This window comes from Grampus griseus (assembly GCF_964374135.1).
Source record: "Grampus griseus genome assembly, chromosome: 6".
Classification (NCBI taxonomy): Eukaryota; Metazoa; Chordata; class Mammalia; order Artiodactyla; family Delphinidae; genus Grampus; species Grampus griseus.
In genome coordinates, this window is record NC_139000.1 from 21551505 (window position 1) to 21616172 (window position 64668).

The following is a 64668-nucleotide window of genomic DNA, read 5'->3' on the forward strand; positions in this document are numbered from 1 at the left end:
AGGAGCTAACCATCACTTTACATGCATTAGCTCCCCATTTCCACATGGTTAATAAACGTACGCTCAGAAAGATTAAGTAAACTGCCCTAAATCCCATAGCTACCAGAAGGCTGTCTGACTCCACACTGGCAGCCTCTTTCCCTGGATGCTTTTCTCCCATTGTATGTCTAAATAGGTCCCCAAGATTCTCGTCCATTGACACTCTATCTTTGGTTATCACATTCACTGTCTTCAACTATCACGTCTATGGAAAGGACTCCCAAGTCTCCACTTCCAAGCCTACTCTTTTCCGTGCTCCAGAGCAGCCTGTCAATGGTCTGCATAATTCTCTAATATCCTGCCTATGTTCCTTCCACTGGCCTGGTGTTGGTCAGCCATGAGGGAAGATGACAGAGGTTCCAGGGCTGATGACAAGGGTAAGAAAACAATGGAAACAAGGTGGCAATGAGAGGTGTGGAGGCAGCAGTGGGGGCAGAACAGATACTTCCAGTCCTGGTATAAAGAAATGATATCCTTAAATTGTTTAATTACAAGTCCATGCTGTTAGCACGGATGTCTTAATGATGAATCGACTAAACAGCAGAGCATATGACACTACCCACAGTCTCTGCCAATCTCTCCCAGGACAGGGCAGGGGTCGTGTAAAGTGTTTAGCATATTTTGGTTCTTAGGCAAGTAGCTGCTTAGGAAACTGTTAAAGTTATACATTTTTATTTGTTTTTAGAAAATGTGGAGATAGTGATTGTAAGATATCTTGCATATATTAGGTTTTTTGGTTTTTTTGCAGTACGCGGGCCTCTCACTGTTATGGCCTCTCCCGTTGTGGAGCACAGGCTCTGGATGAGCAGGCTCAGCGGCCATGGCTCATGGGCCCAGCCGCTCCGCGGCATGTGGGATCCTCCCGGACCAGGTCACGAACCCGTGGCCCCTGCATCGGCAGGCGAACTCTCAACCCCTGCACCACCAGGGAAGCCCCCAGATATTAGTATTTTTAAGGCAAATTACTCAAACGCATTCCTTGCAGCTCTGCAGGGATAACTGCTCACCATTTTGCAATGTTTGTTTCCTTTCCAACAAAAAGAAGTTGGTGTAGTCATAAACTATAACTTGAAATGAATAAATAATCCAAACACTATATCCTACTAAACATGAGAAGGAAATGTCTTAACTATTTTCATAAACATTAACAGTCTTGTGGTATGTACTAATCTTACCTATCAAATAATATATGTAAAGCATTTACCTTAAACTAGCTTTATAATTATTCTTGTTTGGCAGGTTTGAATCTGGTTCTCTAAAACAATGTAAGAGTTGGAATATAGATGGTTATTGAAATTATGGATTTTTAAAAAATTTTTAAGGTTTATATACTGAGTTTTAAAGCTGTTGTAGGCAGAATTTTAAACAATAGGATCTAGTGGAGTGACCGATGATGCTGGGACCTGATAGATGCAGGGGTTACACCCAGCTGAGCCGACAACTGTCCACCTACCCTCTGTGACCACAGCTTTCACAGTGGGTGTCTCAGCTTTTTACTCTAAAATAAGGGCAAGGGCTTTTCAAAGTTTGCCTAGCTATAAAACTCTAAAAGACTTACACCAACTTTTTGTTGATCGTTTCTTAAACGTTAGTGTTAGAAGCATACTTTACAAACCAGGAGGAATGAGCTTGTTTACTGGGTCAAGGTGCTAGGAGTGGGGCCCCTGGCAGGCCACAGCCAAACCCTTTCTAGAGTCTTTCTCCCCTGGGACGAGCTCTCCATAGGAGCATTCTTCTCTCACGGGCTGGTGGTAAAACAGGCCTGGGGGTGCCGCTAAGCTTGGGAGGAGCCTGACCCTGGACAGTGTGTGGGATGACACGTAGTCTGTTTCTCTGTTAGATGTCCAGCAGCAAAGCCATTCCTTTCCTTTCCTTGGATCTGCCTTTCCTCGCCATTGGGGTGGTAAGATCTCAAAGGCTGAGTTCAGGTTGTAAGCGCAGGCGAGAGGGGACTAAAGGACGACTGAGTCTTTTCTAAATGTTATAATGGGCCAGAGCTTCTCAAATCTCCTTGCACAGAGCAAAGAGCAGTGCTCAGGCTCCACCCAGAATAATTAAACCAGACTCTGCAGGCAGGGCCCAGGCATCTGTATTTTTTTTAAAGTTCTACTGGTGATTCTAACATGCAACCAATACAGAAAAGCCTGACTTTTAAGTTATACATCTCACCTGTAGCATGGGTAGAGGGACGATTTCAAAATTAACACTACAGAATTCTTCAAATAATTCTGCTGTGAATGGTGGAACATGTTAGATTATTTATAAAAATATAAAAGACAAGAAATGAAAATACATTATTGCTAATGTTTTGATTGTATTCAAAGTTTTATTTTTTGAACAAAAAACTTAAGACAATGATTTTAAATAATAAACATGGTATATTCTAGACACTTGGTGTTTTTTTTTAAGACAGTTTATTAAATTTGGACTCCTACAGTTCTGCTGTGATGCTTTCTTCATCATTATAATAACATTTATATTATTTCTTGCCATTTTATCATTGCTCTAAACTTGCTAAACAAAGAGTCACTCTGGTTAAGTGAAGCTTCACTGGAAGGAAATACTCCACTACCACATTAAAAACACACATATACAGAACAGTCATTTTTTATATTTACAAACACAAGAAGTCTGTCCAGCCATTTGGGTTTTGTTGTTACACTGCCCATACCGAGATCAGCAAAAAGCTAAGGAATAAGCAAGATTTCACTTCAGCAGTGCAAAGGATGGCATCAACCAAACTTCGTTAAACAAACCAACAAATTACAAACACGGTCAGCAAAATTCAGCTTGCATGATACTGACTTAAAAAAATAAACAGAGTGGGTCACAACTAGACTGGTTTTCGCTATGCAACTTTCCTCAGGGAACAATACTACCCCCGTTTCACGTAGAAAGGAGTATGCATCAAAGCCTTTGTTCATGAAGAAAATGCCCTTCAAACAAATTCATCATAAGGCAAAAAAAAAAAAAAAAAACAAAACGGAAAAACTGAATGAAACAGTTTGGCCCAGAGAAAGCTTGTATATACTGTGTACACTCAGTATACACACATTTACAGATATACTGCAATTTAAACCATGTATATACTCATTAGACAATTAAATGAAATTGGCTCAGTGAAAAAGTGTCCATTTTTTATAAATATGTAGTTATTGCTAATATGTGACACATTATGCTTTGACATGGAAATTGCAGTAACTTAAGAGTTTGAAGCTGCCATATTGCCAGTGTCAGCCCTGCAGCAGGCATTCATATGGACAACATGCCATCCAATCCTGAAGAAAGAGCAAAACGTCCACTACAAAAAAAAAAAAAGAAAAGAAAAATGAAAGGCTTATGCACTGTCCCTTACACTTCTGCCTATTCCTTTTTTTTCTTTTAAACAAAAACAAGTCCAGCTCACCACAAGTTAAGCACAACCTGACAAGCGAGTTCAGCGGCATCATGGGGAGAGAAGAGTGAAATACAGCATGCATTTACAACCAGAACTGCTCTAGTCTATTTTGTCATACAAACTGGAATACAAAAATCCAATTTAAATAAGACTAGACTAACAGTAATAGTAAATTAAAAAAAACAAAACAAAACACACACACACACACACACACAGACCTAGTTGGATACTGATTAATTTTAAGAGTAAAACTCATCCTGTCCCCTCTTAATACTCTACTGCAATTTATTTATTGATGGCTAGAATATTTATTTACTTAAAAAAGATATTAAATACCTGTATCATGAAATTACATTCTTTTTTAACAATAAGACAGACCGTGTAAGAAAATAGCTCATGTGTGAAATGTGTCTGAAATGCATTTTTCCTCACAACTATCAAAACATCCATTCACACTAAAACAAACCCCCCACCCCACCCCCTGCAAAAAGTTAAGGAAAGATGGGATGGGTCAGGTGAGGAGCAGGGAAGGAAAGACTTACCAGCACAGTGATTAACAATGGTTCAAGACAGAACCAACAAGAGTTGGTCAAAAAGATGCCTTCAAGACATGGCTACAATTAAAAACCAAACTCAACCACTTTTGGTTCGTTGCGGTGAGACCGAAAAAATATTTCTCACAGATTCATATAAATACTAGACTCCAGCTCTTTTGTTATTATTATTTTTAAAGTTTTTCCATTTGTTTTTGCAAGGCCTAGCTACCATATTACAGTTTATATTTCCTCTGCAACGACTACAAGAGGTAGGCATAAAGCATGAAAAAGTTTCTCAGTTAGTACCTCACTGCAGGCAGTTCACTGCATTAAACCTTTCACTTTAGACATGAAAAGGGACTGCACCTTCTGGTCTTTTCGAGCCCCCCAAACAAAGCTGTTGCCATCCCATACATATTCTAAATGAGTGTACTCACCAATAAGAAACTTTCTCTACTGAAGGATACTGTCATAGTGTTTGTTGCAGAACATTCATATATATATATATAGATTTATTTATTTATGTATTTTTAAAAAGTAAACAAACAACCAACAACAAAAACCGAACCCAGGTTCCTAGAACCAATTCTCTTGATTCTCTACTTCCACAAAATAAAGTATAACCATTTGGCCAAGACTACAGATGTCTTTTTTTTTCTTTTCTTTCCTTTTCACAGATACAAGTGCCATGCAAAATAAATTAGAGAACAGATACCAAAACATACATGTGATAAAACTACTGAAGGTAGATTTTTTAAAAGCATTTATATAAACATAATTTATAATCCTCTTTTTTTCCTTATGTACAGTCACAAAGCTGTAGTTAGACATCTAGGATTTCCTCGGCTGTGCCTCCACAGCGCAGTCTGTAGCGACCAGTTCTCCAGCTTATCGTTGGGTCCCATAATGCCGACAAAAAAATGTATATTGTCATGGATTCACGGATGAACCAAGCTACAGCATAATCAAGTTTTGAAAAACACAGTGTGCCACCCTAGGAATTAAAAAAATAAATTATGGACTGTCAGACTGAAGACACAGTTTAAGAAATGAAATTCTTCAATTTCACTCTTTTAAATACACTATATAAAGTCAAGTCTGCTTCTTAAGATAATTCAACTGTCATGCTATATTGGTTAAGGAAATGTTAATTAGGAAGAAAAGCAGCATTAAAATAACTGCTATCCTAACATATTCTTAGTTTGAAGACTTGTTGATTTGCTTAACATCATTCTTTTTTTTTGAGCCTTAATAAAAGTGATTGTATAATCAGCTGAAAGTTGAAAATCAAGTTCCATTTTGTGTCCACGTTCCACTAAGGAAAGTAATGCTTAAACCTGATTTTAACCTTCACTGGGAGGCTGAAGAATGGCTCAGATAGATTTTCTTCAACTTCTTCTAAATCAAAAGTGTTTTAGTTCCACCAAATGACTGCCAACTTTCCCAAGCCTATCCACATACCTGGACACCCCTGAGTTGAATGTAGTCAAATATAAACCATGCCAGGCAATGACACATGAAAAATACCATAATATCCCATCTGAATACATGGTGGGCTGCCCATCCAATAATTAAACTGGCAACAAAGCATTCTGAAATTGGCTCACAAATTATTGTTGCAGGAAGCATGTTAATTCGCAATTTGGTCCACCTTAAACAAACAAACAAAAAGGGATTTTCTTTAAACAACAGCCTGGTTACAAGACTAATCAATTTTTCTCAAAATGATCAGCATTTTATCCTGTTATATAAAAGCCTTTTATATAAACTTTAAAGAGTATTTAATGAATCTCTTTTCTATTTTTATTTAGTATCTCAAAGAAAAAAGTCTATCAATTCATTTGTATGGCCTATACTCTGATGAATAAAGATCATAAAATTCAAAGGGTAGAAAGTTAGAAAATAGAGATTGGCATAAAAAATTCAAAGTCTCAACACCTCTTTTTTGAAAGCTTTCAGTGTTACAAAGGAAAGAAAATATACTTAGACGTTAAGTTTATTTTAATAAGGAAGTTAACCTCTCTTTTCTGGAAATAAAAATCTGACTTTTAGTTTTTTTGTTAAAACCAAGTTAAAACCATGTAAAAATTACTCTCCCTTCCCCTTTTCTTTTAATAAAGTATAAAAAGAAGAAATCCAGCTGATTTACCTGATCATTCTGGATTGAAACTGAGAAATTGAATACGAGCCAGAGTTTTGCATTGCAACTTGAGTGGACATGGCAAACCTCCAACCTCTGAAAATTAAGACAATTATAAAATGAGCTATGATGATGAACACATGCAAGCATGACTGATTATGCATTTATTCATCCCTATAAAGAGTAAGAAGCGTTATTTCAGTAGCCAAGATATGGAAGTACACACACACACACACACACACACACACACATACACACACACACACTAGAATATTACTCAGTCATAAAAAAAGAATGAAATCCTGTTATTTGCAACAATGTGCATGGACCTAGAGGGTATTATGCTTAGTGAAATAAGTGAGACAGAGAAAGACAAACAGTCTGTTATCACTTATATGTGGAATCTAAAAACTAAAACAAATGAATGACTAAACAAAAAAGAAAAGACTCACAGACTTAGAGAACTAGTGGTTACCAGTGGGGAGATGGAAGGAGCAAGGGGTAAGATAGGGGAAGAGGATCAAGAGATATAAACTACCTTGTATAAAATAGGCAACAAGGATATATTGCACAGCACAGGGAAATACAGTCATTATTTTGCTATAACTTTAAATGGAGTATAATTTATAAAAATACTGAATCACTATGTTGTATACCTAAAACTATATAATACTGTAAATCAACTATATTTTAATTAAAAAAAAAAGTGAGCAACTGTCAGTGTTCAGGGTGAGCCTCGTCTCCCAGGATAGCACCCTACGTAGGGTATATCATACTTGTACACATTTTAGTCATTACAGAGGCCCATGATAGTACCACCTAAGAAATGGAAGGAACAACCCCTCAGTTCACAGTTTAATAAACTTAAAATACAGACATTCTGAAAGTACTAAATAGAGTGGGTCCTGTATTTAATAGTTTAGTCTCTGAACACTATTAATCAAAAAAAAAGGGCAGGGTGTGAAACCAAAAGTGGTATTCTGTATCTCATGAGAAACGCTATGAAACCATGGACCACATTAACACCATCAGGAGAGAAGTTTAAAAACATACTTCACATCTTTAGTAAATTATCAGACAAGGAAATGACCCCCTTTAAAAAAGCAAATGAGTGTCACTGTGTGATAGAGAAATGTTATTAAGCCAATCATGTGAATCATTAGGTGGCTTCTTAGCAAGGTATGAAATAATCTACTGAGAAATTTCAAAATCTGAAATCATATTCTTTAAATTTTCACCTACTGGCTTATGACTGCACTGACATTTTTAATTCTTCTAAAACATAAAAATTTACATCCATAAAAATGAAAATTTATAATCACAGAGAAGCTTCAATTTAATAACTTCAAACCATGCAGTTTTTTTTTTTTAGGGTTTAAATGTATTTATTTTATTTTTAAATTGAAGTATAGTATAACATTAATTTACTATGTTGTGTTACTTTCAAGTGTACAGCAAAGTGATTCAGTGTGTATGTATCTGTATGCTATACAGTAGGTCCTTGTTGTTTACCTGTTTTATATAGTGAATATATGTTAACCCCAAACTCCTGAGTTATCTCCCCCACCCCTCCTATCCTCGTTGGTAAACATAAGTTTGGTTTCTATGTCTGTGAATTTATTTCTGTTTTGTAAATAAGTTCATTTGTATTGTTGTTTTTTTAGATTCCATCTATAAGTGATATTATATGATATTTGTCTTTCTCTGTCTGACTTCACTTAATATAATCTCTAGGTCCATCCATGTTGCTGCAAATGACATATTTCATTGTTTTTTATGACTGAGTAATATTCCATTGTATATTCAGACCACATCTTCTTTATCTATTCATCTGTTGATGTGCATTTATGTTGCTTCCATGTCTTGGCTATTGCAAATAGTGCTGCTATGAACATTGGGGTGCATGTATCTTCAAATTAGTGTTTTCTCCAGATATATACGCAAGAGTGGGATTACAGGATCATATGGTAACTCTATTTTTAGTTTTTTAAAGGAAACTCCATACTGCTCTAGAAACCACATTAATTTGAAGAATGTAGAGAAATTAGAACATTTATTTGCTTCATTAGTACATAACTGAATAATTAATAGGAATTACATTCTAAAAGTATTAAACTATTCTGTACTCACTAGCAAAAAATAAAATAAAATAGCTCTTAATCCATGGGTTTAACAAACAGAGTAAACCAACAGAAGTTAGGAACCAAAAATGTAACAGCCTAATTTAATTTAGTTTTCTTACCGGTCAGCTATTGCTTTGGCCATAAAGTAATCTTCAGCAATGTACTGAGCAAAAGCTATAAGCCCTCCTGCTTGATCTAACACATCCTTTCTCATTAAACAAGACATTCCCGTCACACATTTGAAACCAGTGACATTGGCAGAGATATAGGACCTTGGATGAGAGGTTCCAAAATACACCTGCCAAAACAAAGCCAAAAACGTATGTATACAATTAGAATTTTATGTTAAAAGTATGATGTTTATAAATTCTTTTTCCTAATGAATTTCAGTATGATTGGGTGAATATTCTATTATTCTTACATAAATTACCTGAATAAAAAGTGGTACAAAGTAATATTTACATATAGCAAGCAGTCAATAATTTCTTATTTGATTGACTACACTTGTTATTATCACCATTACAAAGAAGTATTTACTTCTAGGAGGGAAAAGTATATTTTATTCTCAAATAAATACTGTCTTCTCTAAAACTCTAAGATTTAAAGATTTACTGAAGTAAAACTTAATTTGGATTTGAATCAGACAGGTAAAAAATATCACTCACTTCATATAAAATATTAATATTTAATGTGTTGTTTTCAGAATGTTCATGTAGATATACACACATCTACATATATAGGTATATGTACGTACATGTATATGTGTATATGTATGCATGTGGCTACACACATGCGCACATTCATACATACAATATTTATAGGTACATCAACCAATAGAACAATCCTATTTCTTAATTCCTTTTCTTGTGTCCTTTTATATAGCTAGCTATTTCCTGCCGGTGTCACTGAGCTTCCCAACTTCCCCATTTTTCAATGTACTTTTCATAAATAGGGTGGATACTAATATTCTGTCTTCCATTTTACTGCCCTTTTCCTAGATGTGCTTTGAAGTAATGAGAAATGCAAACTACTAAATTAACGGTAGAATTAAATGGTCATCACCCAACTTATCAGATATAAAACCTATTTATTATTTACATCTTAGATATGCTGCCTTTTGTAATTAGTCATCTCTCTGTATCCTAGGAGAATTGGTTCCAGGAGCCCTGTATCAAAATCCACCGATGCTATGTGCGTATTATCTACACCTGTCAGATTACTTATAATTCCTAATACAATGTAAATGCTATGTAAAGAGTTGTAAATACAATGTAAATGCAAAGTAAAGAGTTGTAAATACAATGTAAATGCAAAGTAAAGAGATGTAAATACTATGTAAAGAGTTGTAAATACAATGTAAATGCTATGTAAACAGTTGCTGGTGCAAGGCAAATTTACACTTTGCTTTTTGTAACTTTCTGGAATTTTTTTTTCCGAATATTTTCGACCTATGGTTGGTTGAAGCCAAAAATGTAGAACCCATAGACTTAATACAGTTAACTTCAGGTAGCTCATCCCAACTCTCAGCATAGTCTCAAGCTTCTGGGAGATTAGGGATCTGATAACAAGAATATTATTTAATACATTTTTATGCGGGCCTCTCACTGCTGTGGCATCTCCCACCACGGAGCACAGGCCCAATGGCCCACAGGCCAAGCCACTCCGCAGCATGTGGGATCCTCCCGGACTGGGGCACGAACCCGTGTCCCCTGCCTTGGCAGGCGGACTCCCAACCACTGCGCCACCAGGGAAGCCCAAGAATATTATTTATAACCATTGCACTTACCTGTTCTAGTGTGGCGGCAAAGCCCTGTCTGTCTGCTACATAGGGCAGCCCGTGAACCAGGCCTACTTTCTCTGTCATTTGGTTAACCATGTCCGTGAGTGTGTCTGGAATCACTAGGATGCAAAAGAAAAAAAGGTGCAGAGGGAGAGAGGAAAAAATTTCCTTTTAGTAAAATGCCCACTAATGTAAAATATAATTTATGAGTTATTAAATTCTTAAATGTTTTTCTTTGTATGTGGGTCTAATAAAATGAATCTCAATCACTTTTCTGAGTAGAATACAAAATTTCAAAGAGGTTAACTTATGGTAGTGAATTTATTCTGGACACTTGCAGGTTGGTACATACCTAATATGTAGCAGGGGCAGGATGTACCTTGAAAACTTTAACAGTCCGTTTCTGAACCTCCCAACTGGAATAATGGACAATATGTCCTAGTACAAAAGGTACAGGAGCAGAGGTCAAAGGGGCTCAGTGTTCACTATGACTCCTCCATTCCAACCATAGGGAATGAGCCTCCTCTTTCTGGGGGTATGAGATATTCTCTCTCAAAACTGCTAATTGGAACTGAATGAGAATATACTTGACAGAGATTGATACACTGAAAACATAGCAACTATATGATAGTAAATAATTTAAGATAGCAAATGTGAAAAATGAATGTAATCTCTGACCATGAATTGATAGATCTGTAATCTAATTAAGTAGGAGTGCCACACTATTAATTTTCAAATTTGCACATTTCAAGCTGATAAAATTTAAATCATTTCCCCATTTTTAAATAGCAAAAATATCGTATCATTTTATACAACTTCATTTTTATTTCCTTCAAGTATTTAAGAACTAAATCTACTGTATAAAAGTGTATTTGGACCTTAAATACAGGTAGTCTGGGTAGTGGTTCTCAACTGCTGCTCTGTAGGGGACATTTGGCAATGTCCAGAGACAGTTCTGGCTGTCACAACCAACAGCGGCTACTACTGCATCTAGTGGGTAGGGGCCAGGGATGCTGCTAACCACCCTGCAGGACAGCCCTGACAACAAAGAATTACCCAGCCCAAAAGCGTTGAGGTTGAAAAACTTGAGGTAATTAGAATATAATAGAATATTATAGAATATCAAAATTATTATAAGTATAAATGTTTAAAAATGCAAAAATACAAATTATAACGTCAATATATTGATATTGATGTTATAATTTCAATATAATTGAAAACATGATTATGGAAATAATTCCTGATAAAATCAGCTAGGTAGAAAGCCATGAATGTATTCTAATAAATGTATGTAATTCTAGTAAAATATGCACCTATTAATTTCTGTCCCTTTGCATGAGACAGTACATTGCACATGCCACAAACAGATTAAAGTAAAAGACGTCACATGAATAAGGGAAAACTTACACCTAGAAAAAGCTCATAGACTATATAACGGACCACGACTATTTTTTTTTTTTTTGGCTGCATTGGGTCTTTGTTGCGGTACGCGGGCTTTTCTCTAGTTGCAGCAAGCGGGGGCTACTCCTTGTTGAGGTGTGCAGGCCTCTTACTGTGGTGGCTTCTCCTGTTGCAGAGCACGGGCTCTAGGCACGCGGGCTTCAGTAGTTGTGGCGCACGGGCTTCGTTGCTCCGTGGCATGTGGGATCTTCCCGGACCAGGGCATGAACCCGTGTCCCCTGCATTGGCAGGCGGATTCTTAACCACTGTGCCATCAGGGAAGTCCCGACTATTTTTTTTTTTAATAGTTGGAATTTTCTCTTCAAAATGAAAACATTTTCATACACGTAACATTCTAGGTTAGTATAAAAAACATCAAAATCTTAGTAAGTATAACTTGACATATTACCACGAAATAATGATAAAATGAATTACTTTATTAGGCAAACAAATAGGATTGATAAATGTATTCTCAGACTGCTCTTGGCATTTTATCATTGAATGAATAGTTCTGCAAAATAAATAAGAAAAACCTCACCTCTTATTCCACTATCACAAATCCATATAAGATCATACTTTGCAACTTCATATCCTGGCATTAAATTGTTAATTTTAGGATTAATGCCAACCTTTTTGCCACCTAAAAATTTTAAAGTACAGCAGTGAACAATTCATGCAATATTGGAAATATTTTCTATTATACATATACATAGTAGAGTAGTAAAAAGTACTTGCAGATTTAATAATTTAAACAAACATACTTTAACATTATGTTTCTCTTGAGACACAGATGTAGAGAACAAACGCATGGACACCAAGGGGGAAAGTGGCATGGGGTGGTGGTGGACACTGGTGGTGGGATGAATTGGGAGACTGGGATTGACATGTATACACTAATATGGATAACTAATTAAAAACATGCTGTATAAAAAAATAAATAAAATAAAATTCAAAAAACAAAGAAAATAGTAGGTGAAACCATCATACTTAAAAAAAAGCCAAAAAACCCATTATGTTTCTTATTATTCATAATATATTTAGAAAAAAATCGTTCATTCTCAAAAAGAAAAGTACATCATTAATCTTTGAAAATTCATTAGTTTCAGTTTTCTAATTCTTAAGTGCTTGCATTAATAGTAAACATTAATCAATATTTAATAGCAAATATACCTCTAATTAGTCTTTAGAATAAGCCTGTAGGCTTTTGGAAAAATATTCTTTTTGCAATATTACAAAAATGAATTCTATCCCTCATTCCCAATTATAATCAATGAGATACAGAATAGGCCATAGATTGAAAATATTAAAGAAACAAAAATAACAGGCTCATGTCTGACTGACGAGTAAAACATAATTTGGGGTAATTCTGTTAATCCCAGATATGGAAAAAAAAAACTTTGTCTTTATAACTTAAGTCTTCTCAAAAGGACAGAAACACCTTTCACTGTATCTAACAAACATGCATAAAGCAAACATGCTAATAACTTAATGGGTGTCTAGCACTCTAATCTATAGTTTAATGCAAAGAAGATTACTGATATTTAATATATTAAAACAAAAAGGTTATTGTAGAATTTGTTACTTACCTATAAACAATCTAGCATCAACATTTGGATATTTTCCAAGAAGCTTCTTACACACATCAATGGCTGGATCATCATGATCTTGGACACAGAGGAGTACTTCATACTAGTCAAAGAACACATTTTATGTAAATTAACCTCTTTTCCAAAGATAATCACTTATTATTAGTATTTACTGATGGATCAAAAAGCATTAAGAAAAACAAGCAATTGTACCCACAAAGTTTAAAAGTTAAGAGAGTATTCATAATGGATGCAGACACTTAAAGGATTATCAAGTGTTGCTTTAACCGAGAGCAGCTTCTCCAGAAGGGGCTGTTTGCAAGCCAAAGAGAGAATGAAGAGATTGGCAGGGCCCACAGCTGAAGTCCTGCCACTGCCAGATAGGCATGGCCTAATAATTCAACTGGATTCCAAGCTTCTCCATGGGCTTCATCACTGAAGATTTATTAGATGCTCACAGGGTGCCTAGCAGTGTGAAAACAACACAGAAAGCAACCAAAATGAACACACCCTTCGTTCTCTAGAAGCTTTGTCTCTGAACTTAATATCATTTCATCAGGGTGCTAAAAATTACATACTGAATACCACTACGATAAATTTAAAGGTTTCCCAAACTCTTCACAAGGACAAAGTGAGATTAGATTTTTTGTTGTATAATAATTTTCTGAAGTAGAATAGAATCTGATTTGATTAAAAATGTATCCTGAAAAGCACACTTAGCCTTTTAACTATGAAAACATCCAGGATTTTATTTTGCCCAGACCCATGTTTACTCTTTTTTTTTTTTTTTTGGCTGCATTGGGTCTTCGTTGCTGTGTGCGGGCTTTCTCCAGTTGCGGCAGGCTGGGACTACTCTTTGTTGCGGTGCGCGGGCTTCTCATTGGGGTGGCTTCTCTTGTTGTGGAGCACAGGCTCTAGGCCTGCGGGCTTCAGTAATTGTGGCGCTCGGGCTTAGTTGCTCTGCGGCATGTGGGATCTTCCCGGACCAGGGCTCGAACCTGATTCTCCTGCATTGTCAGGCGGATTCTTAACCACTGCGCCACTGGGGAAGCCCTATGTTTACTCTCTGATAGTACACTAAGGAAGACATTTCTTAGCACTTGGCTGGCTGTGTCAAAATTACCCTCGGACAGTTTTTTTTAAAAAGAGGATACTGGGTCCCACTCTTAAACTTCTGAATCAGAGCATCCGAGGGGATTCTGACATGTAGCCAAGTTTATAAAATCTTGAGCTCTAAGATACCATTTAGTAAACTACTACATTTTTTAAAAGTGTTTGCTTACACACATAAAGATGCTACTCTATTATTCTGTGGGCTATGTATTCTAAGCAGTAATTTTTTTCAATAGTGGTGATAAATTCATGCTGACTCAATAGCAGATTTCCTACCAAACCTTCTTTCTAAGACAGATTGAACATTTTTAAGCAAAGGAGGAAGGTTAATCATGTCCATGAGAAAACAACAAAGCTATGTGTTCTAAAAAATACAAAAAGTTGAGGACACAATTTTTTAGGTGTCTAACATACAAGGACTAAAGCTAAGGTAATGGGAAGGCCTGTTTGATTTACTTCCATTGATAAGCATACACAAGTAAAAAGTGGAAATAAAATGTTTACAGTGCCTTGAGCACAATAATTACTGTTCACCTAATATATTGATATATTATGTCAGCAAAAAGTGGCAGCATAGAATTTAGTGGTCAAGCACGTAAGGACCAGGACTAAGGTAGATAAAGAAAGTTTAGCTAACAAGGTAAGATTTTTTTTTTCAAGTGAAAAAAAAGTTTTCTCAATAATTAAGTAAAGACCTGGATGGACCTGAGAGTCAGTCATACAGAATGAAGTAAGTCAGAAAGAGAAAAACAAATATCGTTTATTAACGCATATATGTGGACTCTGGAAAAATGGTACAGATGAATCTATTTGCAGGGCAGGAACAGAGATGCAGACGTAGAGAAGGGACGTGTGGACACAAGGTTGGGGGAGGATGAATTGCGAGATTGGGATTGATATATATACACTACCATGTGTAAAACAGATAGCTTGTGGGAAGCTGCTGTATAGCGCAGGGAGCTCAGCTTGGTGCTCTGTGAGTGGGATGGGTGGGATTGCGGCGGGTGTGGTGGTGGTGGTGGTGGCGGTAGGAGGGAGGTCCAAGAGAGAGGGGATATATGTATACATATAGCTGATTCACTTTGTTGTAAAGCAACTATACCCCAATTAAAAAAAAAAAAAGTAAAGGGGAAAAGCAATGTATACTTTCCTCATACTTTCTACCTATAGTTATTACATATTCTATCCATTATCTACCTCTCATGATGACTGACCAAAATTGCCACCTTAGAGGTACTGAAATGATTAAGCAACTTTACAGCCAGTGGTCTCCAGAGATCAGATAAAAATCTGAGAATGGGATGGGCACCATTCCTGCCACACCCTGAAACTTCTTCAAGGGTTGACTCTTAAGTCCCATAAAAAGTCAGCCATCCTCCCTACCAAAATGTTTGCTTGAGCCAACAAGAGGCAGACCTTAACCATGAAGATTAGAAAGGTTAAGTGACTTTCCAAAGGGTGTAAGTAACAATGAACTTTCCTACTATAGTGAGTTGCTCAGTCAGGCTTGCTCTAAAGAGTTCATTGTTTTTCCAAACATAGCGTAGTTTTATGCTTTTATGATTTATACTGTTTTACAGGTATAAGTAAATATAGTGAAAGAATATGTTTATAAGTAATACAATTCCATAAAATATTATTAAAAACCTACTCTTGGCTTTTTCCTCAGCAAGAGAAAACTCTGTAATATATAGTACTAGACATCTACTCAATGGGAAGAAAAAGGCTATGCTAGGTTGTAGCAAAAACTTTTTCAGAAGTATATGGTGTTAGTATAAGTAAGGGAGGCATAGTTTACCTTTATCCAAATGCAAGATTTAAAGTTTTTGTTTTTATTGATTACACCTCTTAACCTTAATTTCAAATGAAAAACAAATACCTCCTGATAAGCCAGAGTGCAGATGAAATTCAATTCACTTTATCTAAAAAATGTTCAGACTCTTATTAAAGATATAACTTTCCCTTAGATGTGCCTGATATTAAAAATTATACCAAATTGGAGGTAGTATTCCAAGTGTTTTCTAAAGTATTAGATTTTAACCAAGAATCTTCATTTTTCAGCTAGAATCTCTATGTTTGATCAACATTTAATTTGCTAGGAATTTCTGTACTTAAATAGTTAAATCACTCCGACTACACTGCAATTGGTAAAACATAAGATATTAAGTTGATTAAAAGTTTTGGTTTTTTTTTTGCGGCGGGCCTCTCACTGTTGTGGCCTCTCCCGTTGCGGAACACAGGCTCCGGACGCGCAGGCTCAGCAGCCATGGCTCACGGGCCCGGCCGCTCCGCGGTGTGTGGGATCTTCCCGGACCGGGTCACGAACCCGCATCCCCTGCATCCGCAGGTGGACTCTCAACCACTGCGCCACCAGGGAAGCCCTAGGGTAAATTTTGAGTGAAAGATAGATGCTTCCTTTGAGTGAAAGGAAGATGTTTTGTAAGAAAACTGCTCTGAATTCAAAGTTTTGATAAGTTATATCAAAAACTTACTTTCAAGAACTAGGTAGTTTACATGATTTTTCAAATTTATTTGGTAAAACACTAATCTTTCAGACATAGTAGTTTTATTACATGTATTGTGCCGATCTTTCAATAACTGAACCTATTTTCAATCTTTTTAAATTCTTTACTGTCATCAGTGACAATAAAGAATCCAAGTATGGCACTGGACTTCAAACATTTTAAACCCATTCTATATTTGCAAAAAAGAAAAGAAAATCACAATTACCATAACCTCACTCTGTTAATAACTCTGATCATTCATTTAAAAATTCTTCATATGGCCAGAATTTACTAAAGTAAAGCCATCAAGACACTTTAGATGCAGATTACTGAATCCTCCTACTATGGCTGAATTTCTGCCTAAATGCCTTCTCCTATGCTGATGCCAAATGAGTACTCGATTTTGTGAAAAATGAATTGTATTCATTTTTTTTATTCTTATATTTTTTCCAAGAATTTTTTTTCCCCAAGGAATAAATATCAATATAAGGTGGATTTACAAGATATTTAAAGCATAGATGTCTTTCAGGGCACTTAGTATAATAACAGTCTCACCAAAATTTAAACCTAGAAATTCAGACCAAGTGTCCGTAATTAATCTTCTTGCACATGTCTAAAATTAAATGAAATTTTAGTATTTCAGTATGTTATATACATATTTCCAAATGGCCTATAAGGTTCCAAATCAAATAACAGAGGAAGGAGTTACATCCAGAACAAAAACGTTTCCATACTTTTATAAAACAATGTTCACATTTGACAAATGGAGAATATTAAAATGTGCTGGGCCTGGCAGTTACACAAATGTTCACTTCATGACTATATGCCTCCTTGATGACACAAACAACTCGTGTTCACACTCAGATTTGTGCGATTTCAGTGGTTTAACTTCAGTCTCCTGTAGAATTGCCATTGCTTTTGGTCTTTTAAAAAGCAAATATAGTGCAGTGAGATCAACATTTCCTTTTAGATTGCAGGTACTCTGCACTTTTGCTCTGCTTTCTAAATGTTCTTTTTACACAGCTAACAATTCTTTTGTAATTAGAAAATAAAATTATGAACTAAAAAAGAATGAAAACAATCCCTTGCATATAATGTTATTCATTTTTGTAATGTGTCAAAACAGCTTCCTCCTCAACCAAATAAATGTCTTAATGACATAACTTAAGCGGAAAAAGAACTTAAGTGGAAAGAGAACTAAGTGAAAAACTAGAGCTCTGGAGATAATTCCAAACTGTATAAAAAAAAACTTCATTCAGAAGAAGAAATCAATTATTGATTCATCCCAAATGTTCATAGTTAATGGATACATATGTTCCTGGGGTTATTTTAAGAAACTCTTTAAACCCACACTAACTTCCAAAACCATTTTAAATTCCATGACTATTATCTCACAAGAGCAGCAACATAAAAATTCCATAACTAAGTTTTAAGAGTGGTTGAATAGGGAAAGGGGAAAGGGTTGGATGCTGGTTAAAAAACTGAAATTTGTGAGATTAAGTTTCACAAGGATAAAAGCATATGGTTCCACACTATGCTCTGAAATTTATTCATAATCAATGAAAATATTCTTTCATTCACAAAAATAAATTCTCCTTTACATTCACTTATATAAGGTGAGGCTTGAAAAACTTCCATTTTTCTTATTGCAAAGCTTATTTTACAATTAATTTTGTTTCTCATCCTTCCTGAATTATCAAAGGCCACTTTTTTGCATTTTTAGTTTGAAAAAAAAATCAAGTACCAATCTGCTTATTTTTTCTAATTATATATTTAATTTACTGAAGATAATGCATGCATATGATTCAGATCTCTGAAATTATTAAATATATATACACACACAAAGTAGAAGAAATACGTAATTTTCTGCTACAAATTAGCTTCAAATGCCTAGACTTCCAAAACTCCAAAAGCAATAATATAGCAACACTAAAAAATAACTGAATGATACTCATGTCTACACACTGAATAAGAGTTGAATTAAGGCTACCATGTCTGTGTCTTCTTCTTAAAAGAAATGAAATAACAGCGTGAAAACCAGTCACCATGAGAGTGTGGTGTGTAGATGTCATCTTCTTTCTCACTACTTGGGCGACATTGTTCTAAAGAAATAGGAAGGAAAGAGTCTCCGACTGGCAAAAACTATGGAAAAACCGAGGCAATGATGGTAAAAACTGAGGAAAGTGAGTAGAGACCACAGAGGGAAAATTAAACTGGACTGAAAATCAAGCAGGTAGAAATTTAGACATATTTTCACAAGTAATCTACCACCGCTAGAACATGCTTTCAAAAGCAGCGTCTCAAATAGGCAATTGAAAAAGTTGCCATAAAACTAAATACAAAAATTAAGGAATATTAAGTTTTCCTAAGAAACTAAAGGGAAGAAATAAAAAGAATACTCCCATCTCAAGAAAACTGAAGTCTCCAAGGAAGGAAGTACATTGAGTTTATAGATAAATAGATTATATAGATAAAAGATATAAGCAATACAATTAGGTATTAAACCCCAGAAAAATCAAGAAATCAAAAATTAGGTGTTTTTTAAAAACATCTTTACTGGAGTCTAATTGCTTTACAATGGTGTGTTAGTCTCTGCTGTATAACAAAGTGAATCAGTTATACATCTACATATGTCCCCATATCTCTTCCCTCTTGCATCTCCCTCCCTCCCACCCTCCCTATCCCACCCCTCTAGGTGGTCACAAAGCACCAAGCTGATCTCCCTGTGAAAAATCCGGTATTAATGAAGCTCCACCTTACCACTAATTCTAACCCCAAAAGTCAGATTCTCAAGGGGATTTATCATTAGTTCTAGCTGTCCTGCATCCCATTTCTGACCACTGAATATTGCTTTCTCACTTTCACTGTGACTCTCACGGAACAAGATCTTCATACTCAAACTACCGGGCACTTAACACTGTCTGCATTCCAGGAGCTCTATTCAGGGATTTCTAATTCAGGTTGACATACAGGTAGTTAGAAAAGGAATTTATACCCCTTCCTCAACCCCCCATTTCTGTCCTGTGATGACAACCACAACTACTACTACTACTACTACTACTAGAGCATAAATAGGATGAAGCCAACACCATCATGCATTTTTAATACCTTCACCTGATACAGTGTCAAAATTTCTCTCTAAGTGTTTATTATAAGAAAAAATAAGTATGGTCTAGCCCATTCCTATGAGTACAACACTGTACTCACCTTGGGATAATCCAATTCAAAGAATGTTTCCAAGTTGTTGATTAGGTTAGGATCTATTCCTTTCAGTGGTTTCAGAAGAGACACCCCTGGGAGCTTGCTATATGGTTGTTTGTCTGTTGCCTTCTTGTTTAGGTGTAATCGGCTAAAAAGCAAATGATACATATATTAACGTACATTTCTGGAGACTATATTAGGGCCAAGTCTATATAAAGCATGTATCAAGCTACCAATAAATTACTGAATTTCTTTTTAATTGGCATCTTTCGAAAGGGATATCTGAAAATGAAAGAAAGTAGAACCAGGTAAGCTTCCAGTTGAGGAAAACCAGAACTAAACAGAGTGAATGAATGTTCCAGCGAAGGCTGAAGCTTAAGACTGCTGTTTACTGCTGTACTCTCAGAGCCCAGAACAGTGCTAGGCCTGGAGCAGGCATTCAATAAATACCGGCTGAAGAAACAAATGACAATGTTAGCCCACACATTAACTGCCCTTCCTCCCAAATCGTCATCAAGGTGGCCAAAGAACTATAAACATAGCAGGGAAAAAAACAACAACCCTATTTGCACCAGAAAAATATGGAAGAGGAACCAGAAAAATTTGAGAAATTTCTGTAACAAACAGTCCGCACAACCACTGATTGAAAGAACTACCAAGCCAGCCTGCCTGGCAAGCAAGAAAATGGGATATCTATCAGGACTCCCAATGCTCACCATCTCTGAATGGCAGGGATGGAATAGAGGGAAATTGAAGGTAAGAAAAAAAATCTCAGTGATGACAGAAATGCCTATTACGGACACTAGAAGATATACCAGTGCCACCAAATCACAGAGAAGTTGGCCAAGGTTCTCAGCGCTGCTCCATCCCATGGGGAATGAGCTCCTAATGGGGGAAGCCATGCCAATTAGAGAAGAGAGAACGTGCCCCAGTTCATGTCAGGTTGTCACGATAAAGAGAGGAGATGCCCTTCAGCAGAGTGCTGAAGTTTCTAAAGCAAGTCACCAGAGGCGTCTTCCCTCCTTCTCATTAGCAAGTCTCCAAGCACTCAACAGCAATTAGAGTCTGGGACAATCACGGGGCCAACTGCAAGATATTTTAAGACACAATTCTTCCACATTTTAACATCTCTGAGATCAATGGCATCTTATAGTTGCTGGCAGCCAGATGGCGGCCCGGACTTAATAGCATGAAAACCAACCCTTCCAGAAGATCAAGAAAACGCCAGTATCAATGCATAGTGAAATATACTATTCATCTATGAATGATTTCTGGAAGTACACCAGTACCATCATCCACAGAAGTTAGCCACAGGCTCACTCCCCTAATTAAGGCAGGGGTGTGCTGCAGCAAACATCTCATGTTTCAGATAAGGCCATAAGCAGGGGTCTCCAACCCCCCCCCACCCCCCACCCCCCCGTCCGAGGCCCGTTAGGAACCAGGCCGCACAGCAGGAGGTGAGCAATGGGCAAGTAAAGCTTCGTCTGCGGCTTCCCATCGCTCGCATTACCGCCTGAACCATCCCCTCCCCCACCCACGATCCGTGGAATAATTGTCTTCCACCCGTCCCTGATGCCAAAAAGGTTGGGGACAGCTGCCAGAATGCATCTTTACGGAAAGAAAAGCAGGCTACTACCTACAATGGAAAAAAATTTAAACCAACCAAAAATTTAAAGAACAGTGTGGTCTCAATTTTTCATCCATAACATCAAACGCCAGAAAATAATGAGTACCATCTACAGCAGTGCTGTTCAGTGTGGCAGTGGTCCACAAGTTGCTTTTTACTGGCCAATGATGAAAGAAATGGAGAGCAAGCACTTAGAAACTTTTACAGCAGTTTGACATTGCCATGCCATCCAAGCATATGGTCAGTCATTTATTTTCACTGTAGTTTACTAAAGTATCAATCCATGACAGATTGGAAAACTTTTCAAGAACTGATCCTTTGCCACAGATAGTTTGGAAAATATTGATCTACAGAGTTCATCTAGAGGGCTGGAGAGAGGTAAAACCATGATCTAAAATTTATATAACCGCAAATATGACAACTATTCCATTTCTAACAAAATAGTAGACTAGATGTCTGGAGAAATCCACCCAGTACAGAACATCTAGATTGCCAGAAGGAAAAGTTTATGTTATATATTTAATTGGTTGAAACAGTTATGTATCCACATGGTTCAAATCACTAAAAATATTAAGAGGTTCATATAAAAAAGTCCCCCTGTCACTCCTGTCCCACATCTGTCTTGTTGCCATCACCACCTCCCCAGCATTATTAGTTTCTTACTTATCTTTCCAGAGATTTAAAAAAATGCATATTCAAGCCAAAACATACACACACGAAATTCTTACATAATATTCATAATTTTCTCTCCTCCTTCTTAATACAAGCACACTAAAAGTATGTTTTTAAATATATGACTAAACTGTTAGAAATAAAAGGAAAGCGTCCCAAGTCAGAAATGAGGAGAAACCCCTGAGTGAGTGGTGCTGGAGACAATACTTGCACTGGGACCATCTGTTGGTCCCTAGTGACCTAGAAATGGTGACAAGCCTGAGACAGGAATGATAGTAAATCTGTCTGAAGAACCTTGAATAAATATGGAATCTCTTACAGGCAAAGTAGAAAACTTCTGGACCACAGAGGGAAGATGGGGATGCTGCCTATCTTGGATTTAGTCCGAAGCAAAATGGAACAAAAGCAAAAAGGCTCCCTGGAGAACACCTAACCACGCGGGTTTGGAACCCAGAACGCAAACTATAGGTGTTGCTTGAAAAAAACCTAAGAGATGGAACAAGAGAGACCGTCATATGTGACCACGAATATAAGAAAAGAACTACACAACGTCTAGAAATGAAAATGGCAATCACTGACATCAGAAACTCAATAGACAGGTCATAGTGAAGTTGCATACACACAGTTCAAAAGACAACTGGAGAACTGGAATCTAGATCTGAAGAAATTATCCAGAATGCAGCACAGAGAGAATGAGAGGCAACGACATTGAAATCATGAAAGGGTTTGAGACATGGAGGCTAGAATAAGAAGTCAAAATCACAGTAATTTTTATCTACTGGTCCCACTGTATGCTCATTAAGTGCTATTAAACTGTAACAAAACATGCATGTGAGGTGATGACCAATTATGGAAAAACCTAGCCCACTAACACACTGCATTTGGCGAGGCTTTAGATGAAAAACAATGTTAATTTAAACTGTGCTAAACAGTGTAGCGTTGATCCTGTTTTTCCCTTCTTCCCTTTGTCTTCATTAAGACATTTTACTTTAAATGCTAATATAGATATACCTCCTATCCTTTCATATCAAGAATGCAGCATTTTATCAAAGATAGGCTGACCTGCCAAACAACAATGAAGCCCTCTCCAGGTTTACAGTGAAGCGAATTGATGATAAGTACTATATCTGAAATTTCTACTCAAAATCATTATAAGCGCAACTATATCACAGGACCTTTAAAAAAATTCTCATTTGTGCCTCCTCCCAGTATCTGTCTATCTATGTATCTAGTCCTCTCCCTCCCTTCCCCCCACCACCTCTCTAACATACAAACACACACACAATTTTCCCTCCACACCCTAAGGGGTCATCTTGTAGTTTGCCCCCTAGCATCCAAGTATCCTACTTTGGAGAGTATTGTTTTGACTTATGTAATACAACGGACATAGCCCCTTGCTACAAATTACTTGAAATGCTTATCAAAAAAAAAAAGAATATCCGGGGCTTCCCTGGTGGCGCAGTGGTTGAGAGTCCATCTGCCGATGCAGGGGACGCGGGTTCGTGCCCCAGTCCGGGAAGATCCCACATGCCGCGGAGCGGCTGGGCTGGTGAGCCATGGCCGCTGAGCCTGTGCTCCGCAACGGGAGAGGCCACAGCAGTGAGAGGCCTGCGTACCGCAAAAAAAAAAGAATATCCATTAAGTCAACACGCGCACGCACACACACACAATCACATAGCACTCTGCTGTGCACACAGTGGTGCTCCGTAACTACTCACCGTTCCCTTCCTGAACAAATCTATTCTGAGCCCAAATGTACACTAGGCATCATCCTATGCACTGGTGATACCATGATAAACAGACGGACTCCATACCGTCAAGGAGCTGTGGTTTAACGGGGGAGGCGCCCACATACAGAAGCTCTTCTCCTTTTAAAACTCCTAGAGAGGCCAACAGAGCCATGCTCTAGAGCAAGAATACCTACCTGAACTCTGCCTGCCACACAGACATGATGCCGATGGGTACCTTGGCCATGGCCAGTGTGTTGTAAACTAATTTGTAGTTTCCAAATTATGAACAACAGCCCATGTGCCTGGAGTCTCAAAAGTGGCTTGAATGGTGAAGTCCCCCAGTGGGCCTGTTTCATGAGTGTCTCTGACAGGGTCTTGCAAGGTTTCCTGGTTTCAAAGCAGCTTTTATTTAAGTATCTCAGGTCAGGGTTTCTGCATTACCTAGGTGGCATGAGCATGAGCTTACTGCCCTGACACCTTGCACAGGATTTCCCGTGGGTGCCCGTTTCCAACCCTACCTTGATCAGGTAACTTGCTTTCTTGCAGGATCCTGGGTACAGCACTTTCTCCGTTTCAGCTGCTACACTGGGAATCCACTTCTACTTTCCCATCGTGCATTTGGCTTGAAGCCTTGACCTTTTTGTAGGGGAGCCAGGGAGTACTTTTTCTTGATACGTAACCCATATAGTAAAGTCACGTGTAAGTACACAGCTCAGTGAATTTTCTCAAAGTGAAATACTCATGGAACCAGTACCCAGCTCAAGAAACAGAGTCTTACCAGAACCCCAGAAGCTCATGAATGTGCCTTTCTACTAACTACCCTCTCCTCAAGGTAACCACATCCTGACTTCAAACACCACAGACTAATTCTGCTGGCTTTAAAATGTATCTAAATGGGACCCCATAGGACATACTCTTTTGTGTCTGGCTTCTTTTACTTTACACCATGTTTGTGACCGTCATCCTTGTTGGTACCGTTAGTTATAGTTCATTCAGTCTCACAACTGCATAGTATTCCTTGTATTAATATACCACACTTTATCTACTTCCTGTTGATGGACTTCTGGGTTGTTTCCAGCTTCGGGTTATCACAAATGGTCTGCGACTTTGTCTCTGACTTTACAGAAGTATAAAAACCCCTGACTTCCCCTCTCTCACACCTCAGGACTTCAACTTTTGGACAATATGAAGAAGCAGGAACTGGATTTACTCTCCCACCTGAAACAAACTAACAAAAAAAGCAGACAAAAAATAGGAAATGTTTTTTTAAGATACTGAATATCAGGTAGAGAAGTGATTCCTAAGATATGAAAAACAAATGAGGCGAGTCCTCCAATTGCCTCAGCTTACTATTCTGAGACAATTTCCAGGCCAGGAGACTCCTGGTTTTTTTTTAAACGTTTAGTATACAAAATGCCCACAGGCAGAAATCACAACTTACTGGACCATTCATTCCACAGCCTCAGAATCTGCATTTTTACAAACATCTCAAATGATTCTGATGCAGGCTAGCGGTGAACCACACTTGAAGACACACTACAGTAAGCTGTCAAGTCTCTAGGGTCCAACACAATAGCATGTTCACAAGTTTAAAAAATGTTAAATAAATGAAGAGTAAAAAATGTTGGCTAAATAGAGCTGGAAGGTATGGTTAGTCTAGAGACGAAAACATGGGAGTCACCCACAGTTTGGTAAGTACATAAGCTCTCCCAGGTGGAGCATGCCATTAGCAGGTGGCCACAAATCAATATACTAATATTACAGAACCAGTAATGCATGAGGGAGACCAAGAGTGAGTGACCAGGACAGTAGAAAGAGAGCCAGGAAGAAAGTGAAGTCACAGAAGGGTTTATTTGGCTGGGCTGTTTTCTTTTTGAAAGGGTTCAAGAAAGAAAAACATTGAATGCTGTCGAGAGCACAAGATAAGAACTGAAATGTCCACTGGATTGAAAAGTCCACAGAACTGAAATGTCCACTAGAATGTGTGAACACTGGTGACCTCAGAGTACTCTGGGCAAGGGGCAGGGAGATAAAAATGGTTAAGAAGCAAATGAATGAGAGGTGAGCTGCGATAACAGTGAATAAACACTAGTTTCTCCTGCAACCTGACAGTGAAAAAGAGCCAAAGAGTAGCTAGATGGAGAAGCGTTTTTCAGTTTAATTTTTAATTATTTTTAGTTTTTAATCCTTGAGTATATACGGTCAGGGGAAAGAGCTAGTCAAAAGGTAAATAGAGAAAAAATAAAAATAATTAATGGCATGATAGGATCCACAGTGCGAAGTAGGAGTGAAGGTAAATGTGACAAGAATGAAGGTAAAATGGTGAAGATTTAGAAGAGGTGCTGCCAGTCATGGGTGTCAGAGCTATAAACAGAAACAAAGTATTGCCAGATACCAGCGTAGGCTTAGCTGAGATTTGAGACCATGAATGTGTAGTAGTACCAATCCACGTGGCTGCGTGATTACCTCTGCAAGATTCTGAAAGTTGAGAAGCTGTAAATTATGAGATGGATACCGGATAACAGGGCAGACTGATGATATGAGGGAAGGCAAGGGGCAAGATAACGAAGTGATGAATTGTAATGGAGAATTAAGTGAAACCAAAGAGGTAAGCAGGTAGAGGCCACACCTGTGGATAAATTGCCTAGAGCAGCTGTTCTCAGCCTTGACTGTACATGAAAATCACCTAGGGAGTTTTTTTTTTTGAAAATTCCTGATGCCCAGACCAAATAAATCTGAATCTCCTGAATTGAGACCCAGGCAGCAGCATGCTTTTTTTTTTTTAAAAAAAAAAAAAAACCTTCCCAGTGACTCCAAAGTGCAAAGTTGAGACCCACGGACCTAGGAAGGCTAGATTACTGTAAGAACAGAAGAGGGCTGAGATGGAAACTCTCAGAAAGGTCAGCAGTTATGGGATGGATGGAAAACAAGGAGCCTGTAAGGAGCCATACAAGTGGCACGAGAATGGGGAAGGGTTGTAGAAGAGAGAAAGTAGGGGCTCTCCCCCTAGTGAGCTAAATGTTGCCAGTTATCAGAAACGTAAGATTCATAGCAACTGGAGAAATTCCTATACAGATTACCCTATCCGTATGGACTACTTCTGGGGTTATTTTTAGGTTATCACTGGCAGTGTATATAGCATACTGGTTTAAGAGCCAGGGCTGGAGCGCAACTGTCTGGATTTCTGTACCAGCTTCACAGCTAACTCTCTGTGTATCCTTGGGCAAGGTACTTCCTTATCTCAAGTTGTTGTTGTTGTTGTTTAAAGTGTGAATAACAGTACCTACCTCATAAAGTATTGATAGTTGTGAGAAACAGATAAGATTAAGCCACAAAGTAAACATTCGGTGATAGCTATCACTGGTAATTTTTTTCAAAAACTGCTAATTTTAAGGACATTTTCCACTAAATGTAACTTCTCTGAATTACCATAGTTCTGATAAGAGATTTAGAGATACCAAACATTGATGCAACATATAAACAAAAAGGAAGGACTGGAAATTCATAGATTTAAAGATTATTTCATATATATTTAAAGATTAGGGGGCTTCCCTGGTGGTGCAGTGGTTGAGAGTCCGCCTGCCGATGCAGGAGACACGGGTTCGTGCCCCGGTCCGGGAGGATCCCACATGCCATGGAGCGGCTGGGCCCGTGAGCCATGACCGCTGAGCCTGCGCGCCCAGAGCCTGTACTCCACAATGGGAGAGGCCACAACAGTGAGAGGCCCGCGTACCGCAAAAAAAAAAAAAAAAAAAAAGATTAGACCATTATGTGGGTTTTCTTTTTTTTTTTAACATCTTCATTGGAGTATAATTGCTTTACAATGTCGTTAGTTTCTGCCGTATAACAAAGTGAATCAGCTATACATATACATATATCCCTATATCCCCTCCCTCTTGCATCTCTCTCCCTCTCACCCTCCCTATCCCACCCCTCTAGGTGGTCACAAAGCTTGGTTTTCTTTTTAAACATAAAGTCAACTCTTATGTATTAAGAAAGATTAAAGGGGGAAAAGGGAATCATCAAAAGTCTCAAATCATGGTTAAAACAGAATAAGTCAAAATATGGGATAAAACATTTAATGTAAAGTTTAAATTATATCCAGTATTTAAGCTAAAATTGTATTCAAGGTTTAAATTACACTCAAAATTTAGGAACCAATTTAAAGTTCTATAGGCGTCATCCAAATGTATAAAAACAATGCAAGTATGAGAGTGAGAGGCATTAAATGTCACAAATTATTATTGCCCAAAAATGACCTGTTACTGTTTTATTAGGTGAGCTCTCCTTTAAGACTATTAAATGGGTTCTCAGTTGGGCAGAGGTGCTGCATAATCCTGGCTTCTCGAAATCCCTCCATCCTCAGAGCCTGGCTCAAAGTGTTGGATTCTGTAGCCACATGAATCCCCCCCTTCCCTTGGCTCTGCTGGAGGGAAAGACTGTCACCCTCAGAGCTGAGAGGCGGAGGCAAGATAATTGCCACAATGCTGCACGTACAATGTACAAAGCAACTACTGGTCACTATGTAATTCAATCAATACCACCGTCTCTCATGAAGATATTTTCAGGCATTCCAAAGTGGACAGTATTCTGTTTTGTTGACCATTAAATCACCACACCTAACACAGTTCCCAAAGCAAAGACTACAATGCAGCCTTCCTCCCGGGGGTCCAGGCCTGAGAGAAAGCCCCTCCCCGCAGCCCCTAATACCCGGCAAGCTCTCAGTCAGTGGCAGCATGTCCAGGCACCAGGACCAGCAGATCCACAGTCTGGGATTTTAATACTTTCCTTAGTTCTCTTGAAACAGAATCTCCCCATCTAACATGTATGTCCATTTGATTTTCAGAAATTTGATTTTATTACATTTTCAGGAACACATTAGGTAAAAGAGGAATGAACCTCTTATATACTAGCCAGTGGTTTTGATTGGCTTCATTTTTGAAGAATAAAATGATCCTGAAACTAAGGGAGCAACTGGGGAAGGCAAGAAAGCGGGGTAAATTTTCAATATGTCTCATTTTCCCAAGGAATTATTTCTAAATTACACTTGAAGTTGAGAGCTGGAGTCAAAAGAAAAAAAGAAAATCGAATTCATGTAATTAAGGCATGTCACTGTCAAAGACAGGGAGGGGCAGATGCTCACAGCAAGCTGCCGCAGGGCTGTACCCGCCAGCTGCAAGGACAGGGAACAGAAGGGTAGGTACCATCTGAGGCGCTTTCTCAGAGTAAGAGTCACTTCAGTCTAAAAGGTCACGAGAGATGAATCACGAGCAAGAAAGACAGGCCTTCAGGGTCCTGCTTTCTGTTGCGAGCTAGAAGGACATCTATTCAGGGAACGCTTCAAAGAACTCCAAGGGATGCTAAGGAGTATTCCGGAATATTCTGCTGGGGTTATGGCTGCTTTGGCCTGATGAATCTTCATGGCCTCTCTGCCTAAGGGTTTTCAACTTGTGAGCTGATAGGATGGCCTTGTTTTTCCTCGTTGATTTTTATTTCCTAACATCTCAGTCTCTAAAATTGTTACTGTCCTTTCCGTCATTTTAGTTGTTTTATCTTTCAAACCTTTAGTCTCCCCTACTCAACAGTTTATTTAATGGTTTGCACCATTTTAAAATGACTGATTGTACAGTTTTGTATTCGAATTGAGTTTTGGGTGGCAGGGGGGCCTGGAATGAGGGGAAACTTCTGGGAGAGGGCTGGCTATGCTCATCCCCTTCTGTCAGCCCCTTGCAGCAATCTTAAGACAGCGCTACACCTCCCAGAAGTGAGGCACAAGAATCTCCCTAGAAGCTTCTAAGGGAGAAGATGGATTCCTTGAGGGCAAAGTTCACCTTGCTCAACAGTCCCAGACTGTGCTGTGCAATTCAGCTGAACCAACTTATCTGACATTAGGAATTTTCTCCTCTGCTCCGTGCCATCAAGGCTGTTAATGTTTCATGTAAAATTAAGTTGATTGCTTGATCAGCAGATCCCCTACTTCATATAGTCCATGCCAGCAATTCTCAATGATAAAAGCCTTCTGTTGTTGTCGTTAGCTATGATTGTGCCCTGGAAGCCTGTTACTGTGTTTAATAATCAGTATGTGTCATGACTAATGTTACTTCCATATCGCACTTATCTTGTCAAAAATGGTACTGCAGCAAAATGGGCTTCATCAGCAACACAAAGCATACCTGGTGCAACATTAACTTTGTAGACACAAGATTCCCCAGAGGACACGGAACAACCAATAGTGAGTTAGCTTTATAGGAAAACACAAACTATTTCCAATGGACAACAGACTTGTACACTACAAAACACGAAAGATTCCATCACCATAAAAAACAAAGAGGAGATCTTTATTAATTTTGCTCCCCCTCCCTCCCCAAAAAACTCCACTCACTCACCCTTTGGTGACAAGAGTCAGCCCTAGTGTATGGGAAATAAATAGATCAAGGTATTTTGCTAACAGCAACTAATGGTTGCTGTTAGCAAAAAATGGTGCAGATGGTGGAATGGAAAAATGGTGCAGATGAACCGGTTTGCAAGGCAGAAATAGAGACACAGATGTAGAGAACAAACATAGATACCAAGGGGGGAGAGTGAGGGCAGGTGATGGTGGTGGGATGAATTGGGAGATTGGGATTGACATATATACACTAATGTGTATAAAATAGATAACTAATAAGAATAGGCTGTATAAAAAATAAATAAACATGTAAAAAAAAAAAGACACCTCCTTACCCTCAAAAGCTTATAATCTAAGTGGGGAAAGAGACAACGGAACACCTATTTGTTTAGATGGGTAAATTCAAGATACTGTGGAAGGACATAGAGGGGGTGCCAATTCCAATAAAGAGCTAAAGTTGACAATAACTTGAATGAGTAGGAGTTAGTAAAACAAAAAGGAAAGAGGGAGAGAAGGGGAAGAAAAGGAAGGAAAGAGAATTCTAAAGAAAATGACATTGCATATTCAAGGAAGGCCAGTAATTCAGTGTTGCTGGAGAAACAGGCACAGGGGATGGCTCAGCTCCTACAGAACTATACATGTCTTGTTAAGGAATTTGAATTTTAACCTGAAGGCAATGGGGAACCATGGTAAGATTTTAAGCACATGATCCAAGATTACTGCACCAGAAAGATTAGGTTACAATAAGAAAAATAAAGTAGATAAGGAGCAAAGCTGTAGGTAAAGATACCAGAGAGTACAATAATCTAGGGCAGAGATAACGTGTACTGAACTAATAATGTAGGTAGGAAAAGGGAGGAATGATGAATCAAGAGAATCATCACTAAATATTAAAACTCAATTACAATTTCCTTTTTGCTTTTTAAAGCTATCATAATATAGTCCAATTCTGTATCTACCCCAGGCTCAGGTTCAAGGGGCTCAATTGCCTTATTCGTGCACCCAAAAGTGGTTCTGATAGCAATGACCCTGATTGACCAACATCTGTCCAAAGTCCAAGTACATCCTCAGGAATAAACCCAGAAAATAAGTTCTCAATTTACATTCTACTAAGGCTCAGAACATCAATGTATTAATGAATTTAAGGCCAAAAAAAAAATCATATTATCTAAAAATAACATTTGAAATGCTAAAATTCACATTAAAAACACAATTACTTTCTAACAGGAAGTTTATCACAGTTATCCTGATAGTGAGTATTTAAACTCCATTCAAAAGCTGTGCAGCAGGTATAAAAGTTGTTATACTAGAAAAATTAGGAAAGGCAGAATTAACTTGAGAAAAAGTCTTCAGGAAAAGGACCTCTGCTTTAGTAGAAGGCAGTTAATATTTATGGATACAAGAAGTATTTCCACCATACCCTGGCACCTCCAGTCAATTAATAGAAAAGATAAAGCCTAACACTAAACATTAGGATACCATGTGTAGAGGGGAGAAAATGATAAATCCAAGGAGGGAGAGGGATGGGGGAGTGAGAGGAGAAAAAAGCAAGGTGTCTTGCTTAGATACTCTTATCTAGCAGTATGGCTCCTAAGAGCTAAACAGGTAAGAAAACAGCAGCCCCCAAGCTATCAAACCACACTAGCTCTCAAAAAAGGAAAAAAATCCATAAAGATCACTTAACCAACTCCGCCTACAGAGGATATAATCATTAGTGTTTTTGTTGTTGTTATGTTTTGTTTTGTTTTGTTTTAGGAAAAATAATCTTCAAAATAAGAGCCCTGAATTTCAAATGCTCTAATCTGAATGTTATCTTTAACATTATAGGGAAATTCCCTGGTGGTCCAGTGGTTAGGAGTCGTCGCTTTCACTACCACGGGCCTGGGGTTCAATCCCTGGTCAGGGAACTGAGATCCCACAAGCCATGGCGGCGCGAGGGGGAGACATTATAGGCAAAATCCCACAAATGTCTGCCATCTAAAATATGTTATGAAATGATTGGGCATCAGTCGATACTAAATCTGGAAAGGAGCAAAGCAGTAGGTAGAGATACCAGTGAGCAGAAAATATTGAAAATAATGGTTCTCTAGTTTATAAATCATCTCAATTTTTTAAATTGTAGGCATATAGGAATTGTAAGATATTTATGAAATTGGAGCAAAAAGTTTCATTGAACAATTGTTCACTGTATTAATCACATTCAGCTCCATTTTTAAAATACAGTCCAATACTTAGCTCTTTATCTCATTTTAAGAAGTTACAATACAATAGAACATTGAATCTAAATTATCTAGATACCATTACACACTGTATTTAATTTTGAAAAAATAACCACTGGTTTTAAAAAAGAATGTTTTATCGTTTTTCTCAGCAATTTCACTACAATGTTTGTATTACTTAAACATTTTTAAACATTAGTAGCTCACAGATTATGCTCCTTAATCTGATGACCAGATATGGAGCCATATAAGGTTTTGAAAATAGGCTCCATTTCCACCAGTTGCAGGCACAAGGTTTTAGGAGAGGACCAATATATGATTATTTTATTTATACTTTACCTCACTTAAAAAGGATTTGAGAGGACACAGAACACCTGTTCAGAAAATATATTCTTCAATAAAATACAGAATGCTTAGCACAATATTTTAACCAAAATATCATTGCCAATGTTCTTTAACCTTGCTTGTCAAACTGTGGAGATTATCAAATTTGCAATTTTACTAAATACAGAAGAGAGGAGAGGACAAAACCTTAGGGCTCTGCTTGAAAACAACTCATTAAATTGGGAAGTATCTTTACTTCAGTAAGAAAGGAATCAAATCAAACACGTAAATAATTTTGATGGTGGGATGAGATGAAAGGAACTTAATTTTTAAAAAGGCAAGATTTAATTTATACATAAATTAAGCTGTTGATTATTTACTTTATGTTCAGTTATCCATTTCAGAAAGATAGAAGATTCCTACTCATCTGTTATAAACTAATTGCATTTTCTCTATTCTATTTTCACATAACTTTTCTGAATCCTGTTACTGTCAATATAAACGGTAACTCTATGGGGCATTGGAAAAGAAATACAAAGACTACAGTATCTTAACTAAGCTAAAGTTTGTACTAGTCTCAAAAACTAGAAGTATTTTAAGTAAAAAAAGTATTTAAGAAAATTCTGCAGTTTATCATGAAGCACAAAATAACTTAAAACTATTCTGGAGTTGTCACAGTCTAAGAGTATAAACTTCCCCAGATGGTTATTTGAAGTATTAAGCTACATCACCAGTGTGAAAGAAGTGTGGCTTTATCATTATGTATACATCATAGAGGGAAGGGGATCCATCATGGTCCTATGTTGAAAGAAGTCAACTTTCTTCAAATCAAGCTGTGAATTTAACAATTCCAATTTAAATACAAGATTACTTAGAGTCTGAAAAAAAAAAAAGGTTCTAAAGTTCAGTTTAAAATAAAAATGTATAAAAAGTTAAAAATTTGCATAAGAATAAGGAGGGGCTGGCCTCGCCAGTAATACGGTAATAAAGGTAATAATACTTCATTCATTAAAACAGTGGATACTGGTACACTTTGTAAGGGTAAAGTGTAAAAAAAGAATCTAAGAAAACTCAAAATACTAAACGAAAAACATACTTACTATGTAATAGTTGGGGGAAATGGAGAAGATAAAAAATTTTACCAGTCAGGAAAAAAAAAAAAAAGACTTGACTACCTAAAACACACAGGTACACACTTTTTCTCCATGTTAAATACATGTACAAAGTTGAAAGACAAAACAAAACAGAAACAAGACAAAACAAAAAAAAAAACAAGGTGGGCAAAAACTGCAACATATCACAGAAGAACAATCTTCCTATTAAAAAGATTAACACAGCAATACATTGCAGCACAAGCAAAAGACTGAGTATGAAATTTACAACTAAATGTAACTAGTATTAAATATATGAAAAACATTCAATGGAACTAGTAATTAAAGAAATGAAAATAAAAAACAGAAAACAGTAAAAAGCCTGATACTTAGTAAGGGGAAATGGGGACCATCATACAATGTTACAAGGACTATGAATAGATACAACCTTCCTATAGGGCAATATGTAACAAAGTTTAAAATGTGCACCACTTCTGGCCCAATAATTCCTCTTTCAGAATGTAAACTAAGGAGATCATCTCTCAAAGATATAAGCATATGAATTCATCACCATGTTGTTTGTAATCTTGACAAATTGAAAATAAACTAAATGCCCATCAATAATAACAATGAATACATATTAGTACCTCATAAACAAAAATGTCATACATCTATTAAAAATGATGGAGAGATCATAAATTTATTTTATTTTTTTAATTATTTATTTATTTTTTGGCTGCGTTGGTCTTTGTTGCAGTGCACGGGCTTCTCACTGAGGTGGCTTGTTGCGGAGAACAGGCTATAGGTGCGTGAGCTTCAGTAGTTGTGGCACACAGGCTCAGTAGTTGTGGCTCACGGGGTCTAAAGCGCAAGCTCAGTAGTTGTGGCACATGGGCTTAGTTGCTCTACGGCATGTGGGATCTTACCCAACCAGGGCTCGAATCCATGTCCCCTGCATTGGCAGGCTGACTCTTAGCTACTGCGCCACCAGGGAAGTCCCTCATATGTTTATTGACATGAGAAAATTACTCAAGATATTTTACATGGACGCTCCATGTGAGCAGGGCCCTGGATGTATTGTTCTTCAATCTTATTTCCAGCACCTAGAACAGTGCCTTGTATATACAAAAGAGCTTCCCAGAAAGTATTTATTAAATAGATGAATTTTGAGGCTGGTGAAAGAACAACCATAATATGGTTCCTTTCTCTCTCCCTCCTTACCTCCCTCCCTTCCTTTCCCTCCCCCCCACAGAAATATAATTGGAACGATAGTCACAAAAGGTTGACAGGTAATGGAGTTTTGGTGTGTGTGTTGAACTTTCTTCTTTCTTCCTCTCCATACTGTCTAAATGCTCTATATAGTAAGCATGTCTTATTTTTAAATTGGAAAAAGTGACAGAATTGTTTTTTAAGAACTCATATATTTAAAATGAACTCCAGAATGTTCAGTGCCTACAGCTCACAAACTCCAAAACCTAAGATCAACAGTGTCCAAGAAGCATTTTTCTTTAATCTTCAAAGAAATATCAGTATGCCTTGTACAATGTAGCATCTTTCTCCAGTACCAGGAAATGCCACACTATACTAATAAAATGCAGCATTTCCAAAAGGAAAAAGCACACTTTTTCTGTAGTGAAAAGGAAAAAAAACTATAAGTAATTAATTTCTTAAAGTTCTCCCCTCTCTTCTACTAACATATACCCTACTCTAATGGGTGGTAAAGATCACTATGCACCATCATCTTTTGGGGGGGCTAAAAATCCAGTGAATCCAAGAGTAATGCGCTCTATGCCAATTCTTTCATATCCTCATGAAGGCTTCCTTCATTTTAAAGACAGCTGAACAATTGAAATATCAAAAGTAGCTACACACTCTATGTCATATTCATCCATTACCCGGGTTTATTTTATTCATAGTCTTTATCACTATCTGAAATAACCTTATTCGGAATTTTATTATCTGTCTCTCCCTTCTGGAATGTAAGATCTTTGAGGACAGGAATTCTGTCGTGCTCGTCACTGTGTCCCCAGTGAAAGGCATCTAATGAAAAGGGGGGGGCACATCTAAACAAGGTAATAAATAAGGAATTGGGAAAAAAAAAAAAAGGAAAGAAAACCACACTGAAATGTACAAGCTGACATGACTCAAGGCTACAACGCCAGCTCTGACATTTGGTGGACATTTTTCAAGGTGGACAGGTGCTTCACACCTATCTAAGGACACAGAGCTCTTCCAGGAAGAAGAAAATCCACAGGGAGGTCTCCAGGTGGCTGTGTGCAGCTCACCGAAGGGTGAAAACGATCATCACCATAATAGAAACGTGGCCCAGGTCGAGGGAAAAAAACCAAAACAAAACACAATACACCATACATCTTGGCCCAGATGAAAAATCACACGAATCCCCAACACAATTAAACCAAGCAAGCAACCTTCCGCCTGACACGTAAAAAGAGCATAGTCTCCTTTCCCCTGGCTGTGCAGTTGCCTGAAGCCCAGCCATTCCCTCACTCGCCACTTTTCTCTTCCAATGAACCCCCCGCCCCAGCTGATGCACAGGGAGAGGGAATGGGAGGAAGAGTCTGAGAATTAGCTTTCTCCACCCCCATCCGATCCCAATCCCCTCCAAAGAGAAATTCCTCCCACCCTCGCCTGTCCCCAGGCCTCGACCCCCGCCACGGGATCCTCCAGCTGCCCCTCACTCACGTGTAGATGATGGCCATGAAATGCATCAGCCACAGCACCAAGAAGAGGACGAACCCGAAGACGGCCATTCCCTCCAGCGCCAGGTCCAGCAGCGCCATCCCCCGGCCTGGCCCGCTCCGGCCGCCGCAGCGGACAGCGCTCCCGAAGAGGACAGGGTGGGCGCCCGGCGCGGGGTCGCAGAAGTGGAGAGAAAGGTGGCGAGAGGAAGGGGCGGAGGGGGGTGGGGGCGGAAGGGGCGGGCAGGGCCTGCGCGCCCCCGCCCGCGCGCACTCGCTGGCGCGCTGGCCTGGGCGCGCTCGCGGATGCAGGCGTTGCGGTGGCCGGACGCAGTGGGCAGGGCGGCCGTGGCCCCGCGCTCCGGCTCGCCTCTCCACCCCCTCGCGGCCGCCGGCTGGATCCCAAACGCCTGCGCCGCCGCCGCCGCCGCAGCCCCGCCGCCTCCCCGCCGCCTAGCCGCCTCCCCGCCGCCTCGCCGCTGGGCTCCGGGCAGCGCAGCTCCGTGCCCTCCTTTGCAGCCGCAACTCCGCGTACTAATCGAAACCGCCGGCTTGTGCCCAGACTCCCCGGCGCACCCAGCCCCGCCCCGGCCCTCCGGAACCGCGGCCTCCACCACCACCCCCCGCCTCCGAAGGGCGGTGCGCGCCGCTCCTCTCCGCCCACCCTGCCGCCCTCGCGCCGGTGGCGTCACTGTCGTGAGCGCGCCCCTGGGAGACTTCTCCCCAGGACGCAGGCAGGGTTTTCCCCCACCTACGGGCTCAGGCCTCCGCCCACCTCTCAGTGACCGGTGGAGGCTACCCAGGCGGCCAGCACTGCAGCCCTAGGCCGGCCTCCGTCGGCGGAGCGGGTCCCTGTATCCAACTCGGAGAACACTTTCCCTTTGTCCGGTTCTGGTGTTCCAGGGCGCCCCAGGAAAAGACCTGGGGTTCCAGGCAGACCCCGAGTTGTCTCGCAGTCCAACTTCCAACGCTGGTTTCGCAGCCGCTGCTTCGGGCATTACTCGGAGCGGCTCAGGCCCTCCTCCAAGACACGTTCCTGGGCGCCAGGGTGTCCCATGGCCTTCCTCCCTCGCTGGTTCTAATGCTGTGGAGTCTTGGATCACAACGGACCGAGAGTAAAACAATCTCCTTGTGCTTCGCAGATCTCTAAACACCTTAGAGGCAGCGTGTAACATAAAAGAAATTCTCAAACTCAGAATGTAAAGAATCAGTTAATACTGAAGTCCTCAAAGACTACTCCTGCCCAATACTGTAGCCATAGGGTGGTACTGAGCGCTTGAAATGTGGCTGGTAGGAATAGATGTATTGTGAATGTAAATCATACACCTGATACCGAAGACCACCTCATTTATTTTATATTGATTACATGTTGAAACAATATTTTGATATACTGAGTTAAATTATTTAAATTATTTCACTGTCTTTGCTGTTGTTTTACTTTTTAAATTTGGTTAGCTACTAGAAAATTTAAAATTACACGGGGGATAGCACTGCTCTAAAATGGAAAGAAATGGCATTTTGGATAGTAAGGTAATTTAGTGTTTATCTTAATTTTAAATCAGTCCAGGGAGATGAGTTAATCTAGTACTAAATGTTTCTGTTTGTTTCTTCAGCCTAGATGAGTTTATATAGTTTCTCTATTGTTTTATGTTTAGATGATGTTTATTCAAGTGATTTCCTTTTAAATAATCCATGACCTCCCTTGAGAGATTTCAGAATGGAATTCAATTTTGAAAAGTTGTTTATTTTATTATTGTTATTTATTATAGCTAATATTGATCGAATGAGCTACCTCAATCTATAAGTAAATGATAAACTACAATCAGAAAAGAGTTTAAATTAATATCTATACTGAGAACCAATCCTGGATTTGCTATACCCTTTGTTTTACCTGGTTAAAGTCAGTAAGAAAGAACAGGGCTTAGAAACCAAACTTCCATTGTTGAGAGTTACTGGTTGATAAATTAAAGTTATAGCCCAATAGTATATTAACATGGAAATAACACTACAAGTGGAAATTTTAAAACATCACTATTTTAGTTAATCAATTCTAAGACATACTTTTTAAGAAACATTTCATTTTAACATTTCTGAAATGGAAATGCATCTCACAGTCAACGGCATCTTACAACTAATTGGTAGATTTTTTTTTCTTAATCGTATATAAAATAATACTGCATTCAATTAATGTACTTTAAGATTTGATGAACTATATCAATTGGTCAATTTAAGCATTTTGTTGTATTCTACATTTCTCCAAATGGTTTTTGGAACCTTACAACAAAGGATTTTATACAGTATGATCAATGACTTGGAAAAGGAGGCCAAAGAAAGTTGAAAGAACCCGATATTCTTAACAGTTAACAGAACTCCTCTGATTGAGTATAATCAGTAGATAATAGATCAGCTATGTTGTACTTGAGCCTAGTTAAACTTGGTCTGTCCAAACTTGGTTGATGAGTTTAAAGTAGCAGCTTTAGAATGTGCAATCCTAACATTCTATAGATATAGAATATTCTATAGATATAGACATCTATATTCTATAGATATAGTATAAGTGTAAATTTTTTCCATGTAGCACAGCAGCATAGGAGTCTAGCAAAGACCCTGTCCACCAATCTCACTTTTGGCATTTAACATTGTTTTGCTTGTTTGTCTAAAGGGCTCTCCTCAAATTCTACCAAGTTCAGGGCCTCTGACTTTTTCCAGTGGCAATCTAGTAACATTAGTATATATTAGAATTCATACATTTTAAGAAGGAATGTTTTTAGAGGTAAACAAAAGCCAAATTTGACTGTCATTTAATGGCCCTAGATAGTTTAGTTATAAAACCTTAACCAGAAAAGGATGCAAAATGTCTGGTTCAAACCAAGTAGTTGGAACACATTTTCAGTTTGAACCAAATCCAAGCCAAAATAATTGTAGCTGATTCCAACTGAAACTGAAATGAAATTATATTGGTTCTAGTCACATGTCCCAGAAAAGACAAGAGTGGAGGCTGGGAGAACACAGGTACATAAGGTACCTCAGAGAAATGAAACAAACTTTGGCAAGTTGATACTCTGTTACACTGTGCCCCAAATGCCTATATATAAAAGTTAGTTTTACGTTTTTTAAAGTTGTAATATTTTCAATAATCAGGATTCTTTTTTTTAAAGATGTATTTTATTTTTTAATTAAGTAATTAATTAATATTTGCCTGCATTGGGTCTTCCTTGTGCTGTGCACAGGCTTTCTCTAGTTGCGGCGAGCTGGGGCTATTCTTCATTGCAGTGCGCGGGCTTCTCATTGTGGTCAGTGGCTTCTCTTGTTGCAGAGTATGGGCTCTAGGCACACAGGCTTCAGTAGTTGTGGTTCGTGGGCTCAGTAGTTGTGGCTCGTGGTCTCTAGAGTGCAGGCTCAGTAGTTGTGGCACATGGGCTTAGCTGCTCTGTGGCATGTGGAATCTTCCTGGACCAGGGATCGAACCCCCATCCCCTGCGTTGGCAGGCAGATTCTTAACCACTGTGCCACCAGGGAAGTCTAATAATCAGGATTCTTGATTTGGATTGCGTCTAAGAAAAACATCATCTTTAGTGAGATTTCTAGAAAAATCAAGTTTAAAAGGTGACACAAAGCCTATATACAGAAAAAAGACTAAAAGAAATTACACCAGACAATTATGAGTACTTATCTTTGAGGAATGAAAAGGGTTGATTTTTTAAAATCTACCCGTTTATATTGTTGACTTTCTATAATGAGCATTACTGTTTCCATGAAGAAAAATGACCATTTTCTATTTTACAAATGAGTTATCAATGATGAAAAATCATGTAGAAATTTTTCATAATTAAAAAAAAAATTACAAGTGATACAGTCACTTTGGAAGATAGTTTGGCATTTACTTACAAAACTAAACATACTCTTACCATACAATCCAGCATCACACTCCTTGCTGTTTAGCCAAATGAATTGAAAACATATCCATACAAAAACCTGCACACGGACGTTTATAGCAGCTTTATTCCTAATTGCCAAAACTTGGAAGCAACCAGGATGTCCTTCTGTAGATGAATGGATAAATCCATTGTCTGGTACATCCAGACAATGGAATATTATTCAATGCTAAGAAGAAATAAATTATCAAGTCATGAAAGACATGGAGGAAACTTAAAGGCATATTCCTAAGTAAAAGAAGCCAATCTGAAAAGGCTACATACTGTATGATTCCAATTATATGACATTCTGGAGAAGTCAAAACTATGGAGACAGTAAAAATGTCAGTGGTTGCCAGAAGGGAGAGAGGGAGGGATGAATAGGCAGGTCACAGAGGATTTTTAGGGCAGTAAAACTATTCTGTATGATACTATTCAATATAATGGTAGATACATGTACTATACATTTGTCCAAAACCATAGAACGTACAACATCAAGAGTGAACCCTGGGGCTTCCCTGGTGGCGCAGTGGTTGAGAGTCCGCCTGCCGATGCAGGGGACACGGGTTCGTGCCCTGGTTCGGGAAGATCCCACATGCCACGGAGCAGCTGGGCCCGTGAGCCATGGCCGCTGAGCCTGCGCGTCCGGAGCCTGTGCTCCGCAACGGGAGAGGCCACAACAGTGAGAGGCCCGCGTACTGAAAAAAAAAAAAAATCTAAAAGAGTGAACCCTAATGTAAACTGTGGACTTTGGGTGACTGTGATGTGTCAATATAGGTTCATCAGCTGTAACAAATATACCACTCTGGGGCAGGATGTTGACAGTGGGGGAAGCTGTGCGTATGTTGGGCAGGGAGTATATGGGAACTGTATTCTCTGCTCAGTTTTACTGTGAACCTAAAGCTGCTTTAAAAATAGTCTTTGACTATTGTCACTACAATACTACGTGATCCGAGGTTGGTTGAATGTGGCTAATGTGTTATTTTTAAAAGACAGGTATATTGTAAATTTTCAGCCCTTATAAAAACTTCTTTAAAACGTAAAAAATGATCCTCTAGAAATTGGGTAAGTTTGAAGTTTCAAAAACAAAGTTAGAATCAATTGATCTGAAATTTGTTGTGCTAATGCCCAAAGAAACAATTTAATTCTTGTCATTTTTTTCCCCTAAGCATGTTTGAATTAGTAGAAAAATGCCTTATCTACTTATCAGTTCAGGTGCTTAACCTACAGTGGTTTTTTTACCCATTAAATGGTAACTTTGTAAAGGCCTTCAGATCCTCAGATACTATATCACTATGAATAGACTTCAAGTGTACAAAGGTTCTAGGCAAATTGTCAGTTCAAGGCCTGATCTTGATAAACCACTGGTATAGTGTGTTTGTATGTATAGGTGTGGTCCAGGGGAGTGCCTAGAGTTTACTAGAGTTCGTTTCATTCTCAGCTGTTTTGCTAGCTCATATCCAAAGGACTAATTAAAATGTTTTACCTCATACTCATTTCTTTTCAAATTTCATACTTGATTTTGTTTTAATCCATAGTGTGCTAGGTTGAAGCACTGATGTTCATTCCTAAAGGAAGCTAAATTCTAAAGATTTCAAAATGTGTCCCATGTAAGTATCAATCATTTTCTTTTTCAAAATGTTTTTGAAATTGCTTTCTTTTTAGATAGATATTCATGACTCAATTCAATTTATTTATTAAAGTTTATAATGTCAAAACTTTCACCTAGGCTCTGCGTGTGTGTGTGTGTGTGTGTGTGTGTTAACAAACTTCGTAGATTTATTGGAGAATGAGAAAGAGACAGAGACTGAGACTGTAATACAGTCCTCCCTTGGTATCAGTGGGTGATTATCTCCAGGACCCCCTCAGACACCAAAATCCACAAATGCTCAAGTCCCTTATATAAAATGACATAGTATTTGCATATAACCTAAGCACTATAGGTATGTATTATATAAGCATATAATCCTGTATACTTGAAATCATCTCTAGATTACTTATAATATCTAATACAATGTAAATGCTATGTAAATAGTTGCCAGGACATGCAGCAAATTCAAGTTTTGCTTTTTGGAACTTTCTAGAATTTTTTTTCAAATATTTTCTCTTCTGGGTTTGAATTCCAGCTGATTGAATCCATGGACTCAGAACCCACGGTTATGGAGGGCCAACTGTCTTTACTGAACACAAGAACATAAGTTATGTGCCAGGCAAATTTTAAAATATTAACTTGACTTTCACAAATGTCATGAGATATATAATTGGAAGCCAAAAAGATAAAGTTATGCATCTGATAAGGAGGGAGCTGGAGTTTGGACCCAGGTCTATCAGACTCCAAAGCCAACGCTCCTTATATTAAAATGTACAATATTAAGTTAATTTAAACAAAGTATAGTAGATAATCAATCCTCAAAGTTCAGATCACAAAGTAAATTTTGGTTTAGCATTATTTAGTTTGATAACCAATACTCTGTAGAAGGCAATTTCAACATCTGAGACATAGGAAAGTGTATTTAGAATAGACCATATATTTCATGCTAAGATGCACTAAACATCTTACTCTTTACCACATCCTTTACTTCAATTAAGAGGAATTTCACCAAATATACCATCATTTCAGAACAATTCATCTAAGAGAGTAAACAACAAGTAGAAGAATTTAAAAGATCAGAAAAATGACAATAAAATCTGTTTCTCATTTCATAGTATTAACAACAATATAATTAAATGTGAGTTTAACTTTTACTAAGGAACAAAGGCTGTGGAGATAACCTACATCTTTGGAGTTTAGGATCTCTTCAAAATACTTTCTATCTGAAGAAAGCTTTGAGGATACACTGTAGACTATCAGTTAAGCACATACATACATTGTGAATGTCAAACTGGCTGGGTTTGAATTCCAGTTCTACCATTTACCACCTATATGACCTGTGTTGTGAGGACTAAAGTTAACATATATAAAATATTCAGAACAGTTGCAGACATGTGTAAATTTTTTGAAACTTTTATTATTATTCCTTAACAGAGAGCATTCCTTCATTCTAATTTCATCTAGATCACTAACTTATTTTCTCAATTTCTTCCTTTACTGTTTTTACCTATGAAAAATAAAATTAACTATACTTAAAAGAATTTTTTTTAAAGCAAATCGGTTTCTCTGTAGCAGAAGCATCAACACTCAATTTTTGCTTATAACACAAACCAGGATATCCTTTAGATCTCATCTTTTTGCTAACATAACTGGTTTATTCAGTCAGAAACAAATGCAATTAGATGATAATTGTATAGAATAGGAATAATATCATAAAATAGTAAAGAGCAAACCAAGATACTTTTATTCCATAAGAAAAATAAATTTCAGGCCTTGAAATAAAATATTCTATACAAGCAAAGCATAAGATTTAAAAGGTATTTAGATACACATGGGGTCTTCTGACATGTAAGAAACAATGATATTGAGTGTTAATATTATTTTTGGTAATAAATACCTTAAAAATACTTAGAATAAAATGCATCAGGATATCAGGATTAACAGAAAGCAGTTTTCAGAGTCTAGTTTACATGACATTTTTTTTTAGCTCTGAATTGGTTAAAAAAAAAAAGGAACATCTGCATGAATGAGACCAAACTAACAATGAATTTGTGAAGAAGATGAGCCCTCCACCCAGTCTAATAATTTAATTGTTCAGAAAACATATCAGATTATTTTTAAGGCTTTATTTCATTGTGGGTATAAATTTGAAGCATTATCTTAAATATGAAGAAGCATGAAACAGTTCACTGGACAATTCAGGGTAACAGAAACAACTCTTGGGGGTTTTCTATATTAAGCTCATCCTTAAATTCAATTGCCCATTTTAATTATTTTGAGATGATTTGGGCTTGGGAGTCATCATTAATGGTTAGTTGCTACAATGGAAAATATTGAGCAAAATTAGTTGAACAGACTGTTAAAATGACAAAGCAAACAAATGAATGGCTTTCCTATCCAGTTATTTCTTTTCCTTTATTCCTCAGCAAATATCAAAAGAAACTGTTCCAGGAGCACATTGTTCTCATGCTTTGGATACAAAGTTAAAAGTGATATAATCCTTTTTCAGGAGATGTTCCCAGTTGGCTATGAAAGATAAACACAAGAACAGATCATTGTAATGCAGTGTGATTGAGTACTGATAAAGAGGGATGAGGAGAATTGTGTGGGAGTTGGGAATAACCATTTTAACCACTTTTATTTAGAAAAGTCTAGAAAGACTTCATGGAGAAGTCCTAGGTCCTGAAGAAAGAGTAAGAGTGAGAAGAAACCAGAATGTTTCCTTTGGTTACTTTTTGAATCTAAACAACTGAACAATCTGAGGGAGGATGATGGGAGGTAGCCAGAAAACAGTCCAAATGGACACAACTTGAAAAACAGTTGACCTTAGTTAACTGCTAAATTGATTGATATATGATTGAAAATCCAATTATCTTGAGTGTGACCATATAAATGAAACTGGAGCACTTTTCAGAAAGAGAAAGGGCACCATTAACAATCAAGCTAGGAAAACTAGTATAAACTGAGACTGTCATAGGCAAATTAGCCATATGGTCACACACTACTTAAAGATTATTTAAAGGACGCAGGAGTCCCGCAAGGCTCAATCAGGGCTCTTGCTCCATTTTTCTGAGATAGTCTTGGCTCTCTCCTTCTCTGTGTGTCACTTTTGTTTTCAAGCTGACTTCTCTCATGGTTGGAAGACGGCTGCTAACCTGTGCCTCATGGTTGTCCGTTTACATGCAGAAAAAGAGAAAACGTATTAGTTATTCACAACCACCTAACAAAAACCTGGGCTTTCTCCCTGCCCCCGGCCCCCACCCCACCAATTGGAATACCCTTGATGCCACTTGTGTACTGGCTTAAGGTATGGCAAGGAAAACTAGAATGGTCAAATCAGGACCCATTGAAGCTGCTAGTAAGGATAATCACACTCAAACTGCATGGCAGCTATGTAATGGATGGGGAAAATTAGAATTGGAAAGCTAACCATAATACCCACTACACTGAGTTTTCACGAAACAATGGGAAATTTCTAGGAAGTTTTAAATATGGAAGATCCCAGTTAAACTCCTTCAGCTTTTTGTTTTTACTAACAGCTTTACTGAGACGTAGTCATACCATAAAATTCACTCTTTTAAAGTATATAATTCAGTGACTTTTTGTATATTCAGAGTTGTGCAACCATGACCACCTAACTTCAGAACACTTTCATCACTGCAAAAAGAAACCCCATACCCATTATCAGTCATTCCCCATTTCCCCTTCCCCCTAGCTCATTGCAACCACTAATGTAATTTCTGTCTATAGATTTGCCTATCCTGGACATTTAATAAAAATGGAATTATATAGGGGCACAGTCAAGGTGGCAGACTAGGAGGATGCAGAATTCATGTCTCTGCACAAATGCACCTACCAGGCACTGGTGGGGGACCACAGACACCTAAGGGAACAGAAGGAACCTCCAGTGACTGGCTTGCAGGATCATGGTTCCCAGGCAGGAGGTTGGGCCTGCGCTCCTGTGGTGAGAGCTCCTAGTCCAAACCACTGGACTAACAGAGAACCTCAGACCCCAGGGAATATTAGTCGGAGTGAGGCCTCCCAGAGGTCCTAATGTCAGCACCAAGATTGGGCTCTATCCAACTGCCTGCAAACTCCAGTGCTGGACGTCTCAGGGCAAATAACTAGTAAGACAGGAATACAGCCCCACCCATAAAAGAAAAAGAAAGAAAGAAAGAAAGAAACAACAAAAATATGTTACAGACAAAGGAGCAAGGTAAAAACCTACAAGACCAAATACATGAAGATGAAATAGGCAACCTACCGGAAAAAGAATTCAGAGTATGATAGAAAAGATGAGCCAAAATCTCGGAAACACAATGGAGAAAATTCAAGAAACATTTAACAAGTATCTAGAAAAACTAAAGAGCAAACAAACAGTGATGAACAACACAATAACTGAAATTAAAAATACTCTAGAAGGAATCAACAGCAGAATAACTGAGGCAGAAGAACGGATAAGTGAGTTGGAAGATAAAATGGTCGAAATAACTGCCAGGGAGCAGAATAAAGAAAAAAGAATGAAAAGAATTGAGGACAGTCTCCGAGACATTTGAGACAATATTAAATGTACCAACATTCAAATTATAGGGGTCCCAGAAGAAGAAGAGAAAAAGAAAGGGTCTGAGAAAATACTTGAAGAGATTATAGTTGAAAACTTCCCCAACATGGGAAAGGAAATAATCAAGTCCAGGAAGTGCAGAGAGTCCCATACAGGATAAATCCAAGGAGAAACATGCTGAGACACATATTAATCAAACTAACAAATATTAAACACAAAGAAAAAATATTAAAAGCATCAACGGAAAAGCAACAAAAAACATACAAGGGAATCCGCATAAGGTTAACAGCTGATCATTCAGCAGAAACTCTGCAAGCCAGAAGGGAGTGGCAGGACATATTTAAAGTGATGAAAGGGAAGAAGCTACAACCAAGATTACCCAGCAAGGATCTCATTCAGATTCGACGAGAAATTAAAACCTTCACAGACAAGCAAAAGTCAAGAGAATTCAGTACTACCAAACCAGCTTTACAACAAATGCTAAAGGAACTTCTCCAGGCAGAGACACAAGGGAAGGAAAAGACCTGCAATAACAAACCCAAAACAATTTAAAAAATGGTAATAGGAACATACATATTGATAATTACCTTAAATGTAAATGGATTAAATGCTCCAACCAAAACACAGATAGGCTGAATGGATACAAAAACAAGACCCGTCTCTCTACAAGAGACCCACTTCAGACCTAGGGACACATACGGACTGAAAGTGAGGGTATGGAAAAAGATATTGCATGCAAATGGAAATCAGAAGAAAGCTGGAGTAGCAATTCTCATATCAGACAAAATAGACTTTAAAATAAAGACTGTTAAAGGAGACAAAGAAAGACACTACATAATGATCAAGTTCAATCCAAGAAGAAGATATAACAATGGTAAATATTTATGCGCCCAACACAGGAGCACCTCAATACATAAGGCAAATGCTAACAGCCATCAAACGGGAAATCGACAGTAACACAGTCATAGTAGGGGACTTTAACACCCCACTTTCACCAATGGCCAGATCATCCAAAATAAAAATAAATAAGGAAACACAAGCTTTAAATGACACATTAAACAAGATGGACTTAATTGATACTTATAGGACATTCCATCCAAAAACATCAGAATACACTTTCTTCTCAAGTGCTCATGGAACATTCTCCAGGATAGACCATATCTTGGGTCACAAATCAAGCCTTGGTAAATTTAAGAAAACTGAAATCATATCAAGTATCCTCTCCGACAACAATGCTATGAGACTAGATATCAATTACAGAAAAAAATGTAAAAAATACAAACACATGGAGGCTAAACAATACGCTACTAACTAACTAAGAGGGCACTGAAGAAATCAGAGAGGAAATCAGAAAATACCTAGAAACAAATGACAATGCAATGCAAAATGACACGACGACACAAAACTTATGGGAAGCAGCAAAAGCAGTTCTATGAGGGAAGTTTATAGCAATAAAATCCTACCTCAAGAAACAAGAAACATCTCAAATAAACAACCTAACCTTACACCTAAAGCAATTAGAGAAAGAAGAACAAAAAAAAAAACGCCAGAGTTAGCAGAAGGAAAGAAATCATAAAGATCAGATCAGAAATAAATGAAAAAGAAATGAAGGAAACAATAGCAAAGATAAATAAGACTAAAAGCCAGTTCTTTGAGAAGATAAACAAAATTGATAAACCATTAGTTAGACTCATCAAGAAAAAAGGGAGAAGACTCAAATCAACAGAATGAGAAATGAAAAAGAAGTAACAACTGACACTGTAGAAATACAAAGGATCATGAGAGATTACAACAAGCAGCTATATGCCAATAAAATGGACAACCTGGAAGAAATGGACAAATTCTTAGAAAAGTACAACCTTCCGAGGCTGAACCAGGAAGAAACAGAAAATATGAACAGAGGAATCACAAGCACTGAAATTGAAACTGTGATTAAAAATCTTCCAACAAACAAAAGCCCAGGACCAGGCGGCTTCACAGGCGAATTTATCAAACATTTAGAGAAGAGTTTTCTCAAACTCTTCCAAAATATAGCAGAGGGAGGAACACTTCCAAACTCATTCTAAGAGGCCACCATCACCCTGATACCAAAACCAGACAAAGATGTCACAAAAAAAGAAAACTACAGGCCAATATCACTGATGAACATAGATGCAAAAATCCTCAACAACATACTAGCAAACAAAATCCAAAAGCACATTAAAAGGATCATACATCATGATCAAGTGGGGATTATCCCAGGAATGGAAGGATTCTTCAATATATGCAAATCAATCAATGTGATAAACCATATTAACAAATTGAAGGAGAAAAACCATGTGATCATCTCAATAGATGCAGAAAAAGCTTTCGACAAAATTCAACACCCATTTACGATAAAAACTTTCCAGAAAGTAGGCATAGAGGGAACCTACCTCAACATAATAAAGGCCATATATGAGAAACCCACAGCCAACATTGTCTCAATGGTGAAAAATTGAAACCTTTTCCTCTAAGATCAGGTACAAGACAAGGTTGTCCACTCTCACCACTATTATTCAACATAGTTTTGGAAGTTTTAGCCACAGCAATCAGAGAAGAAAAAGAAAAAAAAGGAATAAAAATTGGAAAAGAACAAGTAAAGCTGTCACTGTTTGCAGATGACATGATACTATATATAGAGAATCCTAAACATGTTACTGGAAAACTACTAGAGCTAATCAATGAATTTGTAAACTAGCAGGATTCAAAATTAATGCACAGAAATCTCTTGCATTCTTATACACTAATGACGAAAAATCTGAAAGAGAAATTAAGGAAACACTCCCATTTACCACTGCAACAAAAAGAATAAGATACCTAGGAATAAACCTACTAAGGAGACAAAAGACCTGTATGCAGAAAACTATAAGACGCTGATGAAAGAAATTAAAGATGATACAAACAGATGGAGAGATATACCATGGTCTTGGATTGGAAGAATCAACATTGTAAAAATGACAATACTACCCAAAGCAATCTATTGATTCAATGCAATCCCTATCAAACTACCAATGGCATTTTTCACAGAACTAGAACAAAAAATTTCACAATTTGTATGGAAACACAAAAGACCCCGAAGAGCCAAAGCAATCTTGAGAAAGAAAAACGGAGCTGGAGGAATCAGGCTCCTGGACTTCAGACCATACTACAAAACTACAGTAATCAAGACAGTATGGTACTGGCACAAAAACAGAAATATAGATCAATGGAACAGGATAGAAAGCCCAGAGATAAACCCATGCACATGTGGTCACCTTATTTTTGATAAAGGAGGCAAGAATATACAATGGAGAAAAGACAGCCTCTTCAATAAGTGGTGCTCGGAAAACTGGACAGCTACATGTAAAAGAATGAAATTAGAACACTCCCTAACACCATACATAAAAATAAACTCAAAATGGATTAAAGACCTAAATGTAAGGCCAGACACTATAAAACTCTCAGAGGAAAACATAGGCAGAACGCTCTATGACATAAATCACAGCAAGATCCTTTTTGACCCACCTCCTAGAAAAATGGAAATAAAAACAAAAATAAACAAATGGGACCTAGTGAAACTTATAAGTTTTGCACAGCAATGGAAACCATAAACAAGATGAAAAAAACCCCCACAGAATGGGAGAAAATATTTGCAAACAAAGCAACTGACAAAGGATTAATCTCCAAAATTTACAAGCAGCTTATGCAGCTCAATAGCATAAAAACAAAGAACCCAATCCAAAAATGGGCAGAAGACCTAAATAGACATTTCTCCAAATAAGATATACAGATTGCCAACAAACACATGAAAGGATGCTCAACATTGCTAATCATTAGAGAAATGCAAATCAAAACTACAATGAGGTATCACCTCACACGGGTCAGAATGGCCATCATCAAAAAATCTACAAACAATAAATGCTGAAGAGGGTGTGGAGAAAAGGGATCCCTCTTGCACTGTTGGTGGGAATGTAAATTGATACAGACACTATGAAGAACAGTATGGAGGTTCCTTAAAAAACCAAAAATAGAACTACCATATGACCCAGCAATCCCACTACTGGGCATATACCCCGAGAAAACAATAAGGCAAAAAGAGTCATGTACCACAATGTTCATTACAGGTCTGTTTACAATAGCCAGGACATTGAAGCAACCTAAGTGTCCATTGACCAATGAATGGATAAAGAAGATGTGGCACATATATACAATGGAATATTACTCAGCCATAAAAAGAAACGAAACTGAGTTATTTGTAGTGAGGTGGATGGACCTAGAGACTGTCATACAGAGTGAAGTAAGTCAGAAAGAGAAAAATAAATACTGTAGGCTATCACATATATATGGAATCTAAAAAAAAAAAAGAATAAAGACGCAGACGTGGAGAATGGACTTGAGGACACGGGGAGTGGGAAGGGTAAGCTGGGACGAAGTGAGAGAGTAGCATTGACATATATACACTACCAAATGTAAAATAGATAGCTAGTGGGAAGCAGCCGCATAGCTCAGGGAGATCAGCTCAGTGTTTTGTGACCACCAAGAGGGGTGGGATAGGGAGAGTGAGAGGGAGACACAAGAGGGAGGAGATATGGTGATATATGTATATGTATAGCTGATTCACTTTGTTATACAGCAGAAACTAACACACCATTGTAAAGCAATTATGCTCCAATCAAGATGTTAAAAATGTTTAAATATGTATATATATATATATGTTAAAATATTTATTTTATTTATTTGGCTGCGTCAGGTCTTAGTTGCTCACACAGGATCTCCATTGCAGCATGCAGGATCTTTTTGTTGTGGTGTGTGGACTTCTCTAGTTGCAGCGTGTGGGCTTCTCTCTAGTTGTGGCGCATGGGCTCAGTAGTTGCAGCATGTGGGCTCTCTAGTTGTGGTGCTTGGGCTCTAGAGTACACAGGCTCAGTAGTTGTGGCGCGCAGGCTTACTTGCCCTGCGGCATGTGGGATATTAGTTCCCCAACCAGGGATCAAACCTACGTCCCCTGCATTGGAAGGCAGATGCTAACCACTGGACCACCAGGGAAGTCCCTGCTTATTTATATTTTGAAATAATTGATTTGGATCTTTTCCTTTTGTGGATGTACATATGAAATTTTACCAGCCAAAATACTATTTCAAAGATAAACAAATCTCAGTTCCTTATAAGCAGAAGCTAAAAAGAAAGTCATTCTGAGAGTGTCTGAAGGTCATTCTGAAGCATATAAACTTTTTAAAGGGCTATCAGATATAGTTATGCTCAAGGTGGTCCAGTATTAATGTCATTAATATTAATCCTCCATAGACAGTAAAAACTAATTGTGATTTTTAAAGGAGCTCCAACTCAGTTGTACTAAAAAATCTTTATGCTGGTTCAATGTCAGCTTTGTGATCACTTTTGAGCCCTGAAATGGAAAAGTCTAAAGAAATGTGCTGCTTCAATTGGAGCTTATTACCAAGTCCCTAGAGCTGCTGATATTTTTATCATTCAAGTAGTTTTCAGTGTTATAATAATAATTACAATCTTTGGGTCCCAGTGTATTTCCAAGGAGTGCAGTAAAGGGGAACCAGTATTTATCTCTAGGATATCACTGATTCTCTGTTACTAGCTCCTTTGTTTCTGAAGTCCCCAGCAAACTTGTTTCATTCTGACAGTGTGTGAATAACAAAGGCTGTTCCAAAATTATAAGTGATGATTTGAAATTAAGTTGCTTCTTACTGGAACAAGTCTATCTAGTATGTTCTGTGGCAGGCTATGCTCTGGAGAGGAGAAATGAAAGAGAGAACATCCTGAAGGGTAAAAGGATGTGCTCCTCTGAAAGGGGAACTGAATGACACAGTGACCATCCAGGCTACACATATTAAACCTGGTTACGTATATGTGTATGCCACCTGGTTTTCACTTACAATAAAAAAAAAAGAAGACATGTAAAGTATATTGCTTGCTTAGACATTGACTAAATTAACAAAACCCAAAACTTACTATACCCCCCAACCAAAGAAGGAATATTTGTATACTCATGAGGGGTTTACTTTCGATATGAGGAAAGAATTACATCATGTGATCATACATAGAATATATGACCTTTAAGCCCGTGAAATTATTTTTATCATTATAGCAGCAGCATGACTCATAAAGTTACATGTTTCTGTTTTTGCTTCTTTTTTATTGTTTAGGTCTCAACTTAAATATTACCTCTTCAGTGAGGTCTGCTTAGACCATCAAGTCTAAAGTCACTTGGTTTTAATTTTCTGTCAAGTACTTATTATATCTGATTTTTTAAACTTATCACTTTACCTCTATACTTTTGGCCTCCCCCACTTTAGAATGAAAGCACTATTTCATGAATGCAGGAACCTTGTCTGTCTACTGCTACAGCCTCAACACCTAAAATTAAGCTCGACATGCCATAAATATTTATTGACTAGAAGAATGAATTAATGGATATGCATGGCTGAGTTGCTTTGCTGTGCACCTGAACCTATCACAACATTGTTAATAGGCTATACTCCAATATAAAATAAAAAGTTAATAAAAACAAACAATAAATAAAAGTAATCAGTTAACCTTAAAAAACAAAAGAATGAATTAATAAATGAGCATTGAAAAATTAGCAAACTTCCCATTTTATTATGTAAACCTAACACAATCCTCACACCAAAACCAGAATTAGCACATACAGAAAGAATACTGGCCAGAACAAATTTATTAATGAAAATAGGTGTGAAAATTCTAAATAAAACACTAGAATAACAAATAAAACTGCAAATTAATAGAATTTAATGCCACCATGACCAAGTAGGGTTTCTCTCAAGATTTTGGTACTTTTTTTACTTTAAAAAAGTATTATCAAAGTAAACAAAGATGTGATTTAATTCTTCATAATAGGATAGAAGCATAGAAAATTAAAAGTGAATGTCTTTTATAAATTCTTACTCCCAAATCTCATTCCACTTTCTATATTTCCTCCATTACCCCTACCCCTCGACTTCCCAACTTCGGCCAGATACACTGATATTGCCAAGGTTAATAACATTTTATCCCTTTCATTTATCATAAATAATACTTCTCTGCTCTGTGGCAAAAGGGAAGATTGGTTCAACACAAAATCAGAGTGCTAGACAGTGGTCAGATCATTCAGGGCATAAATAACTTTTAGTCTAAATTTTAATATAGATCTGAAAGTTCTAGTCAATGTTGCAAGATGAAAAATAGATATAAAAGGTATAACTCTGAAAAAGGATCAGAGAAATTTAAAATTATTTGTTAAAACCACATGTGAAGGTACAAATCACATACTTCATAGTTCAATCGTATTTATTTTATCGAAATCTTCTAACCTTATTTATTTTCTGTCTACTTAATGTTACCAACTGGTAGTGTTGTGTGAAAATTCCTGATACACTTTTTGTTTCTTTCCATTTCATTTTGTATTTCTAATAGTCTTTATTTACGCATTTTGTACAGTTACATAGAACATGAAGTTCTAATGATCCCATTTGAATACAAAAATATGTCTTGCATTTATTATTTAACAATGGAGGTATTTTTGTCTCATTTACTTCAATTTTTAATCTACTACATAGTGTTCTAGTATATGAGTAACTCATACTTTATTTTAACCAGTCACCTATCAATCAAGGGCATATACTGGACCTTTCTCCTTGCTGTTCTGTTTGCCTGAAATGTTGTACTCTCAGTTATCTGAGTGATTGACTCACTTCCTTCAGATTTCTGGTCAAATGCCATTCTACTAAGGATGCATTTTCTGGCTGCTGCCCACTAAGATAGTGTGCATGTGCACACATATGTAAGCACACACATACACACACACTGTTACTCTTTAGTTCCTTTTTCAAACATACATATACATACAGTAGAAACACTTTTATCCAATGAGGTCAAGACTATCAGTGGTGGTTTAATCAAAAAAGTAACAAAATAGGAAATAATAAAAAATTATATACTTTTGAACATATTTTAACAATTTAATTTTAACTTAAAATCTTTTCTCTGGGTGTGAGTTTATTTATTAGCGTTTCATGTTGCTTTTCTTAAACAAACTACATACAAAGTGCATTTTCCATGCTTTTCATTTAAAGCAAGACTGTAATTTTTAAAACATTATTTATGCCTCAGTAAATGAAGTGAAGACTTAAACAATTTTGAAGCAATCTCATCACAAAATCCTTCTTGATATTTCAGTTTTCCCCCAATGATTTTTAATTGTTTCTCCCACAGCTAATTTGATAGCTTTTTTTTTTTTAAAGAAGTCAACTTTATCAAGTCTTTCCAAAGCATTCACATAAGTGATGGCTTCTTTTGCACTCAGTTTTTAATTAGCTTATATAACATTTAGTTTAATTACTTAAATATATTAATACCCACAATTGGCATAAAAAGGCTTAAAATAAATACAACTGACTTTTGGTAAGCATGAAACTCACCTGGTAGAAGCCATCATGTGGATGCCATAGGTATTCACTGTGTGTTTTACAAGAAGAGTGAAGAGTGTTGGTTAATCTTATGAGTCAGTTAAGTGGCTATTTGGTTAAGAAAGCATCTATTTTGAGTGGAGGTATGTGTTTATGTGTTTATGTTAGTATACGCAGAGAAACTTTCTGGTTGAAAATTCAAGAAATTGCTAACAATAGTTCCCTCTGAGGAGGGTGACTGGAGTAAGATTTGGGAGAGGGAATGACATCTCATTGTACTGTTTGAATTTTTTGCCACATGCCTATATTACTTTTCTCATTAAAAATACTTTTAGAAATGATCTGCGTTTATCACATTTCAGACTACTGTTTTTGCTTGTTAGGCATTCCTTCTACCTCTTCTGGCGAGAGATCCTGAATCTCCTGCCTCTGGCCCAGGTGAGGCAAATCAGAGTACCATCCCCTATGGACAGTGATTGGTAGAGGGAAGAGCACATGACCAAGGCCAATAATGACTAGGCTAATCAGGTTCTTCCTGGTGTGTTTTTCTTAACTGAAGCATCTTTCTGGTGAAGAAGCTGTAAGAAGAGAGTTCTGTTCCCACTTAGGAGGTAGAAAGCCTCAAAACACCATTACTCCCATTCTAACTGCACAGAAAAGCCAGATAATAGACAAAATCTTAATTTTTTTGAGTCTATCACAGAGCTCAAGTCATAAGGCAATGAAGTAAACTGAATTCCAAAGAGTGACAAGCTACTCCAAAGAGAGATGGAACCCACAAACTCTCTCACCTGTGGAAGATCATGGGAGAAAAAGGTTACCAAAATAAAAACAGGTAAGAAGAAACTGTCTAAAATGTTAACAAATTCTTGAGGGCCAAGTGTGATCTAGTATCATTTTGAAATGACTAGAATTCCCAGACACAAGAAAAGTTTGCACTCACTAGCAAACTCTATTACTTGGCCTCCACTGGGTACTCACAAGAAAGACTGGGGGCAGGATAGGAAAGTTGTGAGAGGCTCCCCACAGGAGGTACAGGCATGAAGAAAGTGATCAGCTGCTACTGGGGGTCAGGCACAAAATCCCACCCAATTTCCCAGACCCTTCCTCAAAGGAAACAAGAGCCTTAAGCCACTGGGCAGGGACAGCAAAATTTCACTCCCAGAGCCAGGCAAAATTCTGTGGCCTGTGGGATAGGAGTAGAAGCAAATCCAGTCTAGCACCAAGTAACAAGTAATATCCATCTACTATTGGTAGCAGGGGGCAAGAGTGTGGCGAGAGACCCCATCTGTGGCACAAGTATACAGGAATTGCTGAAAGCTGAGAGTGAAGCAAGAAAACAGATATATTTTCTAGGAAGCCAGGCTCTACTATAAGCATAAGGTAATAGCAACCAACTGCTGGAAGAATAAGAAGACTGTGGAGCAGTGAAGGTAATGAAACAACAAAACCCAAACAGCTCAATTCGTGACTAGGTTGACTAAACTCTTACAATATTAGTCTGACAAAAGAAGAGGTATACTCATTTCTGGGCATAAATACTATTAACTCAGTCTCTTCTGCCTTGCTATACACATTATCTAGCATTCAATAATTTAAAAAAATGATGAGTTATACAAACATCAAGAAATAAACAACCTATTGCCCAGAGATAAAGCTAATTAACAGAAACAAACAGAGATAACCCAGATGTTGAAACTATCAGAAAGGGAGTTTAAAACATCTATGATTAATATTTAAAGGATCTAGAAAAAAAAAAAGGTGAACAACATGCATAAACAGATGGTAAATTTCATTAGGGAGATAGAAACTAAAAAAACCAGTCAACTGGATATGCTAAGGAAAAAACATGAAAGGAATGAAGAATTCCTTCAATTGTCTTGGTGGCAGATTGGATATAGCCAAGGAAAGAATCAGTGAATTAAGTCAGTAGAATTGTCCAAACTGAAACATCTTGAGGAAAAAAAATAGACAAAAGAGCATCCAGAGTTGCGGTATCAAACAGCCTGATAAATGTATAACTGGAGTGACAGAAGAATAGAGAGCAAAGCAGAAGAAATACTTGTTGAGTTAATGGCCAAGAATTTTTCAAAATTAATGAAAGACAACAAGACATAGATCCAAGAAGCCCAGAAAACCACAAGCAGGATTAAAACAAAACAAACAAATCTTCCCAGACACCGCAGAGTCAAACTTCTGAGAATAAGAAGTTAAAGAGGAAATCTTGAAGGCAGTCAGAAGGAAAAAATTACATGCAGAGAGTCAAAGATAAGCATTATAACAATTTTTAATGAAAAAAGAATTACAGCATACTTAGAATTTCAGCCCAGAATTTCATGCCTCATGAAAATATCTTTCAAAAATAAAAAAAGGCAAACTGAAGATTATTTTCAGACAAACAAAAACTGAAACAATTTATTGTCAGAAGTCCTGAACATTAAGGAATGCAGGTAATTTATTTGAGAGATGATCCCAGGGAGCAAGAGGGAGGGAGAGGTAGAGTGAGACAGAGCAGGCTTATGTGGATAGCAGGGTACAACTGATTTTAAACAATATGGGTTTTTTTTCTTTCTTTTGCCCAGATCATTTTCCCTCACTATGCAAGTAGCAGGAAGAGATTTTTCTACACACACACACACACACACACGGGTTGAATTATTTGGATTTTGAGCTCTTGAGTAATCTTTTATAAAATCTAGCAGAGATTTCAATAATCTTGAAAGTCATGGTTTTCAACTGATTGCTTTAGAGAGAAAGGAATAAAAATTTGACTTTAAAAAATAAGGGGAAAGCTGGAGGACTCAGAGCATAGAATTCCTAAAAACTTTTTAGTCAATTTGGGAATCAATGAGGTTAACATAAGAGCCATTTTTCCACCTAAAGAGATTAAAGTTTGACTGACTAGATGAGAAGGGAGAGGGCGTGACTAAACCCTAGGTACTGCCTAAGTCCTTGTGAGGGTTTCTAAAACAATGCCTGCTGGTGGTGGGATAAGAGGAGGTCCAGGGAAAGAAACCTCTGACAGGGTTTAAAAGACTCCAGAATCCAGCAGATGCAAGCCTCATAAAAAAGCCAAGAGTACTATGTGGGCCTTAGAGAAATGGGAAGATGGGTCTGAGGTCAGCCAGCCTCACCTTAATCCTACTCTCTCCAGTGTAAACTGGGAAAATTAGGTCAGAGGTCCTGAGTACTCAAGAGTGTGGCACATGGAAGTGCTGAGTTTGGGTCAATGTTCCAAAAAGGGCTCAGAGTTAGTGTAAGAGGATGTAGGATGTATAGATGGCCTCATCCAAGGTCAAGTCCCCTTCCCAGGGCAACCCTTATCCAATGCTGATCAATTTGGGGATATAAAGACCCAGCCATCCCACTCCAACTTAGGACAATTCTGATGGGTCATCCCAATTTCAGATGGGAACATATTGGCAGCTGAGGCTTCCCTGAGACTACTTCACAGTTTAACTTCTTTTTCTGTTCAACCTTGCTTCCTTCCTTTCCCTTCATAGATGTGGCACCAAGAGGACCCCCTAATAAACCTCCTGTGTGCTAATCTCCATCTGAGTCAGCTTTCTGGGGAACCCAACCTGCAGTAGTCTTCCAGCCTGCTTTGGGTGTGAAAGACTGTAAATCAGGTTAAGAGTTTCAACATTACTCTGAGGAAAAGGAGGAGTCATTGAAGAGTTTTAAGAAGGGCTGATGTGATCAGCTGTGGGTATCAAGTCCCCTAGAAAGTGGACCAAAGAGGGCTTGATTGGAGGCAGAAACACCATATATGTGACTACTGAATCACACAGACAAAGGTGATAATGCCATGAATTTGGAGATGAGACAAGAGAGACGGAGGTAAGCTGACAAATTCTAGAAATATTTAGGATGTTCAATCAAAAGGACTAACTGATTATATGTGGGACTGAAGGAGTGGGAAGAGTCAGAAATGATGTCCAGTTTTCTGGATTGAGCAACTAGTGATGCTAACACTGATCCCAATTCAAGACACAGCTCTCAAAAACGAGGAGGACACTTCCTACTTCCTATTGCATCTGAGCAGCCCTGTAATTTGGTAAGCAACCCGATAATCTCTTAGGTCCTGTATATTGCAACTTTCTCCCACTCACTCCTGATAGACGGTATAGCCAGGCATCCCACGTCCAATGCCTAACCACCACTAAAGGAAAGATGGAGTATTGGGACCAAATATTTGTGCCGCCAAAACATATATATAAATATTTATGCCTAGAAGAGCACATAAATTTAACACATGAAAACATTGAGGAGAAGTAATACAGAATAGAGGTTAAAAGTATGCATTTGGAATTTAGACTGAGTTCAAATCGTGGATTTACCAGTTATGACATATCAATTTGGGTAAGTTATTAACTTCTCTGTGCCTCTACTTCCTTTATCTACATAATATGGATAATGATGGTACCTACCCTAAAGGATTGTTGCAAACATCAAATAAGTTAGTACAAGTAAGATGTTTACGACCATGCCTAGCATATAGTAATCATTTAATAAATGCTATCAATTATCATTCCACTAGAATGCAAATTCTGTGAAGATAGGAATTTGTTCTTTTTTTTTTTCCTGATGAATCCTCAATATTTGGAATAGGGTATGGTGACTAATAAATAGAGTCATATATTTGTTGGATGAATGAAATCCCTGAGAAGAGAGTACTAGTTGCCTATCTCAACACGAACTCTTCCCTCCCTCCTTAGTAACGGAATCCAGATTTTTGTGTGGGCATATTACCACCTGGAATTATGTCTGCAACTTCTCTTGCAGCTACTTTTGGTCAATGGAATGTAAACTGAAATGTTTTGTGGAACATGAAGGCCACATAAAGAACACTATCCCATCCAGAAGTGGCCCTTTATTGTCTTCATGCCCTTTTTCCTTCTGATCTACAACTAGGACAAGATTCCATCCTGAATCATAAGGTACCTTGAGGATGGAAGCCATGTGCTAAGATGTTGGACATAAATATAGCAGCTTGAAGCTCTTATGTTATCAGAGGGCTGCTGAGCCAATCCAGGAACGCCTACCTCCAAGACATCTTTTATATGAGAAATACATTTTTGTATTTTTGAGCCATCACTGTTTTTAGGGCTTTTGGGTAAATGCTGTCAAACTAATCCTAACTAATACATTTGTCAAATTGATGATTTTAAACTACAGTAATAAGGCCAATTACTCAATCTCTGAGTCCTGTTCAACAATCTTTAACAGCAGCATAGTATGAGAAAGATGGAAGATCAGAGATGGAATGGACAAAAATAAAGACACTTCTTATAGGGCTTAAGGGTTACTTTTTTTAATACCATGCATTACAGGGAGAAGAGGATTACTTCACACAGTCAGGAAAGTCTGCAGAAAAGGATTTTGAAAACCAATTTACAGAAGGTACAGTAGTATTTAGTTAAATGGTCTGAATAGGCCATTTTACACTTTAGGACTTTTTATATGAATTTAATAGGAGACATACTTTGTCCATAATAAGAGGAAAGGGAAACCCATATATTTTTTTCTTTTAATTTTTTTTTTTTTGCAGTACGCGGGCCTCTCACTGTTGCAGCCTCTCCCGTTGCGGAGCACAGGCTCCAGACACGCAGGCTCAGCAGCCATGGCTCATGGGCCCAACTACTCCGCGGCATGTGGGATCTTCCCGGACCGGGGCAAGAACCCGTGTCCCCTGCATCGGCAGGCGGACTCTCAACCACTGCGCCACCAGGGAAGCCCTTATATATATATTATATACCCATAATGAGTTAACTTCTTCCACATACAGGGACTTATTTAAACATCACATCTGGGACAGTGTGTACTATTTACTACACTTTCAAATAAAGAAACTGAGGCTATATTTGTTTAATTAGCTTGCCCTCAGTCACAATACAAATAAGTAGTAGAGATGGGATTTGAACCTGTGTCTGTTTGGCCCCAGAGCCCTTGTCCCTCCCCTCAATCCTCATTCCACACAATGAACTACATAAACTCACTCTCAAAGGTGCAAGATCTGTGCTCCTCATCACATGTCTAAGGATTGTAGGCATATTTATTTCCTTTGGCATAACCTGCCTTTACTTTTTCATTTTCTGGCATTTTCTTTTTGTCTTTTTTTTTTTTAAAATACATTTATTTATTTAGTTTCTCTAGTTTTTTATTTATTTATTTCTCTAGTTGCGGGGGCTACTCTTCGTTTTGGTGCGTGGGCTTCTCATTGCGGTGGCTTCTCTTGTTGTGGAGCACGGGCTCTGGCATGGGGGCTTCAGTAGTTGTGGCACGTGGGCCCAGTAGATGTGGCTCATGGGCTCTAGAGTGCAGACTCAGTAGTTGTGGTGCACAGGCTTAGTTGCTCCACAGCATGTGGGATCTTCCCGGACCAGGGATCTAACCCATGTCCCCTGCATTGGCAGGCAGATTCTTAACCACTGCACCACCAGGGAAGTCCCTAATTCAAATTATTATTAGGAACTAAATTACCAGGATACTTCGGGATTAATATATTAATTTCTAAATTCTCATTCCTTAGCTTGTGCTTTAGACAAGTGATATTGAGGGAGAAAAACACTGTAAGTGTTAAATGATTAATTATTTGATTCATAGAATTAGATAATCTTAAATCTCATCTTACTGAATGTCTCAATTGGTAGGAAAGGATGAGGATTTTTCAAAATACACATGCCTCCAGCACAGGAAACCATAAACAAGACGAAAAGACAACCCTCAGAATGGGAGAAAATATTTGCAAACAAAGCAACTGATAAAGGATTAATCTCCAAAATATACAAGCAGCTCATGCAGATCAATATCAAAAAAAAAACCCAATCCAAAAATGGGCAGAAGATCTAAATAGACATTTCTCCAAAGAAGATATACAGATTGCCAACAAACACATGAAAGGATGCTCAACATCACTAATCGTTAGAGAAATACAAATTAAAACTACAATGAGGTATCACCTCACACGGGTCAGAATGGCCATCATCAAAAAATCTACAAACAGTGAATGCTGGCGAGGGTGTGGAGAAAAGGGAACCCTCTTGCACTGTTGGTGGGAATGTAAATTGATACAGCCACTATGGGAACCGTATGGAGGTTCCTTAAAAAACTAAAAACAAAACTACCATATGACCCAGCAATCCCACTACCGGGTATATACCCTGAGAAAACCATAATTCAAAAAGAGTCATGTGCCACAATGTTCATTATAGCTCTATTTACAATAGCCAGGACTTGGAAGCAACCTAAGTGTCCATCAACCGATGAATGGATAAAGAGGATATGATACATATATACAATGGAATATTACTCAGCCATAAAAAGAAATGAAACTGAGTTATCTGTAGCGAGGTGGATAGACCTAGAGTCTGTCATATGAGTGAAGTAAGTCAGAAGGAGAAAAACAAATTCCGTATGCTAACACACATATATGGAATCTAAAAAAAAAAAAATGGTTCTGATGAACCTAGGGGCAGGACAGGAATAAAGATGCAGACATAGAGAATGGACTTGAGGACACGGGGAGGGGGAAGGGTCAGTTGGGACGAAGTGAGAGAGTAGCATGGACATATATACACTACCAAATGTAAAATAGATAGCTAGTGGGAAGCAGCTGCATCGCACAGGGAGATCAACTTGGTGCTTTGTGACCACCTAGAGGGTTGGGATAGGGAGGGTGAGAGGGAGATGCAAGAGGGAGGGGATATGGGGATATATGTATACATATAGCTGATTCACTTTGTTATATAGCAGCAACTAACACAACATTGTAAAGCAATTATACTCCAATAAAAATGTTAAAAAAAATAAAATACACATGCCTCCACAGATTCAGTTCCTGGAATTCACAACTAAGGCAGAACATTAGAATAATCTGAGGAGCATTACAAAAATACTGGTGCCTGGAGACCCAACTCTAATTTGAGCCAGAGTGAGTCTTTTTGAGGCTTGCCTACCATAAAACCAAATAAAGCTGTAGTCAGAAAGTTCTGGGAAAGGAAAATGATTTATTGACAAGAAACTAGTATAGAAAAAACAGTAGACAATTACCTTCATGGTTCTTGAGTGCTAGGAAACCACAGGGTCTGTCATGGTTTATATTAAACTATCATTTTCGATAGGAAACCTCCTTTAATGAGGAAAGAAGATTATCAGGAAGAAAGATGAGAATAATATATACAAGGTAATATTGCAAACATCTGCTCTTAAACTGGAACATCTATTAGCAAAATAAGAAATCTGACTATCTAGCTGAGATCTTGAGGCTGATATAGATTCTAATATCTTGAGTGTAACTAACCCGTTGTAATGTGTCAAGGAATAAATTTAATTATGGGCCTTAGAGAACTGGGCCCCAAGTATTTTCACCGAGTCTGTTGAAGCAATGGTTGGTGTCACTCTGGTCTATTCTTCCTTCCTCCAGTGGCCCTTTTAGTTATAAATGGAATGTACTGGCAAGTACTCCTCCACTGGGCCCACAAGGACCCTCCAAAGAGGATTTAACCCTGCTCAACAAATCTAATCTTAACCTGGATCTCAGATGTGGTCTCCCTGACCCTTGAGAGCTAGATTAAACTGACCCAACTCTCCTAATTCCATGACCAGCAAGGGTTCAGAGCCCTTTGTAAGGTTTTTGCATAGTCTAGGAGCTTACATCTTATAGTCTCTTCTCCATCCTGGGCTTCTGCCTCCTTTGTTCCATTTTCTACTCTGAGCAGGTCAAACTATTCACGAAAATCAGTCCTTCCATTGGTTTGCATACAAACCCCCACTCATACCTGTAGATTTTATTTAAGAGTTGGGGTTATGGGGGAGAGATTACATCACATAGCACACATTAAACAACTTTTAGGGCTTCCCTGGTGGCACAGTGGTTGAGAATCTGCCTGCCAATGCAGGGGACACGGGTTCGAGCCCTGGTCTGGGAAGATCCCACATGCCGCGGAGCAACTAGGCCCGTGAGCCACAACCACTGAGCCTGCGCGTCTGGAGCTTGTGCTCTGCAACAAGAGAGGCCGCGACAGTGAGAGGCCCGTGCACCGCGATGAAGAGTGGCCCCCGCTCGCCGCAACTAGAGAAAGCCCACGCACAGAAACAAGGACCCAAAACAGCCATAAATAAATAAATAAATAAATAATTGGGAAAAAAACAACACCTTTTAGAAGCCAATTTAGATAGTCTCGTTTTAAAAAGTCTTTTTGGTGGCCCTCCCCATTTCCTGATTCAGGGGACTCCTCCTCTCCTGGCCATTCTGCCCACGCAGAACCCAGTCTCATATCTTCCCCCACATTCCCTCTTTTTCCTCTCCCATTACAATCAACCGTTCTCTCATGTCCTACTGCCACTCCATCTTCTCCAGATAAACAAATTCCTCTCTTTGACTGAGGTAGCAAGGCTGGTCCTGTCAGCCTGGACTTCAACTGACACACATGCTTTTTGGGTCCCATCTTCTACTCCAAGCAGTTTTGAGGCATTTTTCCCTCCTTAAGTTTCCTCTCTTAGAAATTTGGGTGCCAGTTGTTAGTTGAATATTTTCCCCACCTTATTACAAACTTT

The 64668-nt window shown here is 38.0% G+C and overlaps 1 protein-coding gene across 1 annotated transcript; it reads right to left on the reverse strand.

The window, feature by feature from the left end:
• Positions 1 to 2417: 2417 nt before the first annotated feature.
• On the reverse strand, positions 2418 to 36762 carry UGCG (UDP-glucose ceramide glucosyltransferase). The gene is made up of 9 exons (XM_082657038.1): positions 36614 to 36762; positions 19866 to 20007; positions 13042 to 13144; positions 11994 to 12095; positions 10022 to 10134; positions 8355 to 8533; positions 6122 to 6208; positions 5434 to 5623; positions 2418 to 4966 (listed from the first exon to the last, which is right to left on the reverse strand). The coding sequence occupies exons 1-9, from the start codon at positions 36709 to 36711 to the stop codon at positions 4796 to 4798; spliced, it is 1185 nt and encodes a 394-aa protein (XP_082513164.1). The 5' UTR covers positions 36712 to 36762; the 3' UTR covers positions 2418 to 4795.
• Positions 36763 to 64668: the final 27906 nt, after the last annotated feature.

Excerpts from the sequence above, each read along its gene's own strand:
- UGCG (XM_082657038.1), bottom strand. The coding sequence starts at position 36,711 with ATGGCGCTGCTGGACCTGGCGCTGGAGGGAATGGCCGTCTTCGGGTTC. Across the intron at positions 6,209-8,354 it reads GCCAAAGCAATAGCTGACCG|AGGTTGGAGGTTTGCCATGT; the intron begins GTAAGAAAACTA and ends CTTAATTTTCAG. Across the intron at positions 5,624-6,121 it reads TTTCAATCCAGAATGATCAG|GTGGACCAAATTGCGAATTA; the intron begins GTAAATCAGCTG and ends TGTTTGTTTAAG.